Below are 72,089 nucleotides of genomic sequence, written 5' to 3' on the forward strand. Positions count from 1 at the left end.
ATTTTGGTAATTTACCTAAGGCATATAAACCACCTATCATACAACTACTTAAACTCGGTGACCATAAGGTATAACCTCGGAAGGTTATTCCCTATGAAACTGTGGTCACTAAACATGCTTGGTCGGATCCTAAAGATCGACCAAACGGGTCGAGTTCGAAAGTCCAAGCGGTGGTTTAGACCGCTCGACTTACGACTCTGAACAAGCACTAACTAAAAGCGACGAGCTAAACATGTCAAAGCATGTTTAACCTACTGATTTGGTATCAAAGCAAAGCGTTTTGATACCTAATAGTATTTCCGTTGCAAAACGCGTGCTAAAACGCATTTTGACCGAAACTTAGACTCGTCACTACACCTAGTTAACGTGGTAATCAGTGGGTATAGTCACTAAGGACTATAACCAACGTGATTACGCTCACGTTGCGAAGTTCAAACGAACTTCTCGTTGACCAACTCGTGGTCAAAGCTGAAAGTCAAACTATTTTTAACTTTCAAACTAGGAAAACAATAAAGAGAATGAAAGAATGCTCACAATGGGTCCTTGCTATCTTTTCTACAAGAAAACCAAGTTCCCAATGAGATTAGAAAGCTCCAAACACTTGAGGGAGCCTTCCAAATCAGATGGTAGAGTAGAGAAGAATGAATGAGCAAAGAACAAGTGAAATGGATGGGCTATATATAGTTTTTCGCAAACCGTTAGGATCATTCCTTGGAGAGGAGGGCATGATCCAAGCCATACAAGTGTCAAGGTAGGATTGGGGGACTTGGAGAACACACAAACCAGCCCCTAGCATTGAAATCCACTGATCAAAACCAGCAAAAACGAGCTAAATGACCAGATTCATTGCTTATGTCTGGCATGCCCTCGCGCCCCGCGTAAGACTTCACTTAGTCTTATGCGCCCCGCCTGACCATCTTTGGCAGATTGTCAGTTTTAGTCCCTACAGCTTAGAAACTTGCATTTTGGCCCATTTTTGACACGTTTAAGCCCCGTTAACCTCATTTCAAGGCTCTAAAATGAAGTTAAAGTATTGGGAACTCAAAACATGCTCAAAAATATCTCGGATGTTGGTTCGTTTGGTCGTGCGATCGCGTTGTTCGGTTAATTACGACGGAAATCGTAACGAACGCAAAAACAATCCAAATTAAGCGACGAATGGAATTTTTGCATGCCAATCACTAAAATAAAACATTTTAATGATTACATAAATTTTTGGATGTCCGGATATATTCAGAACGTAAGATATGCGCGAAAATGCAAACTTGTGCACTTTTTGATGCTTTTAGTCCCTATTGATCAATAAAGTTTATTTTAGCATACCGAACTCCTCAAAGCCTATTTCTAAGCTATGTAAAGGATATTTAGGGTATGTTTAACTTATGATCAAGTTCCGGACTGTTCGACACCTTACGAATCGGTATAGTTTCGCAGTTTGACATAAATAGTCCCTGCGATCGAACAAACTTGTTTTCGACACACCAAACTATCCAAAACTTATTTCTAAGTTATGTGAAGGTTATTTAAGGTATGTTAAGACTATTTCACTATCCCAGAGTGTTTGTCGCATTTAACTGATTGCGTTTACGCACCAGTTTGCGTGTAACCTTCCAGAAAGCGATTTAAAGCTTGAAATCGAATCGAATCGAATTGTAAACCACCAACACATAAAACACGCATAATGTTACACCCTTATATTTATACTAGAAATTAATAACTATTTTATACCAAAAGACAGTTGATTAACATAAGTTTTTAAAACTACTACACCCTTAGCCTACTAAGACAAAGGTAGAACGTAACATTGTTGTTTAAGAAATTGATTACAACAAAAGAAACACTGATTAACAAGTTCAAACATAGCGGAAGCTTCGAAGTGGAGTGTTCGGTTCATCATCTGGTCGCATGATCACCATCCATGACCCCTAATTACCTAAGAATCAACAATTAGATCGTTAGTTCTTGATGTTTATGAATGATAAAGTTTCAAGATTTAAGACCCCATAAAAAGAATAAAAATATAAAAGTGTTCCAGGCTCCACCGTAATTTACGGTACCACCGTAAATTACGGTGAGTGCTGGAAATTCCTGGTTACACCGTAACACAGGAGAAAACCACCGTAAAACATTGGCCTCTACCCTAAATTACGGTGACACCGTAATTTACGGTAGCACCTGGAAATTCAGGTTTTTGTTTGGTTCAAGCAATTCAACCAAAATTTCAACTCCCGGATTTCAGTATTCTGCATTATCAATTGAAATAAAAGTCTAATATTTCTAGCACGCCATAATATAACCAACTACATATAACAATCTATCATGTTTCGGAAAGTAGATCATATTTTACGTGATTATTCGACCCGTTTGGCTTGTCTATGGAAATCCCTTCCTTTATGACAACTACCAACGAGTTTAGTTTATTATTCACCCAAGTATTCAATACAACAACGCCTTCGCTCCAATCCAAATTAACTAGAAACTTTGATAAACAACTACAATGATCTAAAATTCACATAATGTAACGCGACATGTTACATACCTTGGCGCACACCCTTCAAACGAGAATCACCACCGGCTTGTCCGCTCGACGTCCCGGTATCTTGTCCTATAGAGTTTATTTACAAAACATGTTTAGAACCCTCTTAGACATCATTTAGCATAATATACCGAAACATGTTAGTTAGGCATTAAAGCTTCAAATTTCTATTTGTTAGCCTTCTTTGAGGCATTTCGACAAACATCAAGAGGGCATAATTTCCATATTATTCATATTCATGTTTATGGATTGCTTAGTAGTTGACTTAACTTCAATTAAGCCGTCTTATATCATGTGAACATCACATCTTTTCTGAAACTATCTTCTAAGGTCGAATTTTTACTAGAATAACCACTAAGAACCCTAGAATTCATCATCATCATGTAAAACCCACAACCCACCTTCAAGGTGTTCATGGAGTTTTCTGAATTTGATCATGATTTCACATGTAATTGATTGAATCTAACCTCTAAACACCAAATCAATTCTAAACTAACCAAATAACACTCATGCAACATCAATTTTCCAGATTTCATAACATCATGAGAATTTCAAGTTAAGGGATTTCACTAATTTTACATACCTTACAATCCTCTTGTGATGAGGATTATGATTCTAGGCTTAATTCTTGATTTCTACTTGGATTAACCCTTCAATTTGCAAGATTCTTGAGATTTTAGGGTTTGGAATTTCTCCAGGTCGCCCCTCTCTCTCTCTGTTAGATCGATGCCCACCCAAAATGGGTGAGGTTTTGTGTTTTGTTCACTATTTAGTAATTAACTTTCAATTTTGACAAGTTCAGTCCCTTAACTACCATTGTCTCTAAGTTAAATGTTTTAACCATATTATAAGTTTATTTCAAGACTAACTTTTTAACTAGGTTAAGTTCCTAGTTGGTAAATTCTTGTTTACTAATTTCTTTGAATTTTCTAATATGAGGGTTTATATTTTTCGGGTGTTACAAGTCCACCCCCCTTAAAAGGGTTTCGTCCCCGAAACCGAATTACATACCAAATAATGTAGGGTGGAGTCGCCGCATTTCTTCCTCAGACTCCCATGTAGTGTCTGACCCTTTTCTGTGCTCCCATTTGACTTTGACTTGGCTTATTACCTTGTTCCTCAAACTTTTCTCCTTACGATCTAAAATTGCAATTGGTTTTACCGCATAGTTGAGGCTGTTTTCCACCTCGATGTCATCGTAGTGGATGTGAGCAGTTTCGTCGGCCAAACATTTTCGAAGATGTGATACGTGGAAGGTGCTATGAATTCCACTCAACTCTTCGGGTAATTCAAGTCGATAAGCCACTTTACCAACCCGTTCAGTGATTCTAAATGGCCCAATAAATCTCGGGCTTAACTTTCCCCTTTTTCTGAATCTAATGATGCCCTTCCATGGGGAAACCTTTAGCATGACCATATCGCCAACCTGAAACTCAATTGGCCTATTTCTTTTATCTGCGTATGCCTTTTGCCGGTCTTGAGCCGCTTTCAAGTGTGCCCGAACTATATCAATTTTCGCATTTGTAGCTCGGATTATATCGGTTGGTGCTAGCCCCCGCGGACCCACTTCTCCCCAACATACCGGAGTCCGACACTTTCTGCCATATAATAGCTCATACGGGGCCATTTTAATGCTCGCGTGATAGCTATTGTTATATGCGAATTCGACCAAGGGTAAATGGACATCCCAACTACCCCCAAAGTCAATAATGCAAGCTCGTAGCATATCACCCAATGTCTGTATTGTTCTTTCGCTATGCCCATCCATTTGTGGATGGTAAGTAGTGCTAAGGAACAATTTAGTTCCCATATGTTCTTGGAATTCACGCCAGAATTTTGAAGTAAACCGGGTATCTCTGTCTGACACAATGGATATCGGTACCCCATGTCTTGCTATGATTTCGTTGGTGTAAACCTCTGACATTTTCTCCGAAGTATAAGTCTCACGAATGGGAATAAAGTGAGCGCTTTTGGTTAACCTATCCACTACTACCCAAATAGCATCAAAACCACGACTTGTTTTAGGCAGTTTGGTCAATAGGTCCATCGTAATTTGCTCCCATTTCCAAACCGGAATTTCTAACGATTGAAGTTTACCATATGGTTTTTGATTTTCCGCCTTGACTTGCAAGCACGTCAAACACTTTTCCACGTACTTCACCGTGTCCCGCTTCATTCCGGGCCACCAATAGTTTTGCTTCAAGTCATGGTACATCTTGGTCGCTCCCGGGTGAATGGAATAACGGGATTTATGAGCTTCATCAAGTAGAAGCTTCTTAACCCCACATGTATTAGGGACCCAGATTCTATTAAAGCGAGTCTTCAGGCCGTGACTGCCTACCTCTAGGTCCTTAACTTGGCCGATAATTCTTTCCTTTTTCCAGTTTTCTGCTTTTACAGCTTCATCTTGTGCTTCTCGAATTCTTTCAAGCAAGCTTGAAGTCACAACCAGTTGCATTGATCGTACCCGTATTGGGGTATAATCCGATTTGCGGCTCAGCGCATCGGCCACTACATTAGCCTTTCCCGGGTGATAACGTATTTCACAATCGTAATCCTTCACCGTTTCCAGCCACCGCCTTTGTCGCATATTTAACTCCTTCTGATCGAAGAAGTATTTCAAACTCTTGTTGTCGGTGAATATGGTGCACTTTACTCCGTACAAGTAGTGCCTCCATATTTTTAATGCAAATACTACCGCCGCCAACTCGAGATCGTGCGTAGGATATTTCTGTTCGTGTATCTTTAATTGCCTCGAGGCATAGGCTATGACCTTGCCCCGTTGCATCAATACACATCCGAGTCCCGATAGTGAAGCATCCGAATAAACCTCCATGTCTTCAACTCCGTCCGGTAGTGTTAGTACCGGAGCTTGAGTTAACTTTTCTTTTAGCGTTTGAAACGCTTTCTCTTGTTCAACACCCCAGATGAATCTTTCTGTCTTTCGGGTCAGCTTGGTTAGTGGCGACGCAATCTTGGAGAAATCTTGAATAAATCTCCTATAGTATCCCGCAAGTCCCAAAAAGCTTCTAATTTCAGAAGGGTTCTTTGGGGAATTCCATTTTGACACCGCCTCAATCTTTGACGGATCCACCAGTACTCCGTCAGCACTTATAATGTGGCCAAGAAATTGTACCTCTCGTAACCAAAAGGCACATTTAGAGAATTTTGCGTATAACTTCTCTCGTCTAAGGGCTTCTAACACTTCTTGTAGGTGATGTGCGTGTTCAGCTTCAGTTTTCGAATATACCAATATGTCATCGATAAACACGATGACCGACTTATCCAGCATTGGTTTGCAAACCCGGTTCATGAGGTCCATGAAAGCCGCGGGTGCGTTTGTTAGTCCGAATGACATCACAAGGAATTCGTAATGTCCGTATCTCGTGCGGAAAGCCGTCTTCGGCACATCTTCTTCTTTGACCCTTAATTGGTGATACCCCGATCTAAGGTCAATTTTGGAAAACCAGTTCGCACCTTGTAGTTGGTCGAATAAATCGTCTATCCTCGGGAGCGGGTATCGATTCTTTACCATGAGTTTGTTTAACTCCCGGTAATCGATACACATGCGCATACTCCCGTCTTTCTTTCTCACAAACAATACCGGTGCGCCCCAAGGAGACACACTCGGTCTTATGAATCCCTTGTCAAGCAGGTCTTGGATTTGGGACATCAGTTCTTGCAATTCTGACGGCGCAAGTCGGTACGGGGCTTTTGCTACGGGTTTCGCGCCCGGAATCAATTCGATCCCGAACTCTACTTCCCGTTCGGGCGGTATCCCCGGCAAATCTTCCGGAAAAACATCTTCATAATCTCGTACTACCGGTACATCTCCGATCTTTCGTGATTCTTTTTCGGGCTCATTTGCGTATATCATAAATGCTTTGCATCCTTGCTTCATTAGCTTGTGTGCTTTCAACATTGAGCATACAATGGGATTGCCTCCTTTCTCGCCATAGATGGTGACGTGTTTCCCGCTCGGAGATGTCAGTTTTATCTCTTTACGGAAACACACGACCTTTGCATGGTGTCGAGATAGCCAATCCATCCCAACGACGACTTGAAATTCTCCCATCGACATCGGGATTAGATTTATCAAATATTCTTCATCGTCAATGCTCAGTTTGCAATTTTCACATACATCGCAAACAATAAAACTTTTATTATTACCTATCTCTACTTCTAAGGGCACAGGTAATTTAGTTAGAGTAAATGAAGGATGTCGAATAAATCCATATGAAACAAAGGATTTATTCGCACCCGTATCAAATAACACACGTGCAGGAATTGAGTTTACAGTAAATATACCTGAGACCACGTCAGGTTCAATCTTTGCTTCTGCGGCGGTTAGTTGAAAAGATCTTGCCTTTGCTTTAGGGGCTTCACCCTTCTGTTCCTGCCCACCCTTCTTTTCAACCAATTCCGGTCATTCAGATTTCTTATGGCCCATTCGATAACAATTGTAACATACCGTTACCTTCTCCGGGCATGATAAGGCTATATGTCCCGTTTTCTTGCATATAGGACAAGGCTTATCCTTGTAATGACATTCGCCTCTATGGCCCTTCCCGCAAATTTTGCAACTCGGTGACCCGCCTTTCGTATCAGATTTCTTTGAGCTCTCACTTGTTCGTGCCTTTTTAGTAGGGCTGGGATTTACATCAGGTGCCCTCCGTTCACCCCTTTCGATACTCTTTTTCAGCTCTATTTCCCTCTCCCGAGCAGCATTTATAATCTCGGTAAGGGTCTCGTATTTGGAAGGGGTGATAAACTCCCTATACTCGGCACTCAACATATTATGATAGTAGTATATCCTTTGTTCTTCGTTTGTCACAAGATCATCACAAAACTTCATTTTATCCATAAACGTTGCCGTGATTTTGTCTATGGTCTCGTTTTTGTGCCTGAGCTGCATGAATTCTTGCTTGATTTTATTCATAACTGCTTTGGGGCTATGATGCTTCAGAAATGGCGTCTTGAATTCATCCCAAGTCATGACCTTAACAGCTTCAATACCGATCTCTCTCTTCTTGTTATCCCACCAATCTTTTGCTTGATTTCTTAGTTGACCCGTACCATAGGCTACATAGTCATTTACATCACAATGGGTTCTCTCGAATACCCCTTCGATATCACTTAGCCATCTTTGGCACACTATTGGGTCAACCTCCCCATTGTATATCGGTGGTTTACAAGCCATGAATTCCTTGTATGAACAAGGCTTCCTTCCTCCATGTTTTTCCTTTTCAAGTTTTGAGTCGTCTTCTAATTTCTTGATTCTATCTTCTACCATTGATAGAATTGTGTTTTGAATTCTATCAATGAAGCCTGTCAGACTGTTTTCGATTGCCTTTCCAACCTCTTCAGCAATCGCCTCCCTGACTTGTTCGGTGACTTTTGGCACCGCATCATCATTACCTTTATCAGCCATCTTCGTTTCTGAAATGTTTACACAAGTTGTTAAAACATTCCATTTATAACACATGCTGTTCTTGTTTGATTCTATCAAGTTCATAACTTGATTTAGTCATTCTTGCTGTTGATTCAATCAAGTTCACAACTTGATTTGATCGTTCTTGCTGTTGATTCAATCAAGTTCACAACTTGATTTGATCGTTCTTGCTGTTGATTCAATCAAGTTCACAACTTGATTTGATCGTTCTTGCTGTTGATTGAGCTTACTTGCTCTTTTCATGCATGTGTGTTCATTTCTCATTCTTTACGTAATATAAGATTTATTAACTGAAATTAGTTCTTACCGGATGGTCGATCAAGCTTGAACCGGACACTTATTGACAACCGAGGCTCTGATTACCAACTTGTTACACCCTTATATTTATACTAGAAATTAATAACTATTTTATACCAAAAGACAGTTGATTAACATAAGTTTTTAAAACTACTACACCCTTAGCCTACTAAGACAAAGTTAGAACGTAACATTGTTGTTTAAGAAATTGATTACAACAAAAGAAACACTGATTAACAAGTTCAAACATAGCGGAAGCTTCGAAGTGGAGTGTTCGGTTCATCATCTGGTCGCATGATCGCCATCCATGACCCCTAATTACCTAAGAATCAACAATTAGATCGTTAGTTCTTGATGTTTATGAATGATAAAGTTTCAAGATTTAAGACCCCATAAAAAGAATAAAAATATAAAAGTGTTCTAGGCTCCACCGTAATTTACGGTACCACCGTAAATTACGGTGAGTGCTGGAAATTCCTGGTTACACCGTAACACAGGAGAAAACCACCGTAAAACATTGGCCTCTACCGTAAATTACGGTGACACCGTAATTTACGGTAGCACCTGGAAATTCAGGTTTTTGTTTGGTTCAAGCAATTCAACCAAAATTTCAACTCCCGGATTTCAGTATTCTGCATTATCAATTGAAATAAAAGTCTAATATTTCTAGCACGCCATAATATAACCAACTACATATAACAATCTATCATGTTTCGGAAAGTAGATCATATTTTACGTGATTATTCGACCCGTTTGGCTTGTCTATGGAAATCCCTTCCTTTATGACAACTACCAACGAGTTTAGTTTATTATTCACCCAAGTATTCAATACAACAACGCCTTCGCTCCAATCCAAATTAACTAGAAACTTTGATAAACAACTACAATGATCTAAAATTCACATAATGTAACGCGACATGTTACATACCTTGGCGCACACCCTTCAAACGAGAATCACCACCGGCTTGTCCGCTCGACGTCCCGGTATCTTGTCCTATAGAGTTTATTTACAAAACATGTTTAGAACCCTCTTAGACATCATTTAGCATAATATACCGAAACATGTTAGTTAGGCATTAAAGCTTCAAATTTCTATTTGTTAGCCTTCTTTGAGGCATTTCGACAAACATCAAGAGGGCAGAATTTCCATATTATTCATATTCATGTTTATGGATTGCTTAGTAGTTGACTTAACTTCAATTAAGCCGTCTTATATCATGTGAACATCACATCTTTTCTGAAACTATCTTCTAAGGTCGAATTTTTACTAGAATAACCACTAAGAACCCTAGAATTCATCATCATCATGTAAAACCCACAACCCACCTTCAAGGTGTTCATGGAGTTTTCTGAATTTGATCATGATTTCACATGTAATTGATTGAATCTAACCTCTAAACACCAAATCAATTCTAAACTAACCAAATAATACTCATGCAACATCAATTTTCCAGATTTCATAACATCATGAGAATTTCAAGTTAAGGGATTTCACTAATTTTACATACCTTACAATCCTCTTGTGATGAGGATTATGATTCTAGGCTTAATTCTTGATTTCTACTTGGATTAACCCTTCAATTTGCAAGATTCTTGAGATTTTAGGGTTTGGAATTTCTCCAGGTCGCCCCTCTCTCTCTCTGTTCGATCGATGCCCACCCAAAATGGGTGAGGTTTTGTGTTTTGTTCACTATTTAGTAATTAACTTTCAATTTTGACAAGTTCAGTCCCTTAACTACCATTTTCTCTAAGTTAAGTGTTTTAACCATATTATAAGTTTATTTCAAGACTAACTTTTTAACTAGGTTAAGTTCCTAGTTGGTAAATTCTTGTTTACTAATTTCTTTGAATTTTCTAATATGAGGGTTTATATTTTTCGGGTGTTACACATAATAACACCAAAACACATTGTTTTATTGATAATTAACATCGTTTTGCATTGTTCATCAATTAAAGAGCATAGTTGTAACCGTCTCCCCTACTTTAGGAAATTTCGTCCCGAAATTTTAACTAGAGGAAACTTGTGAGAACAATTGCGGATATTTCTCCTTCATTTGGTCCTCACGTTCCCAAGTGAACTCTGGGCCACGTTTGGACTCCCAACGAACTTTGACTAATTTAATCCGTTTGTTCTTCAACTGTTTGAATGTACGGTCCACTATCTCCACAGGTTTCTCGACAAAGTGCATCGTTTCATCGATTTGGATCTCGTCGAGAGGAATGTGAAGATCAGCGTCAGCTAAACACTTTCGTAAATTGGACATGTGAAAAGTCAGATGAATATTTCCAAGCTCTGAAGGTAGCTCTAGTCGATAGGCAACCTTTCCAACTCTTTCAACAATCTTAAATGGTCCAATGTATTGTGGTGCAAGTTTTCCTTTCTTTCCAAATCTCACCACTCCCTTCCAAGGTGACACCTTGAGTAGGACATGGTCTCCGACTTGAAATTCTAGGGGCTTGCGTCGCATATCTGCATAACTCTTTTGACGGCTTCTAGCTGTCACAAGATTATCATGAATTTTCTTGATTTTGTCTGTTGTTTCCAGAACGAGTTCAGGTCCAGTAAGCTGAGCCTCACCGACCTCATTCCAACAGACAGGTGAACGACATTTTCGACCGTAAAGAGCTTCGAATGTGCCATATTGATGCTAGCATGATAACTATTATTGTAAGAGAACTCGATCAATGGTAGATGAGAGTCCCAATTACCACCAAAGTCTATCACGCACGCTCTAAGCATATCCTCCAAAGTTTGAATCGTCCACTCGGATTGTCCATCTGTTTGGGGATGATAAGCAGTGCTTAGATTTAGTTGGGTCCCCATAGCAGATTGCATGGTTCTCCAAAAATGAGATGAAAATCGAGCATCACGATCGGAAATGATATCCAAAGGAGCACCATGTCGTGATACAATCTCATCAACATAAATCTTTGCAAGTTTATCAGCAGATAGATCCTCGCGAATCGCAATAAAATGAGCTGACTTCGTTAATCGATCGATGACAACCCAAATAGCATCGTGACCTTTGGAAGTACGCGGTAATTTAGTGATGAGATCCATAGCAATGTTCTCCCACTTCCAAACCGGTATCTCTGGTTGTACAAGCAAACCAGAAGGTCGTTGATGTTCAGCCTTGACTTTGAGACAAGTTAGGCATTTCGATACATACAAGGCAACATCTTTTTTCATACCAAGGCCACCAAAACTTAGTACGAAGATCCTTGTACATTTTATCAGCACCAGGATGGATAGAATATCGAGAATTATGAGATTCGTCCATCACTAAAGTGCGAAGATCGTCTTGTTTTGGAACCCACAAACGATCCTTGAAATAAAGCAAACCATCGTCTTTCGCTTCGAGTTTAAGCTCAAGCTGACATGGCAATTCCTCACTTATCAAATTTTGTGAAACGCAAAATTGCTGAGCTTGAAGAACACGAGTTTGAAGATCGGATAGAGTTCGAACAGAATGAAACTTGACTCGCTCTTTTCGACTAAGCGCATCGGCCACGACATTCGCTTTACCAGGATGGTAGCGAATCTCGCAATCATAGTCACTCAAGAGTTCGACCCAACGTCGTTGCCTCATGTTTAACTCCTTCTGATTAAGAATATGCTGGAGACTTTTGTGGTCTGTGAAAACCACACACCTCGTACCATAGAGGTAGTGTCTCCAGATTTTGAGAGCGAAAACTACAGCTCCTAACTCAAGATCATGAGTCATGTAGTTCTTCTCGTGAACTTTCAATTGTCTAGATGCATATGCTATAACTTTACCTCGTTGCATAAGAACACAACCAAGGCCTAAGTTGGACGCATCGCAGTAGACAATGAAATCTTCGCTTCCCTCGAGCAAAGATAGAACAGGAGCATCACAAAGTCTCTGTTTCAGCATTTGGAATGCTTCTTCTTGCTTGGGTCCCCACTCAAAAGGCTTATTCTTCTGTGTCAAAGCAGTGAGTGGAACCGCAATCTTTGAGAAATTTGCAATAAAACGACGGTAATACCCAGCAAGTCCAAGAAAAGAACGAATTTCTGTGGGTGTCGTAGGTGTATTCCAATCCTTAATAGCAGCTATTTTGCAAGGACCCACATGAATACCCTGCTCGTTGACTATATGTCCCAAGAACTGAACTTCTTTAAGACAAAATTCACACTTGGAGAATTTAGCAAAAAGTTGTTCCTTCTTTAGGAGTTCGAGAGTCAAACGAAGGTGTTGCTCGTGGTCGACTCGAGACTTTGAATAAATAAGAATATCGTCGATGAACACAATGATGAACTTGTCTAAATAAGGTTTACAGACCCTATTCAGACCAAAAGGCATGACAGTGAACTCATAGTGTCCATATCTCGTGCGGAAAGCAGTTTTGGGAATATCTTCTTCGAATACACGAAGCTGATGATACCCAGAACGCATATCGATCTTGGAAAAACAGGTAGCACCTTGTAGCTGATCAAAGAGATCATCGATTCAAGGTAGGGAATATCGATTCTTGATGGTAAGCTTATTAAGCTCACGATAATCGATATACATTCGAAAAGATCCATCTTTCTTTTTCACAAAGAGGACAAGAGCTCCCCAAGGTGAATAACTCGGTCGGATGAATCCTTGATCAGATAACTCTTGAAGATGTTTCGATAACTCTTGCATCTCGGAAGGTGCAAGACGATAAGGTGCTTTCGCAATCGGGTTAGCATTGGGTACAAGGTCAATATGAAACTCGACTTGACGAACTGGAGGCAAACCAGGCAGTTCATCAGGAAACACCTGTGGATAATCCCGAACAATCGGAATATCCTGAATACTCTTGTTCTTGCTTTTCTCCCCGGTGACATGTGCCAGGAAAGCAACATATCCGTTTCGTAGATAGCTTTGAGCTTTTATACATGACATGAGTTTCAAACCAACAGATGGTTTCAAGCCACGAACCTCAAGAACATCACCAGAGGAAAGAGGAATACGAGCGATCTTGTCGAAACAAACAACCTCGGCATGATGTTTGGTTAACCAATCCATCCCCATGATAATGTTGAAACTCCCAAGTTGCATTGGTACGAGGTCGATAGTGAAAAGATGGTCATCGAGGTTCAATTGACAACCATGAAGAACAGAATCGAGTACGAGTGGTTTACCATTAGCAACTTCGACAGATAAGGGCTTCCTCAGTTTAGTTCTAGGTATCGCAAGTAAAGGCTCAAAGGATAACGAAACAAAACTCCTATCGGCACCTGAATCGAAAAGAACAGACGCAAGTTGATTGTTAACAAGGAACGTACCGTTAACAACTTCGTTGTCCGCCCTCGCCTCATTTGCGTTCAAATGGAATGCTCGTCCACGAGCGGGATTTACATTTGCTATCACATTACCATTCGGATTGACATTCGCATTTGCATTTGCATTCGCGTTTACCAATCTCGGGCAGTTGTTGCGGAAATGACCCATTTCTCCGCAATTAAAACACGAACCAGGTGGGAATCTCGCAACATTCCCTTGAGCTTGTGCCGGAACCTGAGCGGCCTGATTTTGACCAAAGCGACAGATGTTGGCCAAATGCCCAAGTCTACCACACGTAGTACACTGTTTACAGGCCTGTTGAGCAAAGTTTTGCTTTCTTCGCAGGAGGTGCGGTGCCAGCATATGCTTTCTTCGCAGGAGGTTGAGTCTGTGGGTTCCGAGGAGTTTGATTGGTGACAGCAAAGTTTTGGGAAGCTTTGCGCTTCCTTGACTTTTTCGAAGACTCGCCCTGCTTCTTACCCTTACCCTTTTCCTTATCAGAATCAGTTGACTTCTTTTGATCACCCTTGCGGGTAAGTTTACCCTTCCTGACTTGAGACTCAGTCAGGGTAGCAGACAACTCGATTACTTGACGAAGGGTAGTAGGATTAAAACCGGTCATAATGTCCTGCATGGAATCCGGTAAACCATCGATATACCTCTCGATTGCTTTATCCACCGGGGTAACCATCGTGGGACACAACAAACTGAGCTCCTCAAATCGATCTGTATAAGCACGGTGTTCTCCCCTGACTTGTTTCAAATCATCGAATTCCCATTCTAAAGCTCGAATCTCGTGACGGGGACAGAACTCTCTCATCATGAGAGCTCGGAGCTCTTCCCAAGTTTGTGCTAGTGCCACTTCAGCACCCCTATCACGCATAACTCCGTTCCACCATGTAAGAGCTCGCTTCTCGAACACACTAGATGCAAACTCAACCTTACGCTCATTCGGACACTGCACGTGTCGTAATGCGCTCTCGATACTTTCAAACCATTGTAGGAGCGCAGTTTCTCCTTGCGACCCAGAAAACTTAAGCGGCTTCGCAGAATTGAAATTCTTGAAATTACACGGTGCATTATTGTTGTTATTATTGTTGTTGTTGTATAGTTCGTGAATTTGGGTCACAATGCCTGGAAGCACAGCAGCCATTTGCTGAGAGACAAGGGCTGCGACTTCCTCAGAAGTATAAGTTCGAGCATCGGTCCGAGCATCGCGTCGAGGAGGCATTGTCTAACAAGGAAACATGAGAAACGAGTGAGATCGATAATTGGAAAGAAACAAAGGAGGCATTGAAAACATCGACAAAACACAAGGAAGGCGATCATTTGTTTGTTACCTCGAACAAACAAACGACACGCGGTGACTAATCAAAGTAAATGGGTCACTATAATGTATCGTGAAGACATGCTCGCCTATAAGTGAACACTCACCCCAAGAGTTCCCAGGTAAGAGTGACTGGTCCGATAATGCGGATTTGTACGAACACTCTAGCCTTAGATAGAAAACTCAGGGTACAGGCATTCACCCTTCCAGTTTGCACGTGTTCACATTATTTAGACCCAAACTTTGACGAGAGTTTGAAAACTTAGAGGGTTCAAAACCTTATAACAAAGGGTTCAAAACCTAGTAATCAATCATCCAAGGATAGATGATTAATTTTCGAAGCGGATTCGTTATTGTGTTCTCGTTGTGGTTATCACCTAAGGATAGGTGACGGTATTGTTTTAAAATCTAAACACAAGTAAACTTGTGTTAGGGTCCTAAAGTTATAGTCTAGGTCAAAGCATTGTTAATAACCTAATTCCGTATAACCATTGGCTCTGATACTAACTCTTCTGTCACACCCCGACCACGTTAAAACAACAAAACGTGGCGGAAACGTCGGGGAGTGTTGCAACAGAATTATTGTTCCACAACCATGGTAACCAAATGTTTTGTTTTATTGAATTATTAAGTAATGTACATTGTCATTAAATCAAAACAAATAAACTACATGTTGTTTATAACTGGTTTTTTTTTAAGTCACTAAGGCCTCGTCCAGGTCCTATGTGACACAAGCTTCCTAGCAAGCAACATCAAGCAATACCACCTGAAACATATGTAAAAATAAAGTCAGCAAAGAAATGCTGGCGAATACATAGGTTTTATGGGAGTATCGGATTCATGGCTCGTTTATATGTTGCAGTACCTCGTTAGACTACAAGAGTCAAAATACAAACCTCGTTTTGAAAAGTGTATTGCAACATAATTAACCGACTCAAATCAAATTGGTTATAATTTATAGAATCTCGTAGCCATGACTCTTAACCCAAAAGCATTTGTTTTAGTATAAAAACTTGTAAACATCTCATAAAAATTCGTTAATAAAACTCGTATGGTTTATATCGTTTCGAAAACCTCGTTATGTGACATCGTTTCAAAATCGTTTCCCCAGTGAACTAAATAATGACACGCAATGTAATATGATAGAAGCACTTATATATAAGATGTACCAGCGGCGTATCTACCATGATTCTATCATACTACACCCGTCCCATTATCTAATCACTACCCAAAACCCATCGTTTATCCAAATCGTTTAATTCGTTTAAATCGTCTCAAATCATTTAATTCGTCCCAAAATCGTATTCGTTTTAATAGTGAAACTACTTTTGGTCACCTCGTTAACAACATTCAAACCTTCATGACTCGACTACCTAGTTTCTCGTATTAACGAACCACCAAAGGGTAAGTTAATAATCACAGATTCGGTCGTTACCTACATAACCCCCACACATAACCATGGGTCTAGTCTGATAACGGGATTTGTCAGATCCTATGGTACCATAACCTAATACTGGTCGGCTTGATCAGAGCTAATGAATGTCATTCGGTATGTAATTACAACCAACAAGTTTGTTCACATTATTGAAATCGTTATTAGTTTTGTATAAACCATCTTAATCATTTTTGAAATCAACGTTTAAACCTTGAAATTCGTTTTGTACATATGAATCACCCCAAAACAATTGAAAATAGTAAAATAGGGGAACTATGTACTCACATTGAAGTGCAAAGTATCCTCAATCTAAAGAACTCAACAAGCTCAATCAAACCATGGAAACTCAAGCAGCACCTAATAATCGAATCACTTAGTCAAACAATAGACGCCTAAATCGGGAGATCGGACAGAATGAGGTCTTGTAAACCAAATGAGTGTTGGAACTCATAAGATATGGTTTAACAAAGCCTACATTCTAAATTGAAACCTAACCTAAGTGCTTTCGACCCATTGCGACCCATTAAGGTAGCTTACGCTACTTTAATGCGTCGTGCGCGCAAACACGCGTTCGAGACGTCTAACTAGTCCTATGACAAGTATTATATGCCTAAACATGTTTAAATAAGTTGCATAATCAGTTTAGGTGACAAAAGTTAGGTTACATATGCTTAAAGTCCAATTATGCATGAAAAGAGCATTTTGGTAATTTACCTAAGGCATATAAACCACCTATCATACAAATACTTAAACTCGGTGACCATAAGGTATAACCTCGGAAGGTTATTCCCTATGAAACTATGGTCACTAAACATGCTTGGTCGGATCCTAAAGATCGACCAAACGGGTCGAGTTCGAAAGTCCAAGCAGTGGTTTAGACCGCTCGACTTACGACTCTAAACAAGCACTAACTAAAATCGATGAGCTAAGCATGTCAAAGCATGTTTAACCTACTGATTTGGTATCAAAACAAAGCTTTTTGATACCTAATAGTAGTTCCGTTGCAAAATGCGTGCTAAAACGCATTTTGACCGAAACTTAGACTCGTCACTACACCTAGTTAACGTGGTAATCAGTGGGTATAGTCACTAAGGACTATAACCAACGTGATTACGCTCACGTTGCGAAGTTCAAACGAACTTCTCGTTGACCGACTCGTGGTCAAAGCTGAAAGTCAAACTATTTTTGACTTTCAAACTAGGAAAACAATAAAGAGAATGAAAGAATGCTCACAATGGGTCCTTGCTATCTTTTCTACAAGAAAACCAAGTTCCCAATGAGATTAGAAAGCTCCAAACACTTGAGGGAGCCTTCCAAATCAGATGGTAGAGAAGAGAAGAATGAATGAGCAAAGAACAAGTGAAATGGATGGGCTATATATAGTTTTTCGCAAACTGTTAGGATCATTCCTTGGAGAGGAGGGCATGATCCAAGCCATACAAGTGTCAAGGTCGGATTGGGGGACTTGGAGAACACACAAACCAGCCCCTAGCATTGAAATCCACTGATCAAAACCAGCAAAAACGAGCTAAATGACCAGATTCATTGCTTCTGTCTGGCATGCCCTCGCGCCCCGCATAAGACTTCACTTAGTCTTACGCGCCCCGCCTGACCATCTTTGGCAGATTGTCAGTTTTAGTCCCTGCAACTTAGAAACTTGCATTTCGGCCCATTTTTGACACGTTTAAGCCCCGTTAACCTCATTTCAAGGCTTTAAAATGAAGTTAAAGTATTGGGAAGTCAAAACATGCTCAAAAATATCTTGGATGTCTGTTCGTTTGGTCGTGCGATCGCGTTGTTCGGTTAATTACGACGGAAATCGTAACGAACGCAAAAACGATCCAAATTAAGCGACGAATGGAATTTTTGCATGCCAATCACTAAAATAAAACATTTTAATGATTACATAAATTTTTGGATGTCCGGTTATATTCAGAATGTAAGATATGCGCAAAAATGCAAACTTGTGCACTTTTTGATGCTTTTAGTCCCTATTGATCAATAAAGTTTATTTTAGCATACCGAACTCCTCAAAGCCTATTTCTAAGCTATGTAAAGGTATTTAGGGTATGTTTAACTTATGATCAAGTTCCAGACTGTTCGACACCTTACGAATCGGTATAGTTTCGTAGTTTGACATAAATAGTCCCTACGATCAAACAAACTTGTTTTCGACACACCAAACCATCCAAAACTTATTTCTAAGTTATGTGAAGGTTATTTAAGGTATGTTAAGCCTATTTAACTATCCCGAAGTGTTTGTCGCATTTAACTGATTGCGTTTACGCACCAGTTTGCGTGTAAGCTTCCAGAAAGCGATTTAAAGCTTGAAATCGAATCGAATCGAATTGTAAAACCACCAACACATAAAACACACATAATAACACCAAAACACATTGTTTTATTGATAATTAACATCTTTTTGCATTGTTCATCGATTAAAGAGCACAGTTGTCACATTGATACCCTTTACTCTAAGGTTATCCTGCTGTCTCAAGGCTTGGATGTATGCGTTAACTTACTAAATAAGTGTTTGTATCAGTAAAACATGCATTCATTTTACAAAACATAACTTTTGATTTATTTCAAATACTTGTTTTGTTCATTTTTACTTATGGATTAAGTAGTCTCAATTTTTTTTTACTTACCATACATAACTTTTGTTTATACATTACATGACTTACACTTAACTTGGGTTATACTATGACTTTTGACTATTGGTTTAAACATGAACATTATACATTGGTGGTTTGTTTAGGTGACTTGAATAACGAGACGCGTGTAATATAATACAAGCATGGTGGATACGCCGCTGGTACTTCCTATATATAAGTGCTTGTATGATATTACATATCGTAGCGTTATTTATGCCATTCAGTTTAGACATGTTACTTTTACAACATTTTCACTTAAACATTGTTTTACAAATAACTTGGTTTATACAAACTCTTTTTACTTAGTTACTCTTTTAACAATACGTTATTCTTTTACAAATACTTATCATCTGATTTTGCTATCGTTTTTCAAATGATTCATAAAAGAAAATACTTAACAAGGTTCATGAATGATTTTTATTAAGCATTTTCTTTAAACTCAAGTCATGAATCCTATTTTCACAAAACCTATGTATCTCACAGGTATTTTTATGCTGACGTACCTATTTTCACATGTGTTTTCAGGTGCTGTTGCTTAGGATGATCATGACATACTAGGGAGGACCTATGCCTTAGAGACTTAAAATGAAGATAGACTTAGTTTAATATCGTGATGTACTTTTGTTTCTTTTATTTTAAGACAATGTGACTTGTTGGTTCTTGTTTTGAAACAATGTATTCTACCCTTGGATGATGAATAAAATAGTATTTTAATTACCATGGTTGTGGAACAATAATTCTGTTACAACACTCCCCGACGTTTCCACCATGATTTGATGTTTTACGTGGTCGGGGTGTGACATTTCAGGTACTGCTCTGTGATGATTGATGATATATGCTACACTTAGAATGGACTCGTGCCTTAGCGACTTTAAAACTTGAAAGATAATAGTTGTACTTATTTGATTGTATTAAAACAATGAGTTCATTTATTCAACAAAACAAAATTATTTATTCCATGGTTGTGAAACAATGATTCTGTTACAACACTCCCCGACGTTTCCGCCACGTCTTGTTGTTTTACGTGGTCGGGGTGTGACAGAAAAGTTGGTATCAGAGCCAATGGTTATAGGGAATTAGGTTATTAGTAATGCTTTGACCTAGACTATAACCTTCCTAGGACCCTAACACAAGTTATCTTATCTTTAGTTTTAAAACAATACCGTCACTTATTCTTAGGTGACAACCACAATAAGAACACAAATTTCGTTTCCATCTTGAAAACTAATCATCTCTTCTAGGATGATTTATTATAAGGTTTTGAACCCTTTAAGGTTTCAAAATCCCATCAAAGTTTGGTCTAAATAATGTGAACACGTGCAAACTGGAAGGGTGGGTGCCTGTACCCTGGGTTTTCTGTCTAAGGCTAGAGTGTTCATACAAATCCGCAGTATCAGACCAGTTACTCTTACCTGGGAACTCTTGGGGTGAGTGTCCACTTATAGGCGAGCATGTCTTCGTGATACATTATTTTTGACCTATTTACTTTGATTAATCACCGTGGGTCGTTTGTTGCTTTGTAGTAACAAACAATGACCACCATCTTTGCTTTCATCAGATTTGTTTCATCTCATTCTTTTCGTCTAATCCTCTCACTTGTTTTCCTTCCTGTTTCCCCTTTTAGAATGCCTCCTCGACGCGAAAATCCGCTCTCAAGTGCCGAAATGGAAAATATTATGGTGCAGCATATGGCTGCTATGCTCCCAGATGTTATTGCTCAAGTAAACCAAGCCAACAATAACCAGAATGCTCGATGCAATTTCAAAAGCTTCAATTCAGCTAACCCACTCAAGTTTAGTGGTTCTGAAGGAGCAACTGGACTCCTACAGTGGTTCAAAAGCATTGAAAGTACATTTCGTCATGTTCAATGTCCAGACAATCGGAAAGTCGAGTTTGTATCCAGTGTGTTTCAAAAGAGGGCTCTCACATGGTGGAACGGAATTATGAGGGACCGTGGTGCTGAGGTCGCATTAGCACTAACTTGGGCTAAGCTTAGGGCTCATATGATGAGGGAGTTTTGTCCTCGTCATGAATTGAGGGCTTTAGAAAGGGAATTTGATGACCTGAAGCAAGACAGCGGTGAGCATCGCGCCTATACTGACCGCAATGAGGAATTGAGCCTGCTATGTCCTGCTATGGTTACACCTGTGGATAAGGCAATTGAGAAATATATTGATGGTCTTCCTGACCTAGTTCGGGATATTTTTACTGGCAGCAACCCTACTACTGTCAGACAAGCCATTGAATTGTCTGCCACCCTAACTGAATCCCACATCAGGAAGAAAAAGGTTTTTCGAAAAGGCGACCCAAGACCATCCGACAAGACTACTTCAGCCGAGCCAAAGGAAAAGCAGGTTGAAGAATCCAAGAAGAAGAAGCGTAAGGCTTCTCAAAACTGCGCCATCACTGCTCAAGAAAAACAGGTTGCACCAAACTAGCCAGCACAACCTCGCAAAAGGCAAAACTATGTTGGTACCGCACCTTTGTGCAACAAGTGCAACCGTCATCATCTGGAGCAGGAGCAGTGTAACAAATGTACACACTGTGGGCGGTTGGGACATTTGATCAATGTCTGCCGTTATGCAAATCAAGCTGCTACAAACCCTGCTGCTGTTCAAGCACGGTCCCCCCCAGGGTCATGTTATAACTGTGGTGACCTTACACTACAGAAACAATTGCCCAAGACTTGTTAACATACCTCCAACGCGTGGACGAGCGTTTAACATCAATGAGGCAAATGTGAACAATGATGCAGAAGTGAACAATTAGTGTTTTGTAATTCTTTGGTTGTTATCTTTTGACATTTCAAGACAATTCGATTGTTAGATAAATAAAGATTTGTTGTTTTTATTTCTGCAAAACTGATGCGATTGTGTGAATGTTTGATGCAACCTTATAATGTCAACACAAAGACGAACTATTCGTGTGGTTCTGTCATTTTTATGATCACTTATGATCTCCCCAAAAACCTTAAATACTCATTTCTTTTAAGAAATAAAGCCAAACTCCTATTAAAGATCTTTCTATCACCATAGATAGATTCTTGAAAATGATTAAAGTACCAAATAAAATCCACAGATTGGATTCCTAGTGTGCTTTAAATATTCGTGCCCAAAGATAACAAATTAAAGATCAAGTAACTAATTATGTGATTATGTGCTTATATGTTTTCTTATATGTTTTGTGTTTTGTGTGATCCATCCAAATCCTCGTAGAATCTTCCATATCTCATATGAAGGATTCATAGTAGGATATCTAAAGGTACTATCTTGAATCCTTAATGGACTTCTACGTTGTAGTTAAAGTCCCTTGGGTTTTAAAGTACTATTCAAATATTGGACCCCTTGAGTGGTCTAGCTAAACATATTGATTTGGAAATATGGTTAGGAATATCATATGATGATATAATTGAAAAGATCCCTTAAGTGGTCTATTTAAGGAGATCGTATGACGGTCTAATTAAGAAGATCATGTGTTGATCTAGTTAAAAGGGTCGTTCGTTGATCTAGTTAAAAAGGTCCTTTGGTGGTCTAGTCAAGTCGCTTCATGTTTATTCAATTGGTATTTTTTCCCATACGCATTATGAAATGAATTGTGCGGACTGTGCAAGGAATTGCGTAATTATGGAGGCCTACATAATTATGTAATTTAGTGCACAGAAACCACAAGAAGTTTTGTCATGTGTTAAGACCTATAGTAACAAGAATAATGATACAGGAGAAGTCTTGGACTTTGACGATGTCATTTTATCTTACACTCCCCAATTCTGATTTCAAGCACACACAAGTTTCCTATGATAATTCTTCACAAGAAACGTTCTCCTGTCCATAGTTTGAAACTCCATGTTTTGCTACTACAAGGACTTCACTATGAGGGTTGACAATTTCGCTAAGAATCCTAACATGGCCCAGAGTTTTACTTAGGGTTCGAGGGATTCATTCGAAAACGAAACCATCACAGTTGTCTTCACAAGTTTCCCCTAAAATTAAATTTCGGGACGAAATTTCCTAAAGTAGGGGAGACTGTGAAACCTGTGTCACTTCAATCATCAAACAAATACCAAACTAATGAAATACTGTATTTCATACTTGGGATTTGTAAAAATATGTGTATCGTTTGCACATATCAACTCATATTCGATTTCAAGCTTTAAATCGCTTTCTGGAAGGTTATACGCGCTCTGATGCGTAAATATAACCAGTTTAATGCAACAAACACTCCGGAATAGTGAAATAGGCTTAACATACCTTAAATAACCTTTACATAACTTAGAAACAAGTTTTGGAGGGTTTGGTGTGTTGAAATCAAGTTTGTTCGATCGTAGGGACTAATTGTGTCAAACTGCAAAACTATACCGATTTGTATAGTAACGAACCTTCCGGAACTTGATCATAAGTTTAATATGCCCTAAATATCCGTTACATAGCTTAGAAATAGTCTTTGAGGTGTTTGGTGCGCAAAAATAAACTTTTGGTCATTCAGGGACTAAAAGCGTCAAAAAGTGAACAAGTTTGCATTTTCGCTCATATCTTACGTTCTGAATACATCTCGACATCCAAAAATTTATGTAATCATTAAAATATTATGTTTTAGTGATTGGCATGATAAAATTCCATTCGTCGCTTAATTTGGATCGTTTTTGCGTTCGTTATGACTTCCATCGTAATTAACCGAACAACGCAACCGTACGACCAAAAGAGCCGAGATTCGAGATATTTTTTAGCACATTTTAAGTTCCCTATACTTTAACTTCATTTTAGTGCTTTGAAATGGGGTTAACGGGGCTTAAACGTGTCAAAAATGGGCCAAAATGCATGTTTCTCGAGTGTAGGGACCATTTTGCAATTTCTGGAAAGTATCAGATCTGCAAGGTCCTTACGGACCGTATGGGCATGGTCTTACGGTCCGTAAGCATGTCCCAGATCAGCAGAAATGTTTTCTAGCTTGATCCAGCTGTTCCACACACTTGCAAATGGTTTTTGATCAATCTATGGGCTATATTTGATGGTTTTCAAGTGCCCATGGTATCCAAATACCATGTGCCCACTTGTACGGATGAGATCGAAGCTCGGTTTTCGATAAACGATCTTAACGGTGCAAGGAAATCTATAAATAGCCCACCCCTTTCACTTGCAAACTCACACTTGATCTGATTTTGGCCTTCTAAGTTGAAGTTTATACTTCATACCTGAAGGTAAATCGGATCAAGAGCTTGCGGGGACCTTTTGTAAGTATTCTTTCGTTCTTTTCATTTGTTTTTATCATTAAAGTCAAACTGTGTTTGACTTTCTGCTTTGACCAGTTTATGGTCAACGTGAAGTTCGTTTGAACTTCATAACGTGAGCGTAATCACGATGGTCATAGTCCCTAGTGACTATACCTACTGATTACCACGTTATCTAGGCTCAGTGACGAGTCGTAGCTTCGGTCAAAATGTGTATTCTCGCGTATTTTGTAACCAAGCTACTTATAGGTATCAAAACCGTTTGTTTTGATACCAAACCTGTTTAGCTCGTTACTTTTAGTTTAGTGCTTGTGTAGAGTCGTAAGTCAAGCGGACTAAACACCCGCTTAGACTTTCGAACACGACCCGTTTGGTCGATCATTAGGATCCGACCAAACATGTTTAGTGACCATAGTTGCATAGGGAATAACCTTCCGAGGTTATACCTTATGGTCACCTAGTTTAAGTAGTTGTATGATAGGTAGTTTATATGCCTTATGTAAATTACCAAAATGCCCTTTTTCATACATAATTGGTAATTAAGCATATGTAACCTAAATTTTTGTCACATAACTGATTATGTAACATATTTAAACATGTTTTGGCATATAATACTTGTCATAGGGCTAGTTAGACGTCTCGAACGCGCATTGCGCGCGCGACGCGTTAAAGTAGCGTAAGCTACCTTAATGGATCATAATGGGTCGACAACACTTAGGATAGGTTCCATTTTAGTATGTAGGCCTTGTTAGACCATATCATATGAGTTCCCACGCTCATTTGGTTCACGAGACCTCGTACTATCCGATCTCCCGATTTAGGTCCGGTTTATTTATGTAGTTATCAATATTAGATGTCGTTTGATTCTGTGCTCCTCTAGCTTTGCTTGGTAGTTGTTCAAGACTCCTAAGCACTCTCAAGTGAGTACATAGTCCCCTCTTTTACTGTTTTCAAACTGTTTTGGGGTGAAGCATATGTACCTATCTGTTATTTTCATGATTTCAAAGTATAATTGATTATACATACTCGTACTTATCTTTTTACAAACTGAATGATTATTTATGGTTTAAACTCTAAATTTTTCTTAAAGATTATAAAATAAATGTTTGGAATAGTACTTATTTTGTTCACCAGACCGGTTGGTAGTATGATATAGCGCTATAGGATTTGACACCCCATTCCTGTTGTCATGGAATGTCTGAAACCAATTTGTTGTTCCATCCAAATACGGATTGCCTTTGTGGTATTTCTATAGTCTCAAAGGTGTATTTTGATGCACTAGGCCTGAATGAATTCTTAAATCACATTATTTTTGTATATTAAGTTATACTTCCAAAAGTATAGTTTGATATGCTCTCATATGGGATATTGTACAAAAACCAACACATATTTTGTTAATCATTAAAACATAGTTTGATATGTTATTTTCATAATCCAAAGCATAGTTTTAATATGTTATTTTCAAACCAAAACATAGTTTAATATGTTATTTATAAATCCAAAGTATACTTTTAATATACTACTGAAAATTATTATTTTTAACAACTAAAGTATATTTAATATACTATTTGTTTTACAATTGGGTTTTGGTTATTGTTTAGATAACGGGACGGGTGTAATATGATGAAAACATGGTAGATACGCCGTTGGTACTTCTTATATATAAGTGTTTTCATCACATTATCAAAATATTGCTTTTCAAACAATATATTTTATACAAACTCATTTTACTTAGTTATTTATTTCCCTATGTATTATTATTTTATATCATCTGATTTCTTATAAATTTTAGTATGATTTATAAAAGAAAACCTTTTTCAAGGATCATGACTACTCTTATTAAAACCTTTTCTTTAAACTTATAAGTCATGAATCCTAAATTAATAAAACCTATGTATCTCACAGGCATTTTTATGCTGACGTACCTATTTTTACACATGTTTCAGGTACTGCTCTGTGATGATTGATGATATATGCTACACTTAGGATGGACTCGTGCCTTAGCGACTTTAAAACTTGAAAGATAATAGTTGTACTTATTTGATTGTATTAAAACAATGAGTTCATTTATTCAATAAAACAAAATTATTTATTCCATGGTTGTAAAACAATGATTCTGTTACAACACTCCCCGACGTTTCCGCCACGTCTTGTTGTTTTAGGTGGTCGGGGTGTGACATTATTTGTTGCCATGGGTGTACTACATGGTTTACAATCATTCATGTTAAATTTGTTTAAAAGTTCTTTAGCATATTTGCTTTGATGAATGAAAGTGCCATTTTGCAGTTGCTTTACTTGGAGACCAAGAAAGCACTGTAGTTCACCCATTGCACTCATCTCAAACTCAGCTGTCATGAGTTTTCTGAACTCTTCACGCATTTTTGAACATGTGCTTCCGAAAATGATGTCATCCACATAAATCTGGACAATCATCAGATCTTTCCCTCTCCATTTTAAAAACAGTGTTTTGTCAATTTTGCCTCTTGTGAAGCCAATAGAGAGAAGAAAGGTGGAAAGAGATTCATACCAGGCTCTAGGTGCTTGTTTCAAGCCATACGAAGCTTTGTTTAGCTTGTAGACATGATTTGGATTAAATGGATCCTCAAAACCTGGAGGTTGACAAACATATACCTCTTCTTAAATCTTACCATAGAGGAATGCACATTTGATCTACCAAATCATCCTTTTCGTCCTCAAAACCTAGATACAGTGGATGAGCTTTGACAGCTGTTTTGAACATCTGCTGCTCTGGCAATGGATTTCAAATTTTGTTGTGGAATGATCACTTCATATCCATTTTCTGATGGAGGTGAATTTATCAAGATCAAATAACTCAGCAGGGTTTGCAGGGATTTTCATTGAAGAAAGTTCATTGAACTTTACATTCAAAGTGTCTTCCACTGTCTTAGTCCTGGTGTTAAACACTTTGTAGGCCTTAGCAGTGGTTGAGTATCCCAGATGATAACCAGAATCTATTTTAGCTGCAAATTTTGAAATTGAGTCTTTTAAGTTCAAAATGACACATGGGCAGCCAAATACTTTAAAGTATGAGATCAGTAGTTTGATTTTATACAGAATTTCATAAGCAGTCTTTTGATGCCTGGAGTTGATCAAAACTCTGTTTTGGACATAGTAGGCAGTGTTTAAAGCCTCTGCCCAGAAAGTTAATGGCAAACCTGAATCAGCAAGCATGGTTCTGGCAGCCTTAATCAGTGTTCTGTTCTTTCTCTCAACAACTCCATTTTGTTCTGGTGTCCTTGGAATGCTGTACTGCATTACAATTCCTTTTGACACACAAAACTCATCTAACTCCTTATTTCTGAATTCTGTGCGATTGTCACTTCTATATACTTTTATTGGCAAGTCAAACTGCTTTTCAACCTGTTTGACAAAGTCTTGTAGAATGCCTGTAGGCTCATCTTTAGAATTTTAGAAATAAGTCCATGTAAACCTAGAAAAGACATCTACAATTACCAAACAATATCTTTTCTTTCTAAGACTCATGACTTTTACTGGGCCAAACAGATCCATGTGCAACATTTGCAAACACTTGGTTGTTTTGGACTATTCAATGGACTTATATGAGCTTTTATGTTGTTTTCCTTTTAAATAGGAAACACAATGCTCAGGACAGGTGAATAATTTTTGTGGAAGACCTCTTACAAGGCCTTGGTTTGACAAAGCAGTGGTTGTCTTGAGATTTGTGTACCCAAATCTTCTGTGCCATAGTTCTGTCTCTTTGTTAGAGGAAGCTGAGAACAGACAGGCATCAGTCCTGGGGCTCTCTTTTGACAAATCAACTACATAAACATTGCCACTCCTTTAAGCAACAAGTTGGGTTTTTCCATTTTTTATTATTTCTTCAATCTTTTTAACCATTTCTGGTCCAACAATCCTACAACACTCCTTAGTAAAGAATGACCCATACCCTTTGTCACTCATTTGTGAGACACTAAGGAGGTTGCTTTTTAGATTGTCTATCAGATTGACATTTTCAAACTTAACATTTCCAGACTGAACTGTACCAGAACCCATCACCTTCCCTTTACTATTATTACCAAAAGACATATCACCCCCTCCATGAGTTTTGAATTCCTTGAGTAGGGCTCTACATCCAGTCATGTGCCCGGAGCCTCCACTATCTACATACCAAAGACTATCTAAGCATGCAGAATCTCCCCGCACTCCAAAGCCAATAAGGCTTTGGATGGGGTCTCAATAGTGTATGTGTTAAGTTCAGGAAGATCGGCAGTGGTTAGCTCAGAGATTTGGACAGTTTTTGAAACATTTTTCTCTAACCACTGTTCGGGGTTATTTCCCATCAACTGTTGATAACCAAAGGGATGCCTGTTCACTTTTGGTTTAGAAGGCTTTTTGTAAACCTCATAAACATGTGGGACCCTTGGGTATGGAGGTTCACCTTTACCTCTTTGGTATTGGTTTGCAGGGGGTGCATCTGTCACTTGAACCTCTCTTTTAACAGAGGTTTGGTTCAGCTGTTTTTACAGGCACAAATGGTGGTTGCTTTTTGACTTGTGATTTTGATGAACACAATAATGTTTTTGAAGTGTACTCTTCCTTTTTGACCTCAAAGGATTTTAGGTACATGTGACAACTGCCACTTTTCGGTAAGTTTCTTACACTTAAAATACTCATTTTTAGCTCCATCTTTATTCTTTTTGAACATCCGAACTGCTTATTTCGTGGAATACACTTAGAATACTCAAGGAATACTTACTTAGGATGCATATGATCCATTTTTATTAAGTACATTTGAAACAGTTTAAACAATGCATCGAAACTAATAGAAAAGCATCTAGTAAACTAGTTTTCTGACGAAAACGTAGAATCCGCAGAAATCATCTAAACGACATCTTTAGGACTCAGACAATATTCCAACATCTAATATATATTAAACCCTAACTAGGAATGCAAGGGTTTGATTTAAAACCTTTCCGAAGTCCGATTACACTAAAAATTGCCCGAAAAGCACTAAAAGCGACGATTTCAACACTTTTCCGCAGAAATTCTGCAGAAATCAGCTTTCTAATATTTTTACGACATGTAAAAATATTAATTAACATAGAATTCATGTGAGGATACCTTCGGGTATCATCCAAACCAATAACTACATCAATTCACACAAGTTACACAACTTAGCGTTCAAATAACATCTAACAGAAACAATTCGAAACGAATATTCGAACAATATCAAATCTTTTTTTAATGGTCATCTAGTGTTATTTGGATCATTATGGACTAGTAATGGTCACTTAACACATTTAAAACACTTAAACACTTAAGCTTATGAAGTTTCCTAACCTTTCACCTTAGTAAACTAACACTTTTTAACAAAGAAAACAAGTTGCAAATGTGGGACCCCCCTTTCAACTAGTCTCCACAAATATCTTGCTAATTACCTTTAGATGCAAGTTGTTTAACCAAGTGGACCAAGTGGTGAACATGGTGAAAGTAATAAACAACTAGTTACCATAATCACTAACCATATTCATCTCATTTTCATCTTCTTTTTCACACACATAAGAACTCTCTCAAGTATCATCTTTTAGCCAAGAACACCTACCAAAATCTTTCACATTTTAACACTTCTTTGATGATCAAGATGCACAGCTTGATGATACTTAGGATGATCTAAAGACACTACAAGAAGAAGCAAGCTTTTCTTTCCATTCCATAGCTTCCAAACATCAAGATCAACAATTTTTCTTTTCTTTAATCATCATCAAGATCATCCCTAGCCATTAGTGCTAGAAGTAAGCTTCTAAAATCTCTTTTTGATACTTATTTATGCATTATTTGTTTAAAGAACATGTAATAAACTAAATAATCATACAAAATAATATGAAAATACAAAGAAGCAAAATAATAATCATGATATAAAAGTGTGTTTATGTTTTGATTTAAAGATGATTACTTGCATATTTGATCTAGTTTTGATGATTAGCATACAAATAACTTGTTAGATGATGTTTAAAAACATAATCTAACAAGTGTACATGAAAGTGTTAAAAGGGTTTTTGTTAAACATAAGGTTTAATGGATGATCATAATATTTGATATTGTTAAAGTATATAAAGTTTTTAACTAAAAATAATGCTTTTACAATATTTGTAAAAAGAAGCATACAAGATGGGTTTTGTATAAAAGTTTGATAAAACTAGAAGTAAAGTATGATTTTTGAACTAGTAAACATATGTAAAGATCATACCAAAACCCTACATGATTATGAGTTCATCTTGTTAAGATTTTGATATAAATCTCATATGTTTTTGTTAAGAATGATATGAGAACCTGTTGGTGATTTTTATAAAGAAAAAGATATGTTTTTTTTTAAACATGGCAAAGTATATATTTCAAAGGAAATATGGCCATTTTTCTTAAAAATCATAAGTTATAAAAACTATTATTTTGGACAAAATCTTTATTAGATTAAAAAGATTTTAAAGAATAGTTTTAATAAAAGCAAAGTTTGTTACAAATATATATTTTTGAGAAAATATATATTTAGTAAACTTAACAACTTATGTGCTATGTGTTATTTGTTTGTATTAGTTATATGGATGATAACTAGGAACTTGAATACAATGGTACAAATAAACACATTGTGCATTTCGACTAAAGTCTTACAAGACTACATTTAAATACACCTTATAAACACCTTACGGACATTCCGAGCTTTCGGACACAACTTGTGGTCAAAACGGACGACGGGCGAATCTATGAACATATCGCCATTCCGAGTAGTTACTACGACGTTTAGGCGATCTTTCGAAGCGAATACCTACAAATCACCGAAAATAATATCCGGATGTTTTGAAACTTATAAAAACTATTATGTCACACCCCCAAAATCCACCTGCGGAGTATCACCGCTTGGGAGCGTGACTGACCAGGATCAAGCCACCAATCATATAGAACAATATATATAGTAAAAGTAATTGCTATTAAACCAAACCCAATCCATATGAAAGGTGTTCCAAAAACATAAGTAAGTCATCATTGTTTAGCGGAAGCGTATAAATAAAACCCATCGTAATAAAGTATCAAGTATCATAAGTGTTTAACAAGATAATCACGATCCAAGCCCACAACGACCAGCTCCTCCCTGTGCAAGCTCCATGTATCTAACGACCTGCAAGGCATGTAACAGAGGATCAACAACTAGTTGAGCGAGTTCACAGAAAGTAAATGCGTAATAGTAAGTTCGTTTGTAACATGTGGCTCTACTGGGCCGATAGTACGTTCTATTGGTGGGGGCTTCCCATGTTATATATCCACTAGACTATTCGTAACCATATGTGTTCTTCACAATCCGAGAACAGTAGTAAGTATAAGTTCACGTAGGTCTTACGTGAGTATCCTTCACATCCGAGGATAGTAATTAAGTATAAGTATCCTTCACAACCGAGGATAGTAATATGTATAAGTATCCTTCACAACCGAGGATAGTAGTATGTATAAGTATCCTTCACAACCGAGGATAGTAGTATGTATAAGTATCCTTCACAACCGAGGATAGTAGTATGTATAAGTATCCTTCACAACCGAGGATAGTAGTATGTATAAGAGGATAGTAGTAAGTATATGTGTACGTAGATTGCACGTATGTGTCCTGCACAACCGAGGACGATGGTATGGTAGTCTAGTAATAGTGTCAGTACGAATCTATTCAACCTTATTCCTTTAAAACCCATTCCCAAGCCCCGGGAATCCCATGCCTTAGTAAGGGTGTGAACTCACCTTGGTTTGCTCGGTATGCTTAGCTATTGGTGCACAAACAATTCAGTCAAAGCCTATACGCACGTATACCAAACTGTTCAGTATTCACATTTAACCACGTATTTCATCACAAGTTGCTTTCATGCGATATACCCACATAATATCATGCGACAAGTAATTGTTGATCATGTAACACACTTAACCATAGCATACATCGAAACCATTACAGGCACTAAACACTTGAGTTACATGGAAGTTATATCACATTGTAATAATTCATTATACACCCTTACAGTATTATTCATCATAATATTATGTGGTAAGTGTGGCATTCCTCAATACTGTTCATCCGCATGTCCCCACCCAAGCATCATATAGCACGTAACGTTTAACACATAGATGGCCGTAACTAGATCACATCATCCAAGTATTTAAAACTCGGACAAGGAGTTGGGGGGGGGGGCTTCCCTGTTCAAAAAGTCGGACAAGAGGAAGTGAGGGTTAAAACTCGGACAAGGTAAGAGTTTTTGGGGCCAAGGAACTCGGACAAGAACATGATTAGGGTCACAAGGTCGGACAAGGGAGCTCCCTTCACAAACTCGGACAACCCTTGTCCTTTAATACTCGGACCACTCACACCTTAAGAGCTCGGACCTTCTTGAATCAATAAAAGTCGGACTCTTTATCATCACACAAACTCAGACAACAATACAAGTGAAGAACTCGGACCCTTGCACCATTACAAAAACTCGGACAGCATTAACATCTTAAAGGTCGGACACCATTTTCATAAGTAAAACTCGGACTCACAATCATGTTTAAAGATCGGACCTTTATGTTTTGTTTTAAAAATTCGGACCACCCTTCCAAGGGTTTAAAAAGTCGGACAGGATTAATTTTTATAAAAGTCCACATGTGCAATCATCAAATAATTCGGACAACCACACTTATAATAAACATCGGACCTTCATGACATATATGAAACTCGGACAAGCTTATCAATTTGAAAACTCAGACTTTTATCTATCTATAATAAAAGTCGGACAACAAGCAATCCAAATCAACAAGCAGGTATTCATGCGAAGCAATTGGAACAGTTACGTTCATTCATTCATACGATCTGGAAAACTCTAATTCATACATTCACAGTGCAAAATCAAATCAACCAACAATAGATTTTTACATATCATACATCTAAAACATCAGGCAATCGCTTAATCCACTATTCAATATCATTATCCTCATAATCAGAATCAAATCAAAAACCACAGAATATTATATGAAGAACTAGGGTCTTTCATGAAGACATCATCAAGAATTAAGGATTGATAACAACCAAGAAATCAATTAGGGTTTACAAGTATTACAATGATCAATAAATAATTACCTTGAATGATTCTAGAGAAAGAGAGGAATCGAAGGTGATGAATGTCTTGTGCCAATGATGGTGGTGATGATGATTGCTAGGGGATTAGAGAATACAGTGCTTTGGTTTTTTTGTGAAAATGATTAGTGAAAAAGGGATTAGGGTTAAGTATAGTTTAAGTTTCACTAATAACTCTCTACACCCTTTATTATTTTATTTTACAATAGCACACCATCTCAAAATAGTTCACAGTTTCACCACCACATTCATACATTTGACAAATCTTTCATAATCAACACATATACTTAACTGAATCAAAAACGTTACAGTTTCACAGCAAACTAATTGTGAATCAAACAATTAAACAATCAATAAACGTGCAATAAACGCGTAATAGAAATCTTGGAAATTCGAGTTGTCACATTATCCCCAACTTAAAAGAAATTTCGTCCCGAAATTTGGTACACACTCACCGAGGAAGCTAGGTAAACTGTATTGTTCACTGGTTTTCCTGGGGTGTCACATCATCCCCCCGTTGATTTTGAATTTCGTCCCGAAATTCCGCAGTAGTAGCTTCAGTCTCAGTAGTGGTTGCATTGGTTTCGAATAACTGGGGGTACTTTTCTGTCATCTGGTCTTCGCGTTCCCAAGTGTACTCTGGGCCACGACGGGAGTTCCAACGAACTCGAACAAGAGGGATTCTCTTGTGTTTGAGGACCTTAACATCCCGGTCCGTGATTTCAACTGGCTCCTCGACGAACTGCAACCGCTCGTCGATAGTGAGTTCCTTAAAAGGAACTATGAGGGTCTCATCTGGCAGGCACTTCTTCAGATTCGACATGTGAAATACATTGTAAACTGCACCGAGTTCAGCTGGTAGGTTTAGCTTGTAGGCTACTTTGCCTATTTTCTCAATGATCTCGATCGGTCCAACATATCGTGGATTGAGCTTGCCTCGTTTACCAAAACGAATCACACCCTTCCAGGGTGAGACTTTAAGTAAAACCCGGTCCCCGACCTGAAATTCCAATGGTTTCCTACGCTTATCCGCGTATGCTTTCTGACGGTCGCGTGCTGCCGCCATGCGTTGTCGTATTTGTGCAAGGCGTTCAGTAGCGTCAACTACCATTTCTGGTCCTGAAATCTGACTATCCCCCACCTCTGCCCAACAGAGAGGTGACCGGCATTTACGCCCGTACAATGCCTCGAATGGAGCGGCTTGTATGCTGGTGTGGTAACTGTTATTGTACGAAAATTCCACTAAAAGGGAGATGCTTTTCCCAGCCGTTGCCGAAATCAATAACACATGCCCGAAGCATGTCTTCAAGAGTCTGGATCGTTCGCTCAGACTGCCCATCCGTCTGAGGATGATATGCTGGGCTCATGTCTAATCGTGAGCCGAAAGATTTGTGCATCGCTTGCCATAGTTCTGACGTGAATCGTGCATCCCGATCTGAAATGATAGAGGTTGGCACTCCGTGCCTCGAAACAACTTCTTTCAAGTAGACGTCTGCTACGGTAGAGAACTTATCTGTTTCCTTAATAGCCAGGAAGTGTGCAGACTTGGTGAGTCGATCCACGATCACCCATATAGTATCGTTCCCACGCTGGGATCTAGGTAGGCCAGTAACAAAATCCATGGAAATTTGCTCCCATTTCCATTGTGGTATCCTGGGTTGCTGAAGTAGGCCTAAGGGTTTCTGGTACTCCATCTTGACTCTCGCACAAGTCAAACATTTGCCGACGTACGTTGTGATGAGGGCTTTCATGCTAGGCCACCAGTATGTAGTTCTAAGATCGTGGTACATTTTATCCGAGCCTGGATGTACCGAGCAGCGAGACTTATGAGCTTCATCCATCACAAGTTCTCGTAAACCGCCATACAGTGGGACCCATATACGTCCTGTTACATAGTAGGCGCCGTCTTCCTTCTGTTCTAATCGTTGCCTTGAGCCGCGTAAAGCTTCAGCCTTTACGTTTTCTGGTTTCAATGCTTCCACCTGAGCATCTCGTATTTGTGCAGGAAGATCAGACTGAATAGTGAGCTGCAAAGCTCGTACACGCCTAGGTAGAGTGTCTTTTCGACTGAGAGCGTCAGCCACAACATTGGCTTTTCCTGGATGGTACTTGATGGCGCATTCGTAATCGTTGAGTAACTCGACCCATCGTCGTTGACGCATGTTCAAATCCTTCTGCTTAAGAATATGCTCGAGACTCCTGTGATCGGTGTAAATTGTGCACTTGGTACCGTACAGGTAGTGTCGCCATATCTTAAGTGCAAAAACAACAGCTCCCAGCTCTAAATCGTGCGTCGTGTAGTTCCGTTCATGAATTTTGAGTTGACGAGAAGCGTAGGCAATAACTTTATCCTGCTGCATCAATACACAACCAAGCCCCTGCATCGATGCGTCACAATAGACCACAAAATCATCCGTGCCCTCTGACAATGAGAGAATAGGTGCGCTGCGTAGTCTATCCTTCAGGTATTGAAAAGCTGTTTCTTGTGTATTACCCCAACGATAGGTAACACCTTTCTGTGTCAGCATTGTGAGCGGCTGTGCGATCTTGGAGAAGTCTTTAATAAATCGCCTGTAATACCCCGCCAAACCCAAGAATTGGCGTATTTCTGTTGGTGTACGTGGTGCAGGCCAGTTCCTGATCGAATCTACCTTGGATGGATCGACATGAATCCCATCCCTGTTCACCACATGGCCTAAGAAGTGGACTTCACGAAGCCAGAAGTCGCATTTAGAAAACTTGGCGTACAGTTGTTCCTTTCGAAGAAGTTCCAAGATAAGACGTAAGTGCTGCTCGTGTTCCTCCTGACTCTTGGAGTAGATCAGAATGTCGTCGATGAAGACAATGACGAACTTGTCTAGATAGAGTTTGCACACCCTGTTCATAAGATCCATGAAAACTGCAGGCGCGTTCGCAAGCCCGAATGGCATGACTAGAAACTCGTAGTGACCGTAGCGAGTTCTGAATGCGGTTTTGGAGACGTCCTCATCCCGGACTCTCAGCTGATGGTAACCTGACTTCAAGTCTATCTTGGAGTAGTAGCTCGACCCTTGCAACTGGTCGAATAGGTCGTCAATACGTGGAAGAGGATAACGGTTCTTCACTGTGACCTTGTTCAGTTCGCGGTAATCAATGCACATCCTGAAAGTTCCATCTTTCTTCTTCACAAATAGTACTGGAGCTCCCCAAGGCGAAGAGCTCGGACGAATGAAACCCTTATCCAAGAGCTCTTGTAGTTGCTTAGACAGTTCCTCCAGTTCAGTTGGAGCTAAACGATACGGTGCGCGGGCTATAGGTGCTGCTCCTGGAGCTAGCTCGACTTAAAACTCGACTTGACGATGAGGCGGTAGACCAGGTAAATCTTCAGAAAACACCTGAGGAAAGTCGCGTACAACTGGATGGTCTTCCAACTTCTTTTCCTTCGTTGATGCGTCAATAACGAGAGCCAAAATTGCGGTGTGACCCTTCCGCAAACATTTCTGAGCCTTCAAGAAAGAGGTGATGCCAACCACAGCACCACTCTTGTCGCCTTGACTTCGAGAGGTTCTTGGCCAGAACGAGAAATGCGAACAACTTTTTCTTTGCATAGGATTTCTGCTTGCTGTTGTTGCTGGCGATTCTGATTTGCAGGCCGTGGGCTCCTGAATCCTTAGCTTCATGGCCCATCTTGAGACACCTCTGGCAACGTCCCTCATTGCACTAACCACCGTGGTGTCTGTTGCATTAGTTACACATTGGGTGAATTCCCCGATATCCACCCTGCCCCTGACCACCAAAAGTTGGCTGACTCGGCTCTGGTGCTCACTATGCTTGCGCTGCTGCTGTGCTTGAGACTGAACGGTAGCGGAACCCTGGCTGGAATACCCATCCCATTTCCGCTTGTTGTCACTAGGAGTAGCGAGAGTAGCAGAAGTGATAGCGGTAGTAATAGCGCTGATACAACTAGGCAGCCTGTTCTGTTCCACTGCCTGATCCGTGAGGCGATGAGCAAGACGCTGAATGTCTTGGTTATTGTCGAGGTTAGCCGATGCAGCATGGCTCTGAATCTCTGAGGCTAGACCTTTGAGGTACAATTCGATACGCTTGCTTGGAGAGTCCACCATGGTTGGACACATAATGGCCAGTTCGTTCGACCGATTCGTATGAGCTTCAATTTCTGACCCCGTCATTTTCAAATGGTAAAGCTCCACTTCCAACTTGTGGATGTCATCACGCATGCAGTATTCCCTTTTAATGCGTTCTTTGAATTCGTTTCAGGGGTGGCGTTAGCAGCTGCCAACCCTAGTATCTGTACCTGCGCGTTCCACCAGGTTAGCGCGATTCCTTCCAAAGTACCAGTGGCGGACTTGACCCTGCGAGCCTCAGGGCATTCACACATCTCGAATACTGACTCGAGCTTCCCAAACCAATGGAGTAGTCCCACTGCTCCTTCTGTGCCACTGAATGTGCTTGGACGACAGTCCATGAAGTTCTTGAATGTGCAGACAGGTTGCTGTGCGTTCTGACCCGTTGCGCGAGAAAAATAGGTCAAGGTTAAGCGCGAGAGTTGGGTCACGAGAGTAGGATCTAACATCCTAGGATAGGTCTGAAATAGCAGGTTATACCTCCTGCTTGTGTGGCTGCAAACGCCGCAGCAACTTGTTCGTTAATGAGAGCCGTCAACTGGGCTTGAGTCATGTTAACACGTCCAGATATGATCGAGCAGTAAAGGTAGCATAAGTATGAATGGTTCGCGAGTAGTGCTATGACAGAAGAGTGTAAGCACACAGGTGTTCTCAAGCAATAACAAATAGTGAGCAATGTAATCTAAGCATACTACGAGCAAAGTTCTATGCAGTTCTAGCAAGCAGGTAATAAACATAAACCTTATTACCTAGGATGTTGAGTCTTGCACGTGGAGCGAAGCGTCGCTGTGGATCGTTGAGAGCACTGTTCTGGTTATAGTCTTGTTTTAATAAAAACGTTTTCCCATATTAAGACCAAGTTCTCTATAACCAATAGCTCTGATACCAATCTGTCACACCCCCAAAATCCACCTGCGGAGTATCACCGCTTGGGAGCGTGACTGACCAGGATCAAGCCACCAATCATATAGAACAATATATATAGTAAAAGTAATTGCTATTAAACCAAACCCAATCCATATGAAAGGTGTTCCAAAAACATAAGTAAGTCATCATTGTTTAGCGGAAGCGTATAAATAAAACCCATCGTAATAAAGTATCAAGTATCATAAGTGGTTAACAAGATAATCACGATCCAAGCCCACAACGACCAGCTCCTCCCTGTGCAAGCTCCATGTATCTAACGACCTGCAAGGCATGTAACAGAGGATCAACAACTAGTTGAGCGAGTTCACAGAAAGTAAATGCGTAATAGTAAGTTCGTTTGTAACATGTGGCTCTACTGGGCCGATAGTACGTTCTATTGGTGGGGGCTTCCCATGTTATATATCCACTAGACTATTCGTAACCATATGTGTTCTTCACAATCCGAGAACAGTAGTAAGTATCAGTTCACGTAGGTCTTACGTGAGTATCCTTCACATCCGAGGATAGTAATTAAGTATAAGTATCCTTCACAACCGAGGATAGTAATATGTATAAGTATCCTTCACAACCGAGGATAGTAGTATGTATAAGTATCCTTCACAACCGAGGATAGTAGTATGTATAAGTATCCTTCACAACCGAGGATAGTAGTATGTATAAGTATCCTTCACAACCGAGGATAGTAGTAAGTATATGTGTACGTAGATTGCACGTATGTGTCCTGCACAACCGAGGACGATGGTATGGTAGTCTAGTAATAGTGTCAGTACGAATCTATTCAACCTTATTCCTTTAAAACCCATTCCCAAGCCCCGGGAATCCCATGCCTTAGTAAGGGTGTGAACTCACCTTGGTTTGCTCGGTATGCTTAGCTATTGGTGCACAAACAATTCAGTCAAAGCCTATACGCACGTATACCAAACTGTTCAGTATTCACATTTAACCGCGTATTTCATCACAAGTTGCTTTCATGCGATATACCCACATAATATCATGCGACAAGTAATAGTTGATCATGTAACACACTTAACCATAGCATACATCGAAACCATTACAGGCACTAAACACTTGAGTTACATGGAAGTTATATCACATTGTAATAATTCATTATACACCCTTACAGTATTATTCATCATAATATTATGTGGTAAGTGTGGCATTCCTCAATACTATTCATCCGCATGTCCCCACCCAAGCATCATATAGCACGTAACGTTTAACACATAGATGGCCGTAACTAGATCACATCACCCAAGTATTTAAAACTCGGACAAGGAGTTGGGGGGGGGGGGCTTCCATGTTCAAAAAGTCGGACAAGAGGAAGTGAGGGTTAAAACTCGGACAAGGTAAGAGTTTTTGGGGCCAAGGAACTCGGACAAGAACATGAGGAGGGTCACAGGGTCGGACAAGGGAGCTCCCTTCACAAACTCGGACAACCCTTGTCCTTTAATACTCGGACCACTCACACCTTAAGAGCTCGGACCTTCTTGAATCAATAAAAGTCGGACTCTTTATCATCACACAAACTCAGACAACAATACAAGTGAAGAACTCGGACCCTTGCACCATTACAAAAACTCGGACAGCATTAACATCTTAAAGGTCGGACACCATTTTCATAAGTAAAACTCGGACTCACAATCATGTTTAAAGATCGGACCTTTATGTTTTGTTTTAAAAATTCGGACCACCCTTCCAAGGGTTTAAAAAGTCGGACAGGATTAATTTTTATAAAAGTCCACATGTGCAATCATCAAATAATTCGGACAACCACACTTATAATAAACATCGGACCTTCATGACATATATGAAACTCGGACAAGCTTATCAATTTGAAAACTCAGACTTTTTTTCTATCTATAATAAAAGTCGGACAACAAGCAATCCAAATCAACAAGCAGGTATTCATGCGAAGCAATTGGAACAGTTACGTTCATTCATTCATACGATCTGGAAAACTCTAATTCATACATTCACAGTGCAAAATCAAATCAACCAACAATAGATTTTTACATATCATACATCTAAAACATCAGGCAATCGCTTAATCCACTATTCAATATCATTATCCTCATAATCAGAATCAAATCAAAAACCACAGAATATTATATGAAGAACTAGGGTCTTTCATGAAGACATCATCAAGAATTAAGGATTGATAACAACCAAGAAATCAATTAGGGTTTAGAAGTATTACAATGATCAATAAACAATTACCTTGAATGATTCTAGAGAAAGAGAGGAATCGAAGGTGATGAATGTCTTGTGCCAATGATGGTGGTGATGATGATTGCTAGGGGATTAGAGAATACAGTGCTTTGGTTTTTTTGTGAAAATGATTAGTGAAAAAGGGATTAGGGTTAAGTATAGTTTAAGTTTCACTAATAACTCTCTACACCCTTTATTATTTTATTTTACAATAGCACACCATCTCAAAATAGTTCACAGTTTCACCACCACATTCATACATTTGACAAATCTTTCATAATCAACACATATACTTAACTGAATCAAAAACGTTACAGTTTCACAGCAAACTAATTGTGAATCAAACAATTAAACAATCAATAAACGTGCAATAAACGCGTAATAGAAATCTTGGAAATTCGAGTTGTCACATATTATGTATTCTTTTAACTAAAAAGCCTATACTTAGTAACTTTTATAAAAATGAAAGAATATATTTTTAACACATGGGCTTATTTTACATATGGGCCTATTTTATATAAATGGGCTTATTTATGATACAAATGGGCTATTTTACAAATGGGCTTATCATCCTAATTGGGCTTAACATAAATACGTGGGCTAAGCCCAATATCAAGACTCATGGGCTAAGCCCAAAACCCAACATATGGGCCAAGGCCCAATAACATTAAGCCCAATAACAATTAGGCCCAACACTATTTAGGCCCAACACTATTAAGGCCCAACACTATTAAGGCCCAACACTATTGAGGCCTAACACTATTTAGGCCCAACACTATTAATGCCCAACACTATTGAGGCCCAACACTATTTAGGCCCAACACTATTTAGGCCCAACACTATTTGGGCCCAATAACATGAATTCTTGGGCTAAGCCCAATGACATATAATTGATAAAAATTACAATTATACAATTTACTTATACAAAGACACGAAATAGAGAAGACAAAAGACCCGATGATATAACTCACAAGATACAAGATTGCATATATATATATATATATATATATATATATATATATATATATATATATATATATATATATATATATATATTTGGTGAAATATATATATAACAGTTTAACAATTCATTCATCTAATACACAGTTTAACGAACAATAAAGACATACAAGTCTTACACATATTTAAGACACAAGACTTGTACTCAAGTCATTTACAAAGACCGAAGTGTCTAACAAATATAGAACGTTTGTAGGTCGTGACACTATTCAGGACGAACGTACGTCAGATCACAGTTACTTACCATTCACGGACGCAATTTTGTGAGTTCATGTCCCCTATTCATTTAAATGTTTTACAGCTTTACAACTATCGGGGAAAATACATGTTCAATTGTATGTTAAGTTATGGAATGAAACACCTTAGATCATGTGCGATTAGGGGCATACATCTAAGCACCATTAATCCAGTTTGGACCTAGGTACAGAGGGTTAGATCTAATGGGTTTTGGCGAGCCCCACTCTTGGTCGTGGACCCATACAGAAGAGTGCGTTTGTGTCCCAGTCGATAGTAGTCGACACGAAATCGTCTAGGTTTGGATTGCTTCCTAATTCGTCAAACATATTAATGTCCTCGCGAAACATTAATGATCAACGATTTCATTGATGCTTTACATACTACATCATTACATACAGATACATCTTATACAACTCACATTTTATGGATACAGTTTATACAACTCACATTTTATGGATACAGTTTATACAACTCACATTTTATACAACTCACATTTTATGGATACATTTTATACAACTCACATTTTACAGATACATTTCATACAACTCCAATTTTACAAATACATATCATACAACTAAACTGCATGAACTCGTCAACTTTTGTTGATGTTTTTAAACTTAACATGTATTTCAGGAAATTAGTGGACCATGCAGACATTTAAGTCAAGGAAAGCAAGTATCAAGACTCCATGCCACCATTTGAAGGGTTTGCCAGTTATATACTGCCTCTTTGCGGTGATATAGTGGTCAAAGCCTTGACATTTTATGACTTACATTTTGATGTATAAAACAATGACAATTTATTTTCATTTGATGGTTTGTAACCAATACATTTAACTTATGTTGCGTTCTTTTGAAACGATTATGAAAATGGCATTGGAGCTTGTTTTTATTCATTTAGTAAGTTCACTTGTATTGTTATGCAATGAGAACCGATCAGATCACACCTCGCGCTTCCGCTATGAGCTGGTGTGACAGGTTGGTATCAGAGCATCGATTGTAGTGAACCAGGATTCTTTCTCGAGTCTAAGTCTACAATCACTAGGGACCTCTCACGAAAACCTCTTGTTCATGTTGAACATATTATAAATAAAATTGGACAGGTCAAAAGGTTTTCATTGCATAAACGTTTTTCAAGGTCCACTATATCAAAAATTCACTTCACATAAATCAAGCGAGGACATTTCCATGGGTGAAGTCTATGAGAAATAGACACAATACATTAATAGACTATGTGCCTACAATACATTACATTATCAGTTTACACATTATAAACAGTTTACAAGTTCAACTTATACAAGATAGAAATCCTTGATTGATAGGATTTTACATGATTATATATATAGGTTGTTAATATATATGTTGCATGAAATATTTGGCAAAAACAAAATGCCTTCGACTTCGAATTCCATCGTCATCCTTGACACACATAACATGGTTAAGACACGACATCTTTCACACAATACATAATAGTCTATTTCAAACATGATATATCTTATACAATACATCTTGCATGAGAATATCGACCTCACATCTATTGCGGAGCTTATGGAGAACGTGGTTCCTTACTGACACCATAAAGCATTGATCCCGTGGAAGAATGGTTACTTTCTCGCGGATGCTGAGACGCCTGACTTTAGTAGTGACGATGAGGCAGAGGTGGCAGCCTTAGACAACAACTCCAGTAGTGGGACGAGATCCCTATTACTCTTACAAATCACGATTGACGACACACTTGTCCAGACAAGGAAGATGAATTACTCATCTTAAAGGTGCCCCCCAGTTGTTATTTTTATAGATTCTCTCCATTTTCTATTTCATCTAACGTCGTGCCATTCCGCGAGTAATGACAACGGGCGATGACACATGAACTATCACGAAGTTTCCTTCTATGTTGAAGGTATATAGACAACAGTGTCCTCCTATGACTGATCGCCTGCTTTGAACGAGAGAATGCTAGGGTGACCATGCAAGACAATTTATTATTACGGGGGCCCACGTAATAACAACTTGTAGTGCATGGAAATTCTGGTGGACTCTTCGGGTCAAGCTAATGATCACTATCCATTCAAAATTCTTAAGTGTTCAAGTTTCTATCCAGTAGAACACTAACCGAGATGGTTACTATAACACGCTACAATTCAATACAGGAAGACGATACGTATTCAATCGCACCTAACATTCGATCTACAACACGAGTTGTTCGAGACTAGTCATCTAAAACAAAACTTGTTAACCACTCATGGAGGATCTTTCCTCAACATTCTTGAATTCTTGTACATGAGTTGGTTCCTTGGTGTCTATGGCACCTTATCTTACTTATTGGAAATGAATACAATAAATTCCGTCATTTGACATTTGTCCTATCCAAAGGGATAGTATGGCATGAGCCATGCTACAACTCCCTCATTGCATTCTATTCAACATCTATGAAGATCTTAATGATCTTGTTGGAGCTCGTGAAGCTCAAGCACTATTACCATATTCGTCACATGGGCAAGTACGACAAAGAAAGTTCTCTACTTCGGATGATCAAAGCCTATGTAGTATGGAATGCATACTATAGGGACGGATTTGGGCAAGTACGCATTTTGGTTGCGGTTATCCACATTATCATTTATTCAAACATGTATGAACAATACGATCTTGAGGATTTTATGACCAATTTCCTTCTTCATTCTTGGGCACATGATAGACTATATTTATCCAAAATATATGTCTAGATTCTTTTAATGTTGTATATTAAAAAGATCATGGCGCCAGGAGGAAGGTCTACACCCAAAAAGGGGTTAACTAATCAACATCTCACAGTCAAACTAAACTTCTAATGGAACAACACGAAGGTGCAGAAATTGCACAACATGAGGTTAATCGGGACGACACTAGTGACGATACTGGTGGTACTGGTAGTTCAAGTGATTCAAATCCCGATGGATCGGGAATGAGTAGCAATGCCACACCAGAAGATGCGACCACACAAGGCCGTAATTTTAAGACTTTTCGGACTATAAGCGGCAAGACCTCGTTAATACGAGAGGTGCGGTAGGTTCTGTCTGCCATGTAAAGAAAATGAAGTCGGTTAGTCATACTAGGAAACACATTCCTGAGTAGACAATTAGATACACAGAGAGTCTCCTGCTGAACGCAACCTTAATTTGGTGGAATCTCCAGGTACAAATGCTAGGAAGGGTTACAGTAAAGAGGTTGTCGGGGGAAGAACTCAAGGATCTTATACGAGAAGAGTATTGCTCGCTTTTAAATTCAAAGGTTGGAAACAAAATTCTAGAACTCGATCATGATTAGAGCCAATGTTGTTGGTTACACTCGAGGCTTTCACGATCTCTCAAGGGTTGTTTCCATACTACGTAACACCCGAATTCAAACGCATTGAGCGTTACATTTGGGATTTAGCCTCTAAGATCCTAGACATGACCACATCATCCCACCCTACCTCGATCACTCAAACAGTAGTTACTCGACATGTTTCCAATCAACCAACATTTCACATCCATGTTATTTGATACTGGTGCCAATTTTATCGTCATCTCAACATTTCACATACACGAGTTTCATGGCTAGGGACGGGATTGTCCTAGCTACAATTAGGGATTGGGTTATCCTACATCTAAACATATGGTTGGGTTATTCAACATCTAAACATATGGATCGGGTTATCCTACATCTAAACATATGGATTGGGTTATCCTACATTTAAACATAGGGTTCCTAAAACTATACAGTGAAGTCCTCGCCACACAGAATTTAAAATGTACTTGGCCTAGCGCCAAGTAAGCTAGACGTCCCCTCATTCTATAGAATCGACATATGGTAAACTAGTCGAGTCAGGGAAAGTTGTTAGAGGATGTTCCTTGGAACTTGGCGAGCGAAGATTCAGTATCGATCTCTTACCCGTTGAGTTGGGTAGTTTCGATGTAGTGGTTGGCATGGATTGGTTATCTGATAACCAAGCCGAAGTCTTTTGTCATGAGAAGGCCATTTGCCTACCACCACTGAACAAAGAGACACTTGTTATTCACAGAGAGGAGCACGATACACCATTGCGGATCATCATTTACATGAAGGCACAGAAGTGCTTACGGAAAGGTTGGGTTGCCTTTCTGGCACATGTTGTCGACAAGAAGGCCGTTAGGCCGAAGCTGACAGATATTTCAGTGATAAAAGAGTTTCCTGACGTCTTTCCTGAAGACTTGCCGGGACTATAACCATATGGACAAGACGAGTTTCATATTGACTTGGTGTCGTGAACCGCACCCATAACCAAATCTCCATACCGATTAGCACCTTCTAAAATGCAAGAATTATCCACACAACTTCAAGAGTTGTTGGGTAAAGGATTCACTAGACCAAGCTACTCACCTTAGGGGAGCTCTAGTCCTATTTGTGGAAAAGAAGGACGAGACGTTCAGAATGTGCATGGAGTACATAGAGTTGAATAATCTCACCATCAAGGATCGGTATCCACTACCGAGGATTGATGACTTATTCGATCAATTGCAAAGTTCAAGCTTCTACTCCAAGATAGACTTATGATCAGGGAATCGCAAGTTATGAATACAAGAGGAAGGCATACCAAGGACAACTTTTCAAACTCGTTACGGTCATCACGTGTTTCTCATTATGCCCTTTGTTTTAAACGAACGCAACAGCGGTCTTCATGGGTTTATTGAACCGCATGTGCCAACCGTATCTTGACAAATTCGTCATAATGTTCATTGATGACATTTTGATATACTCACGATCGGCAGACGAGCACGAACAACATTTGAGAACCATTTTAGAACTACTCAAGAAGGAGACACTAAATGCAAAATTTTCCAAATACGAGTTTTTGGATTCGTGAAGTACAATTTCTCGGGCATATAGTGAACGAGAAAGGCATTCAAGTAGAAACCTCGAAGATCGAAGCAATTAAGAGCTGGGAAGCACCCAAGACTCCAAATGAAGTCCGACAATTCTTGGGATTAGCAGGGTACTATCAGAGATTTATAGAGAATTTTTCTAAAAAATTTCTCAACCGCTAACCTCCCTCTCCCAAATCGAGAAATAAGAAGAAACATTTCAACTTCTCAAGGATAAGTTGTGCGATGCACCAATCTTATCACTACCCGATGGTACCGATGACTTCGTAGTTTACTGCGATGCTTCGCATCAAGGATTGGTTGCATACTTATGCTACGGGAGAAAGTTATCGCGTACGCATCTCGTCAACTGAAAGTTCATAAAAAGAACTATACCACTCACGACCTCGAGTTAGGCGCAGTGGTATTAGCATTGAAAATAGTGCAACATTACTTATATGGTACTCAGTGTACGGTTTTCATGGATCATAAAAGTCTTCAGCACATATTCAATCAAAAAGAACTAAGTATGCGTCAGCGACGTTGGATTGAATTGCTGAACGACTATGATTGTGAGAAAAAAGTACCATCCGGGCAAGGCGAACGTTGTAGCAGACGCCTTGAGCCGCAAGTAACGAGTTAGAACTTTGAGAGTTCGAGCATTAGAGAGGACGATTCACACACGAATTCATGATGCACAACAAGAAGCGCTCAAGGAAGAACATATTCAAGCAGAAACACTTTGAGTCACAGAAAAATAATTAGTAACGAAAGAAGATGGAACTTTATAATTTATGGGTAGAATTTGGGTTCCACTCTTTGGCGGCCTTTGAGACGCTTGACTTGCGTGAAGGGCATGGCCGAATATCAGAAACCCTCGGGCTTGCTAGAACAACCTGAGATTTCTGGTTGGAAATGGGAACGAATATCGATGGGCTTCATTACGAAATTACCCAGGACCTCAAGAGGCCCATGAAATGATATGGGTAATCGTCGATAGATTGACAAAATCCACACACTTCTTGTCGATTCGGGAGAAGGATAGCACAGAGAAACTAGCAGAACTCTATCTCAAAGAAATAGTGGCTCGTCTCGGAGTGCCTATTTCAATAATTTCAGACCGAGACAGTCCCTTTATTTCAAGAATTTGGAAGTCATTCCAATAGACCTTTGGATCTCATTTAAATCTAAGCATGACCTTTCATCCACAAACTGACGGCCAGAGAGAATGGACAATCCAAACACCAAAAGATATGCTTCATGCATGTGTTTTGGATTTGGGCAGCAACTGGGATACTCATTTACCTTTGGTTGAGTTTTCCTACAACAACAACTACCATACAAGTATACCAATTGTACCGTTTGAAGCTCTCTATGGTCGAAAGTACCGCTCTTTGCTATGTTGGGCGGAAGCAGGCAATAAACAACTAAGTGGTTCAGAATTAGTCCAAGAGACTACGGATAAAATTTTCCAGATTAGAGACCATATCAAGACGGCTCGCGATCGACAAAAGAGCTATGCAGACAAGAGACGGAAGCCGTTATCTTTTGAGGTCGGAGACAAAGTCTTATTGAAAGTTTCGCTTTGGAAAGGCGGAGCGAGATTCGGTAAGCGAGGGAAGCTTAACCCACAATATGTAGGACCATTTGAAATCCTAGAGAGGATTGGTACGGTTGCCTACAAGTTGAAGTTACCAAACAAACTTAGCAGTGTGCACGACACATTTTATGTGTCGAATCTCAAGAAGTGTCCAACGCAAGAAACAGTTATCATCCCGGAGGATGAGATTCACATTGATGACAAAATACAATTCACAAAGCACCTGTTAAGGTCATGAACCGGAAGGTCCAGAAAACATGAAGGAGTCGTAACATATTAGCAAAAATTCGTTGGAACTCTCGACACGGACCCGAATATACTTGGGAACGTGAAAATCAAACCAAAACCAAAATACCCCCGCCTGTTTGAGAATACTCCTGCAAAGGATGAATCAGCTTGAATTTCGGGACGAAATTCTCAATAACAGGGGGAGAATGTGACAACTGCCACTTTTCGGTAAGTTTCTTACACTTAAAATACTCATTTTTAGCTACATCTTTATTCTTTTTGAACATCCGAACTGCTTATTTCATGGCATACACTTAGAATACTCAAGGAATACTTACTTAGGATGCATATGATCCATTTTTATTAAGTACATTTGAAACAGTTTAAACAATGCATCGAAACTACTAGAAAAACATCTAGTAAACTAGTTTTCTGACGAAAACGTAGAATCCGCAGAAATCATCTAAACGACATCTTTAGGACTCAGACGAAATTCCAACATCTAATATATATTAAACCCTAACTAGGAATGCAAGGGTTTGATTTAAAACCTTTCCGAAGTCCGATTACACTAAAAATTGCCCGAAAAGCACTAAAAGCGACCATTTCAACACTTTTCCGCAGAAATTCTGCAGAAATCAGCTTTCTAATATTTTTACGACATGTAAAAATATTAATTAACATATAATTCATGTGAGGATACCTTCGGGTATCATCCAAACCAATAACTACATCAATTCACACAAGTTACACAACTTAGCGTTCAAATAACATCTAACCGAAACAATTCGAAACGAATATCCGAACAATATCAAATCTTTTTTTAATGGTCATCTAGTGTTATTTGGATCATTATGGACTAGTAATGGTCACTTAACACATTTAAAACACTTAAACACTTAAGCTTATGAAGTTTCCTAACCTTTCACCTAAGTAAACTAACACTTTTTAACAAAGAAAACAAGTTGCAAATGTGGGACCCCCCTTTCAACTAGTCTCCACAAATATCTTGCTAATTACCTTTAGATGCAAGTTGTTTTACCAAGTGGACCAAGTGGTGAACATGGTGAAAGTAATAAACAACTAGTTACCATAATCACTAACCACATTCATCTCATTTTCATCTTCTTTTTCACACACATAAGAACTCTCTCAAGTATTATCTTTTAGCCAAGAACACCTACCAAAATCTTTCACATTTTAACACTTCTTTGATGATCAAGATGGAGCTTGATGATACTTAGGATGATCTAAAGACACTACAAGAAGAAGCAAGCTTTTCTTTCCATTCCATAGTTTCCAAACTTCAAGATCAACAATTTTTCTTTTCTTTAATCATCATCAAGATCATCCCTAGCCATTAGTGCTAGAAGTAAGCTTCTAAAATCTCTTTTTCATACTTATTTATGCATTATTTGTTTAAAGAACATGTAATAAACTAAATAATCATACAAAATAATATGAAAATACAAAGAAGCAAAATAATAATCATGATATAAAAGTGTGTTTATGTTTTGATTTAAAGATGATTACTTGCATATGTGATCTAGTTTTGATGATTAGCATACAAATAACTTGTTAGATGATGTTTAAAAACATAATCTAACAAGTGTACATGAAAGTGTTAAAAGGGTTTTTGTTAAACATAAGGTTTAATGGATGATCATAATATTTGATATTGTTAAAGTATACAAAGTTTTTAACTAAAAATAATGCTTTTACAATATTTGTAAAAAGAAGCATACAAGATGGGTTTTGTATAAAAGTTTGATAAAACTAGAAGTAAAGTATGATTTTTGAACTAGTAAACATATGTAAAGATCATACCAAAACCCTACATGATTATGAGTTCATCTTGTTAAGATTTTGATATAAATCTCATATGTTTTTGTTAAGAATGATATGAGAACTTGTTGGTGATTTTTATAAAGAAAAAGATATGTTATTTTTTAAACATGGCAAAGTATATATTTCAAAGGAAATATGGCCATTTTTCTTAAAAATCATAAGTTATAAAAACTATTATTTTGGACAAAATCTTTATTAGATTAAAAAGATTTTAAAGAATAGTTTTTATAAAAGCAAAGTTTGTTACAAATATATATTTTTGAGAAAATATATATTTAGTAAACTTAACAACTTATGTGCTATGTGTTATTTGTTTGTATTAGTTATATGGATGATAACTATGAACTTGAATACAATGGTACAAATAAACACAATGTGCATTTCGACTAAAGTCTTACAAGACTACATTTAAATACACCTTATAAACACCTTACGGACATTCCGAGCTTTCGGACACAACTTATGGTCAAAACGGACGACGGGCGAATCTATGAACATATCGCCATTCCGAGGAGTTACTACGACGTTTAGGCGATCTTTCGACGCGAATACATACAAATCACCGACAACAATATCCGGATGTTTTGAAACTTATAAAAACTATTATGTATTCTTTTAACTAAAAAGCCTACACTTAGTAACTTTTATAAAAATGAAAGAATATATTTTTAACACATGGGCTTATTTTACATATGGGCCTATTTTATATAAATGGGCTTATTTATGATACAAATGAGCTATTTTACAAATGGGCTTATCATCCTAATTGGGCTTAACATAAATACATGGGCTAAGCCCAATATCAAGACTCATGGGCTAAGCCCAAAACCCAACATATGGGCCAAGGCCCAATAACATTAAGCCCAATAACAATTAGGCCCAACACTATTTAGGCCCAACACTATTAAGGCCCAACACTATTGAGGCCTAACACTATTTAGGCCCAACACTATTGAGGCCCAACACTATTGAGGCCCAACTATTTAGGCCCAACACTATTAAGGCCCAACACTATTTGGGCCCAATAACATGAATTCTTGGGCTAAGCCCAATGACATATAATTGATAAAAATTACAATTATACAATTCACTTATACAAAGACACGAAATCAAGAAGACAAAAGACCCGATGATACAACTCACAAGATACAAGATTGCATATATATATATATATATATATATATATATATATATATATATATATATATATATATATTTGGTGAAATATATATATAACAGTTTAACAATTCATTCATCTAATACACAGTTTAACGAACAATAAAGACATACAAGTCTTACACATATTTAAGACACAAGACTTGTACTCAAGTCATTTACAAAGACCGAAGTGTGTAACAAATATAGAACGTTTGTAGGTCGTGACACTATTCAGGACGAACGTACGTCAGATCACAGTTACTTACCATTCACGGACGCAATTTTGTGAGTTCATGTCCCCTATTCATTTAAATGTTTTACAGCTTTACAACTATCGGGGAAAATACGTGTTCAATTGTATGTTAAGTTATGGAACGAAACACCTTAGATCATGTGCGATTAGGGTCATACATCTAAGCACCATTAATCCAGTTTGGACCTAGGTACAGAGGGTTAGATCTAATGGGTTTTGGCGAGCCCCACTCTTGGTCGTGGACCCATACAGAAGAGTGCGTTTGTGTCCCAGTCGATATTAGTCGACACGAAATCGTCTAGGTTTGGATTGCTTCCTAATTCGTCAAACATATTAATGTCCTCGCGAAACATTAATGATCAATGATTTCATTGATGCTTTACATACTACATCATTACATACAGGTACATCTTATACAACTCACATTTTATGGATACAGTTTATACAACTCACATTTTATGGATACATTTTATACAACTCACATTTTATGGATACATTTTATACAACTCACATTTTACAGATACATTTTATACAACTCCAATTTTACAAATACATCTCATACAACTAAACTGCATGAACTCGCCAACTTTTGTTGATGTTTTCAAACTTAACATGTATTTCAGGAAATTAGTGGACCATGGAGAAATTTAAGTCAAGGAAAGCAAGTATCAAGACTCCATGCCACCATTTGAAGGGTTTGCCCGTTATATACCGCCTCTTTGCGGTGATATAGTGGTCAAAGCCTTGACATTTTATGACTTACATTTTGATGTATAAAACAATGACAACTTATTTTCATTTGATGGTTTGTAACCAATACATTTAACTTATGTTGCGTTCTTTTGAAACGATTATGACAATGGCATTGGAGCTTGTTTTTATTCATTTAGTATGTTCACTTATATTGTTATGCAATGAGAACCGATCAGATCACACCTCGCGCTTCCGCTATGAGCTGGTGTGACAGTACACACACTCCTGAGTGAGATGGTTTGATTTACCACAGATGGTGCAGCTCTTTGAAGGCACAATGGTACTTGTCTTGTTAATGTTATAAGCTTTCAAATGAAAAAAAATCTTTGGTCAAATGATTTTGCTTTTCACAGAAATCATAAAACAAGTTTTTAATCTTTTCTTTCCTTTTCTTCTTTTCAGACTCCTTTGCAACAGAGTTTTGAACCACTGTTGGGATGTCCTTAAGAGGAATTACCTTGGCCTTTGGAGCTTTGACACCATCCACAGTTGTGAAGTCCATGGGTTTAAAATTTTCAAGGATGTCACACTCATCAGACCATGTGAGTTTGAATTGGTATTTCTCAATCTCCTCTAAAGTTGAGGACCCCACAGATCTTTCCAGAGTGATTTTGTTGCCATTTTTATCAGTTATTTTAACTTCTTGGCCATCCTTGTTAGTGGGTATGATTTCAACAGAACCAGATTGATTTGCAGCAGTGTTTTCAACTTGGTCATTTTTCCTAAACCCTATGCCAAATTTTACATTACTTTCAATATGTTTTTCAAGCATAATTTCATAACCTTTGTAGGATTCTACCCATTTTCACAAGTGATTTGGGTGGATTCCAACTCCTTTTTGCATGTTTCATATTTTTCTATCATGGCCTGGAGTTGATCCTAGGTTATGCTATACTCATGTTTGAGGCTGCAAATCTCATTTTCTTTTTCTGACAATTTGTTTTTCAATTCTTTTAAAGATTTTTCAAATTGTACTTCATCATTTAACACTCTATCTCTAAGGTTTTCATTGACCTCCTTGATGTTTGCAAATGTTATGATGCATTTGTCTGAACAAAGGTTTTTAAGAACCTGGGGTGATACCTTAGATGCAGCCATCATGGCACAATCACAGACATGTTCACTTTCTTCTGGCTCTTTCTCTTATTTTTCACCTGGCTTCTTCCCTTCTTCTTCAACAGACCAGGGGTCAGACAGTGGTTCCAACGGGGGTTCTGAATTTTCTTCCAATAATTGTTCACCAACAACAGCAGTAACCACTGCTTCAGCAATTGTATCCACTGTTTCAGCACTGGATGTTCCCTCTTCAGTTTCCAGCCCTTCAGGAATTGACTCTAATGCTGCAAAACAGAATTCATCACTAGAAACAACATTATCATCATTTAGAGCAAAGTTTTCGTCACCTAGATCCTCAGGCAAGCTACTCTAGTCAACAAATCCTTGGGTGAAAAAGCTTTGCTGATCTGGTTGAACAACTGTTTGTGTAGCTTATTGAGGTGCAACTTGTTGCACCTGAACCTGAGGAGCTGGGGCTTGGACATACTGTATCTAAGGAACAGTGGTTTGGACATAGTGCACATGAACAGGTGTTATAGGGTGTGCATAATGAGCAATGTTCACATGGGCAACAAGGCAATATTGGGAATACTACACAGTGGTTTGGTTATTTTGTGGTCTAGAACTAGGGTGTGTGATTATTGGTCCACTGTTTTGACTCCTACATTCTCTAGCAAAATGACTTAACCTATTGCACTTGTAGCATTTGATTTTTAACTTATCCAACCCTACTTTCAAGTTCCCATGTAACCCTAGAAATTTTCTCCCTGTTCTCTTGTAAAACTTGCTGGTTCTAACACTCAGCAATGCAAGTTGGTGCAAAATATCCATCTCTTACAGATCAGTTGGATCAAAATGTTGGAGATCATTGAGTTCAAAGGACAGATTGTCAGAATGCTGGTTTTCTCCATTAGCTAGCTGTAAAAGGATAATTGGATGAGTAAGAATCAGAGTTGTTAAAAGCTCCACCAGCTGTTATGTCAATGTAATGATTATAACCTTGATCCTTACTACTACCAGATTCTTCCTGAACCAAAAGAGCTGTGTTGCCAAATGAATAGTCATCTGCAACTTTCCCAGTCTCTTGTAGCTTCTTTTTCTGGTTCAAGTCCCTTTCATAGGTTAGGAGTCTACCATGAAGCTGGGTCAGGGTCAGATCTTTGAACCCAACTGAATTTCTGGTTACAAAAGCAATTGTGTCCCATTTTTCAGGAAGTGACCTAAGAAACCTACTATTTTGTGTTGAATTAGCAAATTCAACCTTAACAAGTTTTAGTTCACTTATGAGATAGCTAAAATGTTCAAATTGTTGTGTTAATGATTCACCCTTAATGTGACAAAAGGTTTCATACTATTGATTCAAAACTTCCCTGTTGTTTTCAATTACTTCTTCAGTTCCACCAAACTGTTCCTTAAGTGCATCCCACAATTCCTTGGCACTGTTACAATGTAACAGCCCAGCATCAATTTCATTTGGGAGTGCAGATGCAATGATGCTAAATGCCTTGGCATCCAGTTCAATTTTCTGAAAGTCCTATTCAGAATAGTTTTCAATTTTCTTGGGTACCATAACTTTTAGATCCTCATCACTCGGCACCATTGGAACATGTGGTCCAAAGACAAACGACTTCCAACATCCGGTATTCTGTTGAGCTAGGACGTGACTCATCCTTCGCTCCTAGATGTTGTATTCAGATCTGACCAACATAGGTGGTTTGAAGAGTGAACCAGTGTTGTTTATGTTATCCTGTGATTGTGACGCCATTTTGGTTGTTTTACAGGTACTGAATAATCAACTTTGTACGTGATTACACCTTACTCTATTTTTCAACTAAAAATGAATAGTCGAAAGTATCAACGAAATTGAGCTGAACTTTTACGTCAAAATGACTGTTAAATCAAATTTGACTATCCTCGCTCTGATACCAATTGTTAGGATCTGAGTTTCTTTTGATTGTGTTTGTTTAATTAGAAAGAAGTTGAAATAGAGATATGTTGCAGCAAAATTAGATGAGATAAACTTTCAACACACAATCAATGGAAGAATAAGTTTCAGCAAACATGTTTGACATATAATCGAATGATTGTATTTATTACAAAGATCAATTACAATGCATGCATGCATGCATGCACTAGTATCCCCCTCAGGCTAAGCTCACTTGATTGTTCGTAAAAAATGACTTGTGTGAAAGAGCTACCAGAACAGTACAGGGTACTGTTCTATTTATAGTACAGAACAAGCACTAAGCATCTTTGGCTAACGTCACCATGAAAGTGACATCTAACCTCCTAACAAACTCTAACTACTGACCTTTACAACTACTGATTACACAAGAATAATACATTGAATAAGTAAACCACTGATTCTTCATTCCACTGTTATAGCTCCAGTAGTGCTTTGGGTCTTCAGTAGTGCTTGATACATATCAGTAGATTGAGCTTCAATACTTTAACTCTTCATCAGTCTTTTGATCAGCAGCAGTTGTAGGAGCAGTACTTTGAGTTATTAGTTGTTAGAAACCACTTGTCAAGGGGAAAGATTATGTACAAACAACTTCTTATGATGAGTCCACTGTTCTGAACCAGTTTTGGCTTTATCAACTGTTCCTTTGTAGGGTTCAATCCGAACATCTTTTAAAAATGCTACCCGCTCTCGCATGTTATACGTGACTTGATGGATGCTTGTATATTATGTTTACACAGTGATTGTTTACCTGACACCTTAGCAACGATAGTACTATAGTTTGGACTCAGCAGCTGTTTGTTCAGGGGTTGTTAAGGGCCTTACCTCACATGTTCACAATGGCGAAAATGTGTTGCGCATTCTACAACTCGTAGTCATGTCGGTTGCATGCGTCATTGTCGATAGCTTGATTCACATTTCTACGTGTTACCTGCTGGTTATGCGTAAATGCTTTCGCTACTATATACTATGCAACCTTGTGTACTCACCTTTAAATTTTATGTATTGACTTTATTTTAACGTATGTGACAGGTTGATAGGATGCTATGTATGCTGTGACGAATCAAGTAGGAAGTCTAGAAACCCACCAAATAAGAAATCTAAGTTGTTGGAACAACGTTTTGTTTGTGAGACTGATATTTGTAATGCCTGCTTTGCTTTATATGTTTGATAGTATGGGACATGAAACATTAAATATAATGAAATTAATAGTTGTTATGGATTCTCGTGAACAATCTGTTTCGCTCAGTGCCACACCCCGATGATTCCACCATCAGTTGGGGTATGACAATTAAGGTTCGGTTCGATGATTCGGGTCAACTCAGCCAACTCTATTCGGTCAACTGGTCAAGTTCGGTCAACACTTGGTCAACACCGATCAAACCCCAGTCAATGCGAGACCCGGTAACGTTTAAACGGCGCGAAATTTCTAGTTATATAGTTTTAGATGTTAGATAGTTTACGCGACCGAGCTCGACCCAAATCAATTAGATGTTAGTTTACTTTCGATACATTTGAAGAAAATTATATATATAATATTTATTTTATTGAAAAAAAATTGTTGAAAATTTGTTGCGTTTTGACTATAATATCGACACTTGGGATGTCGAGGTTATCCTAAAAACAGAGGAAAGTCTGTCCGATTTCGTTAAAAACCCGAAACACGACACGTAATCTATGATCTAAAAACGACACTTATCGAATTTTGAATTCTTCTTACAAAATAAATATAAATATATATTTATTTATTTTGGCGACGTTTACGAATTTCAAATGAAGTTATAACATTCGACGAATACTACTTATCTTTATTTTTAACCACTAACACCTGAACCTTATTATATTATTTCAAAACGCGTTTAAAACTCGAATGCTTTTATAAAACGAGTTTTATGTTGAATGTCGAGAATTCCAAACATTTTTTTATATAAATATAATGTCTATATTTATTTCAAATATCGACTTCGTACATTTATACGAAATAAGTATAATAGTTTACATTTATTTTAAACGTTGACTTTAAACTTTCTAAATAACTAAATATAATTTTTATATTTATTTCAAATGTTTAGTATTCGGAAATCTTATGATGCACTACACCTGTTGATTTCGTCTTAGATCATGTTATTCATTGTATTGTATAGATTAGGGCGTGTTTTACGAGAAAACTGGAGAGTATAGGTGTTTTAGAGAGCAGGTCCACTTATACGGACATGCCGTATCTGGGAACCTAACATTTCAGGTCCGCTTATACGGACATGCCGTATGTGGGAACCTAATTGTTCAGGTCCGCTTATACGGACATGCCGTATGTGGGGACCTACTACCTGCACTATATATACCACATAAGTGGATCTCATTTGTAACCTTCTGATTTCCATACCGAGGTGCTGCCGGTATGAGAATTGAGTGTAAACGCTGTTATATCAATCAACAAAGTGATTTAAGTGAAGATCTAGCTATTTCGACGTCAGGTACCTGTTTTCCGCACCTGTATCTGATCAAAACTCCTCTGATAGACTCGTTCGGTTCAAAACACGATCCTACAAGTGGTATTAGAGCTTCAGGATGAGGAGTTCTATAGAGATTAGCTGGATTTCATTGAGATTTCTTTCTTCTACACCTTCTTTCATCAGTTTAGAAAGTTCCAACGGTCAAAATCGGCTCAAAATCTCACAGATTGTGCGTAACAGTATATAGACAAACCCTGGAAAGTTTGGTGTTAAAATTCATATTAAAAATGGGCCAAAACTTGTTCCGAATTAGGTCCGCTTTTACGGCATCACATAGGTTCGCTTCATAGGTCCGCTTTTAGATACACTTTATCAAAAGGTTCGCTTCAAATTACACTTAGGTTCGCTCAAAAGGTTCGCTTCAAGGGACAGTTTTGTAGCTCCACTCTTGTGGTCCGCTCATTGTGCTATTATAATTCCGCTTCAGTGACACTTAATTTGATAGGTTCGCTTTTAGACACATGGTCCGCTTTTAGTGACAAAGCACCTTAGGTCCGCTCATAGGTGTATCATTAGGTTCGCTTATCAGTCATCATCTGATTCTGTTCGTTATACATGTGAAGTTGTTGGTTTAGTGATTATCTTGATATAACAAATCAAATAATGCTTTCAAAGGTCCAATGAGGGATAAGTAGTTTAAAGAAATAGTTTGATCCGGTCATATTATATAGTTCGGCCCAATCACAGTAGTGGAATTTGCGGCCCAATCAAGAATTGAATGGTATTAATAATGTCAGTTACATGTGAATAAAGATAGTTCAGTTCTTTGTTCCAATCAATGATTTTAAATCATTAATAAATTGATAATGTTGTTGTCGGCCACAATCGAATAAAGGTCCAATAGAAGTTGTTGGCTCTAGTTAATATCTTTTTGTCCACTACATGACATCAGCCCAATTACTACTCAATTGCTAAAAGTGTGTCGGCCTAATCAGTTGAAGGACTAGTGGATTCGGCCCAATGAGATTTTTTTAATGATAAGGATTTTGTTGAATTTTTAAATTGTTGTGTCAGTGGATTTAGTGGCCCAATTACAAATCAAATTGTCAAGTCCACGTGATCGAGATTAAGCGGCCTTATCAGATTAAAGTTAAAGTTGATATTGTCAACCCATTTTTCAACAAATAGTTACGGTCCAATAATAGTTGTGTTGAGCTGTTAGTCCATGATTAATTTTTGTTGATATCTAAAGATAGTAGCCCATTCATTATAAAATTGTGTCAACCCATTGTTTACATCGGCCCAATCTCAAAGCTCAAATTTTAGTTGTCAGTTAATTACCAAATCTGCACAGTTTGGAGTTCAAAAGTCTCAAAGGCTCAGGTCGTTTGATTTTGATCCGGGTCATATCAATTCGCACAGTGTGTCAATCCTCAGTCCGCACGGAATATTCATCAGTTTGAGTGTTCCAGTTCACACAGAGTATCAGTTTGATTTAGTTGCTTTGATAAGTGTTTTAAACTGATTGTGTTTTTGTTTGTTTGTGAGACGTCAGGTATTTCGAGATCTTCAGGTAATACAGGTGTGAAACATGGATACTGAGTTTTACAACGCGTTTGCTACAACCCCTGCTAGTCCATCTGACATTACAAAGACCATGACAATGGAGAATGAAACCGGAACAATGCAAAAACCCCCGAAACTTATGGGAATTGAAGATTATCATGGATGGAAGAAACGGTTCGAGAATTGGGTTCAGGCGAATCATCTGAAATCTTGGGAGAGCATCGAAACTGAATATGAGAGGCCAAAGAATTCAGTGGGTGTCGATAAAATCATTTCAGAATTCACGGAGCAAGAAAGAGATAGTTATAAAGCAGAAAAGATGATGATTAATTTGCTACAACAAGTTGTTACGGAGGATATATTTGTATTGCTTCAACATGATGAAAATGCTTATTCTATCCGGGAAGCTCTTAAAAAGAAGTTTGAGGGAAGTACTGAAATGCTACAAAGTAAAGCAGCTTTGTTGAAAAAGGAGTTTGAGCTGTTTACGTGTATGCCTGGTGAGACGACCAAGACTCTTATTGAGAGATACTGTCATCTTGTTCGCACCATGTCACAGTTAAAGATTACAAAAACTCCAGCTGAATGGGTTGAAAAGCTTACTGATGCATTACCGCAAAAGGAATGGGGCACATATCTGATGATATTGAAGAATTCCGGACAGTTTAGCAGGCTATCTATTGCACAGTTTATCGAGAAGCTGGAGGCACAGGATTTGGAGCAGCAGAAAATTGCTAGAATGAACAGTTCTACTCATCAACAAGATATTAAATTGTACTATAAAGGAAATGTTCAAACTGCTGAAGCAAGTCCAAAGATACAAACTGCATTTAGTGCTGGAAATCAACCTACACCAAGCAGTTAAGGATCAGTCAACACTAGTGGGTTCTCAACGGTAAATCCTCCAAGTGCTCAAAGTACATCAATTGGAAATGGTCATCTGTTACAATGCAATGTGGCTCTACATCTTCAAAATGGACAGAATTATACTGAAGAAGTTGTAAAGAGTCATATGGGTCTATTGGTCACTGCATTGGAATCTTATGAAGGGTTGATTGCAGGAAGAATTGGCAATCCAATGCTGACAAAAGAAGATTATGACTAGATTGATGCAGAAGAGCTAGAATTGATGGACATCAAGTGGGCCTTGGCGAGTGTTTTGAGGAGAGCTGAAAAGTTTAGATTGATTACAGGGAGAACTGATTTCTTGGATGCAAACCTTTCTAATCTTGGATTTGATAAATGTAAAGTTGTTTGTTTTCGTTGCAGGGAGAAAGGTCATTTTAAAAGAGAGTGCAAGAATCAAGAGCCAAGAGGAGCAAAGGAGTCTTCTGGGAAAGATGATTATTATAGGAAAACCATTTATCAGCAAATCACTCATCAACCGCATCAACAAAAAGAACCTCAAACGGCACATGGAAGAATGATCGAGGATGCAAACAGGAAAGCTTATTATGGCATCATTGATCAAGATGATGAGAAAATGGCTGAAGGTTTTAGCTAGGACAAATACATTCCAGCTGATTCAAATGTTCATGCTTTCATTGCACATATTGTTCGAAAGCCAGAAATGCTAAAGGAATGGATGGATGTGTTATCTGATGAAGAGAAGAGTGAAGATGAAGGATCTGTTTCTTTTGAAAACAGTTCATCAGAAACAAGTGATGATGAAGAAATGGAACAGATAAATTTGGGAAAAACTCATTTATCTTCTGACAGTTTTGAATTTTATTTTGCAGAAAAGTTGAAGAAATTGAAAGAGAGGAAAGCTGCAAAGGAAATGAAAGAAGTCAAAGTGATTGAGAAGATTGTGGAAGTTGAAAAGAGAGTTGAAGTCGAGAAGATCGTTGAAGTCACAAAACCCTGTCTTACATGTTTAGAGTCTTGTAAACAATGTATAGAAAAAGATGAGAGGTTTAGTGAGTTAGAAAAGTTGAAAGAACAATTGTTGTTTGATGTAAAGAACTTGAAAAAGTCGTATGATGTATTGAACAGGCATGTGAATAGTCTGGAGAAGACTGACTCTGAACGAGAGAAAGCTTTGAAGATGATGAATGCTACAATGATGACAAAGCAGAAAGAGATCAATTGGTACATAGAAGAATGTGCAAAGTGGAAGAAAGAGTTGGATAATGAAGCAGCTGAGAATGTCACACCCCCAAAATACCACCTAGGGAATGTCCCTGTTAGGCATGTGACGTACCAACAAAGAGCCACTAACTACATTGAACCCATACGAGTTTCAAAATAAAATTCTCAATTATTAATAATATACCGTCAACAAGTTTAAATGAAAACCAACATGTTCAGCGGAAGCAAATAGTAAACCAAAGTTAAAATGTTCAAAACCAATGTATACTGTCAATAATCAATCATCTGAATCCTTCCAATCGACCCATGACCACTCCAGCTACTTCAGACAGCATGTTCCAAATCCAAGATACCTAGCGACCTGCGAGCATGCAACAAGTGTATCAGACAACGCTGGTGAGTTCATAGTTTTACGAAAACGTTGTTTACCAAGTATGTAGTTAATCCATGGAGGTTAATTCCAAAAGTAATGTTGATAATAACCCGAATACAAGACGGCTTCTGATTATTTTGCCCTTTCTCCAATGCTCCTATCAAGCATTGGTCATGACTAGGTCATTAGTTCAACACCCGTCCTCCCAGGTACGGGGTGAGGTTGCCAAACCTAAGTAGCGCTACTAACTAATACCATGTTACCTCCCAGGTAACCAAACAACACGGAGGGACTTTAAAGGTGATAGGAGGAGTATATTATCCAACATTCCCATTTTTACCCAAAAGACTTATCCCTCCCCGGGATACCCACTGACTGTCCCAACCACCGGGACACATGCTCAAGAGAGATGAACTCACCTTAGTTTTGCTCGGTAAGATTAATTACTTGATTACTGTTGGATACCCCAAATCCTAATATGGTTCCACAGTCAGTTTTTGTTTAAACAGAAATCACATATTCTTTGTATATATTCCACAAGTGGTAAGCAAGTACAACATATATTATCACCCCAAGTTACAACGAACATTTGGCCATATGCATATTCATATTACACGTTCATATATCACACTAACACATATTAACAGTCCAATCCTCATTCAAACGATCATGCATGTAATAACCATAATTCATAACACTCACTAGTCATTCGGTTACAAAATCTTGTATCAAACTGTTTAAGGCCCACCATAACCCGGCAGCCCATCCCGGAAATCAGAACAAGGTGTGGCCCAGTTGATGTTAAGCCCAACAAAGATTGAAATGCTTAATCTTATAATCTACTAACACAAACAATTCGCAGCCCAAATACGAGACACTCAAAGTTGCATGGACCAACACTTATCTAAGCAGGTGCGGCCCAATAGTGAATTCCATCAAAATACGTTACTAGATCATATCAAATTAATTAACAACTAAAGTCAACCTACATAATTTATGAATGCCAAGCAGTTCTAGGTACTCAATCATCGACCTTAACACCTTTCCAATTACCAATCTTGTAAACAGTTTGTCATTATCACAATAGAATTCAATTAATTTAGTAAAACTGATTACAATGAAATTCACAAACCATCATGGCATTAATTAATACTCACATGACTATTAATGACATATTTATTTGATTAGATCAAGACTTCACGTGCACCTCAATATTCAAGGGATTTTAAGTGGACCTCTCCTACATAATGGCCGACAATTGATTACTTTCAACTTGCTTTCAATTGGACCATAATATAACATTAATCACTACATTAATTCCATGTGCATGGCACATCAAACATCATCATCAAGTGGCTTGACTTTTCATGAAAGGTATTATTCAGCATATTACATGAGAGGATTTCTTATATAAAAAAAAATATTCAATTCACAATATGGTGGAGGCTAGCATCACGTGAATGAGCAGAGGATAAGGACTAATATTTTGTAATAATCAACATCATTATCATGTTTACAACTTAAGCAATTAATGGCAGTACAGAAGTTTATCAAATCGATTCTTTAATTAAGCACATAAGATTCATTCGTATGAAACCCTACTCTGTATACATAAACATATTAATTCGCTAACATGCAGGATCACGTACAAATAGTTTTCACATAGTCAGAAGAAATCAGTCAAGGATTAATTAACACAACCACACTAACCGAATTACTGGATCCAACAGAAGAATGCCTCGAGGGGGGGTGGGGTTCTCCTGCCGTCGCACTTCCAAGAGGGTAGGATTTGTTGTCGACCGCAGATTTTGAGAGAGGAGTAGGGTTTGCTTTGATTGAGTTCGTGCGGTACATGTGATTTAGTTACGTGCAATGCATATATCTATAGTCCCCTTAGCCGACCTCTATTACCCAACCGGCCCACACAGGGAGTGTCGAGCCCAACCGCACTTAACAAGTAAATCAGGCCTAAACCATATGTTGTTCATAAAAGAAGCTGGGCTCCGACGCAGGTGTGATTTATGAGGCCCACTCCATCATCTCACTCTAACATTTAACGAGACACGCGTGCAATAAGACCCACTTGACGGTTTCACGAATAATGACTTGTATACATAACGCTTAATGAAACATACGCACAATCTACTAAGCCTTGCATAATTGTGATACGAAAGCAATTAAAAGTGAGGACATACGCCAACGATTGTGGAATTTAAGCAATGCTAACCTTGCACGTTCGGGCTGTCACATCATCCCCAACTTGAAAGAAATTTCGTCCCGAAATTTGACAAGTAAGCACTGAGGAGTGAAGTGAGGAAATTAAGATTATTGCGGATTTTGCTCGGGTGCCACATCATCCCCAATTTGAAAGGAAATTTCGTCCTCGAAATTCACCAGTTGCATCGGAATTGATTCAGGAGATTCGTATGATTGCGGATACTTAGTCTCGAGTTCCAACGAACTCTCATAATTGGAATTTGACTAACCTCCTGGGGCATGATTTCGATAAGCACCTTGACAACTGCAACTTGACGTTAGACTCAGACTCTACGAAGGTATCACAAGCGTTTCGTCGGACAAACACTGCTTTAGACTCGCGACATAAATGACATCATGAACGTTACCAAGTTCGTCGAGTAACTCGTGTTTTAGGCGACGTGACCGATTCTTTCTAGAATTCTAAATAACCCGACGTAATGTAATTTAAGTTTGTCACCCTTCCCAAGCGTACTACACCCTCCCAGGGTGAGACTCTCAACACAATACAATCGCCTCCAGCGTTTCCCAAGTTTATGAGCTTTCCTGACGGTCACGCGTTGCCGCCAATCGACTCCTGATCCAAACAACTTTCCCAAGAGTTTCGAGTACCAGTACTAGACCAGAAATTAAGTTGTCAACTATCTCAGTCTATCAAGAAGGTTGGCATTATTGTCTATGTAATGCCACAACAGAGATATCTGGTTACCAAGATGATAACTGCTACAGTAGTACTCAACCATAGGTGAGAGTCCTTTCAATTTGCACCAAAGCCAGTCACACACATGCTCGTAGCATGTCTTCGAGTGCCAAGAGAGCTCGTTTTCTCTGATCGTTTGCCCAACGGCGATAAGCAATGCTCTGGTCCTGACGTGAGCCAAGGGTGTTGTGTATTGCCTGACGTAAACCATGCATAGATCAAATTCAGAGGTAACAGGGGTTGGCACCTCGTACCTAAAAGCCGCCTCTCTCAGAGGAATATTCACAAAATTGTGAAGACTCGTCAGTTCATCGACTGCAAGAAAGTGTGTTAGTAACGTGAGTCCATCAACGATCACCTAGGTGATATTGTTTCCGTTTCGAGTTGTAAGTAGACTAGTGACAAAATCCTTGGCAGTCTGCTCTCATTTCCATATGGGTGTTTCCGGTTGGTGATACTTCACTTTGACTTTCCCACGAGTCAAACATCATTCGCATACATAGCTGGGGGGCTTCATGCCCGATCACCAATGCGATATTTATAGATCCTAGTATTTCTCGTCAAAACTTAAATGACTAGAATATCGAGGCCCGTGTGCTTCACCTGCACCAATTCCCTAAGGTTGCTGTATAGTGAAGTCCATATTCGTTCCATGAATTAGCAAATATCGTCCGTCCTGCCAAAGGTCGCTTCCCCATGCCCCGCATGGGTCAATCTTGAGAACTCTCTTCCCTCAGTTCTTCAATTTGAACAAGGCGAGTCTGATCAGGTAAGTTAGAGTCGACAGTGAGCTGCAAAGCTCATGCATGTCTAGGTTCCACGGTCGTATTCATCCAATAGCTCCATCCAGCGATGTCGTTACATGTTTAGCTCCTTCGAAACAAGGGTATACGGGAGGCCCTTGTGATCGATCTAAGTGGTGCATTCGGTACCGTCCAAGTAATGCCTCCCACTTAAATCCAACGACCACGGTTTCCACCGTAGATTGTAGGTCGTGCAGTTCCTCTTCGTAACACCATTACGCAAGTCATCACTCTCTCGTGTTGCATCGGCGTGTAACTGGGACTCTGAATCGAACCATCATGGTATATCGCCGGATCATCGGTACCCTCGGATAGAAGCGATGCTCCGCGTGTTGTAGGGTTGGGTTTCAAAAGCTGAAAAGACGTTCCCAGATTTTATTTCTCAAGAATTCACAGCTCCCCGCTGTGCTAAGGAGGTTGAAGTTGCGCAACCTTCGAAAATCCCATGATGAAGCTGCGATAGTATCCAGCGAACCTAAGAGATTTCTGTTTCCCAGAAGGAATCTGAAAATGCATAAGGTCAATATGAAATTCCACCTGACGATGTGGAGGTAACCCAGGTAACTCTTCAGAAAACACGTCAGAACATTCACGAACAACTGGAAGATCCTCGATCTTCCTTTCTTCAGGTTGCAAATCGATGACGAGAGCTAGTATAGCAGGGTAGCCTTTCCGTAGACACTTCTGGGCTTTCATGACTAAGACGATACCGACAATGGCACCACTGCAATGACCTTGAACTGATAAGGATTCCCCACTAGGGAGAGGGACACGCACGATTTTCTCTTTACAGAGAATTTCCACTTGATGCACAGATAACTAAGTCCGTGCCAATGACCACGTCAAAAGTTTACAACCAAAAAGGACATAAGAAGCTTCTATCGATTTACTATCAGCTAATTCTACTACATGCTTATATTACAAGAGGGGTGGGAGTCAGTCCTAACTGGCGACTGAATTCCAAAGACACCAAACTCAAATCGGCACCAAAATCGAATAAAACAGAAGCAAAAGATCATTCAAAGAAGACGTACTGGTCTCAATACTGCCCTTCATTGCGAGCTTCCCCAGCGCCAATAGTAAATGCTCTTCCACTTGCCCCGTTCCCACCATGGTTCCCATTATTGTTATTCCCAGTATTGTTGTTGTTGCCAGCATTCTGATTAAGCTGAGGGCAATCCCTCTTAAAATGACCCTCATCACCACACTAAAAGCACCCCTTTTGATTTCCCCGATTCTGTTGAGGCTGTTGCCTTTCTTGTTGTTGTGGCTGCTGCTGCGGCTGCTTTGGGAGCCAGACCCTACAATCTTTAGCCATATGACCCACCTTGTTGCACCTATGACATACCCGGGTGCACGGTCCGCGATGGTGGAACATACACTTATCACACTTTGGTAGCTTTCCCGCATAAGAACCCTGATTTGAATTGTTGCTCTGATTCTGGTTCACAGAAGTCGATTGGCTGAAACTACGGTGGATGCTATTGTCGGCTCTTTTCTGAGATTGGCTGGCACTGGTTGCTTTGTCAGTATCGTTCCATTTGCGCTTGTTATCACTGGCAGGTGTGGTAGCTGTAGCAGTCGAGGTAGTAGCAGAAACACGTGGCGGCAAGTTGCCACGTTCGACCTCTTGGTCAGTAATCTTATGTGCCAAACGGACGATACGGGGCAGATTGTCTAGGTTTGCAGCATTAACGTACCCTTTAACAGCTGGTGCTAAGCCCTTGAGATACAACTCAATTCGCCGATGTAGGGGTCGAGACATGTTAGGGCACAAAGTTGCTAAATCATCAGACCTCCTAGTGTATGCTTCAATCTCAGATCCCTCCATTTTCAAATTATAGTACTCGTTTTCCAGTTTCTGAACCTCATCACGAGGACAATACTCCTCCCTCATCAACTCCTTGAAATCATCCCAAGTAGTGGCATTCGCCATCTCAATACCCAACATCTGAACTTGGGCATTCCACCATGTCAGGGCACAATCCTCGAGTGTGCCCGTAGCATACTTCACTCTGTCCCCAGCAGGACAGTTACACATTGCAAATACCGATTCTGCCTTCTCGAACCATCGCAGGAGTCCTACAGCCCCTTCAGTCCCACTGAAGGTCTGTGGCTTACAATCCATGAACATCTTGTACGTACAAGCAGGTGGAGCAGGTGGATTGTTTTGATTCGCAGGTTGACCTAAAACGAAGGAACGTACAACGCACAGGTAAGATTCGAGTATACGGCACAAGGATAGAAAATAATTGTGACAACTCGAATTTCCAAGATTCGATTTCGTATTTATTGCACGATCATGTATTGACTAGTCGTTTATTTGCACAATTGGTTTGCTATGAAACTATATATGTTTTGATATAATATAGAGTTGTGTGGTTGTGCATGGTTATGTGTAACTTGTGAAAGATTTGTCAAATAATGGAATGTGGTGTTGAAACTGTAATAAATATTACTTAAGGGTGCTTAGGGTTGATAGTGAAACTTTAACAACTAATAACCCTAATTCTCTTCCCTAATCATTCTCTAATCATTCCCAAGAAACCAAAGTACGTGCATTTGTTTTCTCTAGCAACCATCATCACCAAATCATTTGGCACAAGAAAATCATCACTCTTGATTACTCTTTCCCTAGGATCATCACAAGGTAATTGTTTAATCATTGTTGTGATTAATTGTTGATTGTTTGATTGTTTTCAATTCTTGATTCTTGTGAATTCTTGTAAACCCTAGCTTTGATTTGATGGTTCTGTACTTTAAATTGATTATGATTATTCTGATTGTGATGATGTGTTAATCGTATAATCGATCCCCTTGATGATTTAAGATGCTAGATATGATGAATGGACGATTGTTAATTGAACAGTTCTTGTGAAAATGTATGAGTTAGGGTTGTGTCGTTTGAGAACGTAACTGATATGATCGTCTCCTGTATTGGAATTCATGTTATTGATTGTCTGAGTTATCATAACTGTCTGAGTTTAATAAGTTGTTCTTGGTCCGAATATAATGTGTTGCTTGGTCCGAGTTTAATCAAGTGGACCGAGTTTAATGATATTTGATTTGGTCCGAACATAATGATACTTGGTTGGACCGAGTTTAAGGAATTAACTTGGTCCGAGTATAATTGATTTGTATGGTCCGAGTATAATTGATTTGTGTGGTCCGAACTTAATTGATTTGTAATGGTCCGAACTTAATTGATTTGTAATGGTCCGAACTTAATTGATTTGAAATTGGTCCGAGTTTATTGTTAAACAATCTGGTCCGAGTTTATTGTTGAATAATTGGACCGAGTTATTGATAAATAATTGGTCCGAGTTTATTGATTAAATGGTTGGGCCGAGTTTAATGGGTTATATACTGATGGACTATCTATTGGACCGAGTTTAATATGATCGACCATGTCTGAGTTTGTATGCTGACTATATGTCCGAGGTTGTATGATGATACATGTGCTATCCGAGTTTTGAACAAGGCAGACCCCCCCCCCCCATACTTGTCTGAGTTTTTGAGAGGTGCATGATCCTGTAAATGTTCATATGAACTAAGTGAATTGTATGAAGGGGTTAACTGTTATGTGATACATGATTTATACATGATATTGACTATCAAGCACTATGTGACATTTGATTACATGCGTATCATTGCGAACATGAACTGATTTGTTATACGTGCATACAATAGGACTTGATTTATTACTTGTGAGTGCATAACCTAGCATACCGAGCAAACCAAGGTGAGTTCACACTCCTACTAAGGCATGGGAATTCCCGGGTCGTGGGAATGGGATAAAGGTTACCATTGACTAAGAACGTATATATGCTTTTCCTAGACTATCACCTACCATGGTCCTCGGATGTCAGGACGGTTCCGTAGGTTAGGATAACACCTACGTGGTCATATGCCAATTACTGCCTCGGATGTCAGGCACGCACGTAAAACCTACGTGTACGCATTACTTACTTCTATCCTCGGTACAAAGGATACGTACGTGAAACCCACGTACACCCCCGCGTCTCCTATCCTCGGTTATGAAGGATACGTACGTAAGACCTACGTACACCCCATACGCGCTACTGTTCTCGGAAGAAGAACAGGGATGATATGAGTAGTTGATACGAATAGTCTAGTGGTCACATAACATGGGAAGCCCCCACCTATATAACTTACTATCGGCCCAGTAGAGCCACCCTTTACTTACTGTTACGCACTTACTTACTGTGAACTCGCTCAACTAGTTTGTTGATCATTCTGTTACATGCCTTGCAGATCGTTAGGTACATGGAGCTTGCACAAGGAGGAGCCGGTCGTTGTGGACAAGGATCGTAATACTTTGTTGGACACTTATGACATTTCAGTATATTTAATTTGGGTTTATAACAATGCTTCCGCTACTTAAACAATGCTTGGTTTTGAAACATCGATCATGTCATGATGAACTACTTTAATGACTTTTAATATTATTAAATGCTATGTTTGATATGATTGATGGCTTGATCCTGGTCATGTCACGCTCCCAAGCGGTGGTACTCCGCGTGTGGGATTTTGGGGGTGTGACAATAATTGGCACATATCGTACCAGCCTGGTAAGCCGCTAGGGCTTCAGCTACACGAGTGTTGATCAAGTTGGTCCAGCCTCTGACGCAGCAGCAAGAGATAGATGACTACCAGAGCCCCAAACAGCAGTTTTCTAGTAGTCATGGGCAGAAAAGATATCGAGGAATTCACCCATGGTGCAACAAATGTAACAGACACCACGGTGGCCAGTGCAACAGGGGTCGTTGCCAGCGGTGTCTCAAGATTGGTCATGAAGCTAAGGATTGTCGAAACTCACGTCCTGTAACTCAAGAACAACAACGACCGCCTCAATCTTCACAGAATCAACAGCAACAACAAAGTTTTAAAGGATGTTTTCAGTGTGATGCTAAAGATCACTACAAGAGGCATTGTCCGCATATGAACCAGGACCAGACTCAGAACCACGACCATGGAAACAGGGACGACAATGGTGATAGCGTTGCGGAAAACAGAGGAAACAATGACGCCGGAACCGCGCGTACGTGATTGGTCAGGGTGACGCAAGGAACGATCTTATCATAATAATGAGTAAGTTTCTTCTTGTCGACTTCTATGTTACTATATTGTCTGATTCGGGTGTGAATACCAATTATATGTCTTTGAAAGTTAGTCGAATGTTAAAACGTACACCAACTCCCTTGAACACCAAACCTGTCGTAGTGTTAGCTTATGGTACAAGCCTAGAGGCCACACATAGTTCAGGGTTGTAATATTATCCTCGCTGGGTAGACGTTCCCTATCGACTTCATTCCTATAGTTCTGGACAGCACCTACACCTCGCGCACCGTATCGCTTAGCTCCATCCGAATTGGAAGAACTATCGACGCAGCTATAAGAACTCTTGGATAAGGGATTTATCCTACCTATCTTTCGCCTTGGGGAGCTCCAGTACTATTCGTGAAAAAAAAGGATGGCGCTTTCAGAATGTGCATTGATTATCGCGAACTGAACAAGGTCACGGTGAAGAACCGCTATCCTCTTCCTCGCATTGACGACTTATTCGACCAGTTGCAAGGGTCGAGTTACTACTCTAAGATTGATCTAAGGTCAGGTTACCATCAGCTGAGAGTCCGGGATGAGGACGTCTCCAAGACAGCATTCAGAACTCGCTACGGCCATTACGAGTTTCTGGTCATGCCATTCGGGCTTACGAACGCGCCTGCAGTCTTCATGGATCTTATGAACAGGGTGTGCAAACCTTATCTTGACAAGTTTGTCATTGTCTTCATCGACGACATTCTGATCTACTCCAAGAGTCAGGAGGATCACGAGCAACACCTACGATTGATTCTGGAACTTCTTCGAAAGGAACAGCTGTACGCCAAGTTTTCTAAATGCGACTTCTGGCTTCGTGAAGTCCACTTCTTAGGCCATGTGGTGAACAGGGATGGGATTCATGTTGATCCATCCAAGGTGGATTCGATCAAGAACTGGCCAGCACCGCGTACACCAACAGAAATACGCCAATTCATGGGTTTGGCGGGGTATTACAGGCGATTCATCAAAGACTTCTCCAAGATCGCACAGTCGCTTACTATGTTGACACAGAAAGGTGATACCTATCGTTGGGGTAATACACAAGAAACGGCTTTTCAGTACCTGAAGGACAGACTATGCAGCGCACCTATCCTCTCACTGCCCGAGGGCACGGATGACTTCGTGGTTTATTGTGACGCATCGATACAGGGGCTTGGTTGTGTATTGA

This window comes from Helianthus annuus, chromosome 8 (assembly GCF_002127325.2).
Source record: "Helianthus annuus cultivar XRQ/B chromosome 8, HanXRQr2.0-SUNRISE, whole genome shotgun sequence".
Classification (NCBI taxonomy): Eukaryota; Viridiplantae; Streptophyta; class Magnoliopsida; order Asterales; family Asteraceae; genus Helianthus; species Helianthus annuus.